Genomic DNA, 72089 nt, shown 5'->3' on the forward strand with positions numbered 1-72089 from the left:
TGGGAAGTTCACCATACAACCAATTGTGTTTTACGTTAGAAGGGATGACCTGGTAAGCCCCAGACCACTGGACCCCTAAAACTTCACCAGTGTGGCAGGCTGTAAGGTCTTCATGGAGTGAATCTCCCAACTTCTGGCATGGCTATGTCTTATTAGGGCATAAAGGGAACTTGCCACCTCCTGCTCATTGTGTGATGTCGTAAGTACAATGGACCAGTATGATGCCGTGCAGAATGTCAAGGTGATCAAGATGACAGAGACAGCTGAAGAGTCAACATGTGTAGGTGAAATGCTTTTGATCATCCCTGATGATGGAATAATTCTCAAAAAGAGAGACACCAAACACCATTCTGACCTGCTCCATTAAATATACCATTCCTGGAGTAGTGGCTCCAATTGGGGCAGTTCGGTTAAATTTATGATGGTTCACAATTATTTTCTATGACTCATTTGGTTTTTATACAGACTAGACGTGATTTGAACAAGGACATAGTGGCACCCGCTGCTCCAGCATCTTTCAAATCCTTAATGGTGGACCTAACCTTTGTAATTTTTCTTGAGCACGTCATTACCAATGATCTACTATCTTGGCTAATTTAGGGGATTCCACTTGGCTTTCTCCTATTATAATGACCCTTACTCCCCAGATCAAAGAACCCATATGAGGGCTCTGCCAGCTGTAAGACATCCCAGTCATACGTTTGGGAACTGGGATGACGAGCTAAGAAGGTCGTGGAACCATTGGACCCACTGTGAGAAGAACTGGGTCAAAAGTCCTTATCTAGGAGTCTTAAACATTTCTGGGAATTCTATTCTCACCAATATTCTGGCAATTGTCTGTGGATGCTGTTGAGGGAAAGTAAGAGAAACATTTACCATAGGTTCTGGTATTGCACGGTAGAGTCTTTCCTCAACGCGTCCTGGTTTTTCCTCCAGTCAGTGGGCTCTGGGTCTGTAAGCTGCCACAGCTCTGGAAACTGAGTAAGGGATCATGGTTTTTCTACTGATGCAGCTGATGGCGGCTTTCTGCTTGACAATTCTAGCTTCTTTTCTTTTATTAAAGAAATCATCTTTTTATTAAAGAAATCTTTTATTAAAGCAACACCACTAACATTGCCATGATCTATTAGCCACAGATTCTCTGGGCATCAGGCACATTGGCTGTTACTCTGGGTTGAAGCCAGTTACAGTAATTAGGTTCGCCTTGCCTCTGATGGCTAAGTGCTTGCACCTTTCCTCTGCCATCCCAGAATCCAATCAATATCATCGATATTAGGGAATGTGTGGTTGCACCACCCACACTCAACCTGGCCTGTGGATAATAGCCACTGAGTAGCATCTAAAATATGCTAATGCTCCCTTCACTTGTGCATTCCTTGGTGCTGTAATGTGGGGGGCAGGGAGGAGGGGGCATTGTCTTCGGAGTCCCCCCAGGGAACAAAGTCAGGTGGGAGGTCTCCGGTTGTACAGGAGCAGTTCATTCTAGCATCCTGACTTCCTTATCCTTCTCACCCCTCTCTCAGTTCTACACTGAGATATGGCAACTCCACCTTATTTACAGAAGGCCATTTCTGTGTCCACTATTGCAGGTACCATCATATCAAACTCTTAGGATCGGCTCTAGACGTCTTACAGAAAATTGAATTCCAAGGTATGTCTGAATGCCACTATGCCAATGAATTCTCTTATCTAGCCTTATATTCTGCTCCTCCAATCCCAGTCTTGTCTTAAGATCCATGTCCACTCATGTCCCCACAGTTGGGCCAGTTGAGCTCGGTCCTGCAACTCCTCTGGCATAGATGCTGTTTGTTTCCCTAGAGTAGGGCTCCTTACCATTTGGCTCATCTGTGGTGAGACCTGGGTATAGGACCAAAGCAGTGGTTCCTCAAAGTGTGGCCCCCGAACCAGCATGAGCAACATCTCCTGGGAAAGTACGAGAGTACAGCTTCCCGGGACCCACCCCAGACCAACCGAATCAGAAGCTTTCGGCATAGGGCTTAACAGTCTGTTTTAACTAGCCTTCCAAGTGATTCTAAGGCATGCTCCAGTTTGAGAAACACAGGTCAAAGAAAGATGAGGGTGGGTCTTGAGGAACATGCTTCATTTTCAGAGGCGCCTCTTGGCCAGGGAAGATCATGGCAAAGGAAGAAATGTTTTCTCTGGATGGTGGAATGGGGCTGCTTCTGTCATTTGGAATGTTCCAGGGGATGTGGGGGTTTGAGATCCTCAGGCTAAGTCTACTGAAATGTTTCTGACACAGGTCTCAGGGTAGTGCTCTTTCCCTTCCTCGCACACAGCAGGCCTGTCAGGGCTCCTCCTGCAGTCATCTTTGCATCTCTGTCTCGTTATTATCCATTCTGGTCCTGATTTGCAGCATAATCTGCCCTGAGGCTGCAGAAGATGATAGTCTTCCTTAGTGCCTCCCTCTTGGCCATCTGCCTTTCACAGCATGATTTACATTGACAATTAGCCACCCTGAGCATATCATTTTCTTTTTGCAAGGTTTCTGATGTTGAAAGCAGCCGCCCCACAACACAATCCTTACAGATATTGTGGTCCCCATACCAATTAAGGACAGCAGCCACTTGATCTCCCAAAGCCTTGTCTTCCCCCTGCGACTGGTTCCAATTCCCACAAGTGAAAGCTTTTGTCATTGTGAGGCCACTGCCTGGGGAGTGTGATCTCCACCCCCACTTCACCACCAGCAGTAAAGTCCCTACTCCTTGGGAGAGAAGGACACTCTAAATCCTAAATCCTGTCCTGTGGGGTCTCATTTCTAGTCCAAGAAAGCGCCTACTCTCTGTGCCTGGATTTCCTAGACAGCAGTGCCGAAGACAGAGCTTGTGGATGGATGCTTTCCTGGGAGAAGCAAGCTCAAGGACATGGATGAACGTCGACGAGTTATGGAACTGCTCACAGCAAGACTAGAAAATAAAGCAGGGTTGCTCAGGTAGGCAGGACATGTCTGAAGAGAAAGAATGAGATCATCCAGGCAAGTCTTCAGGTAGGAGAGAAAGGGAGATCTAGTTACTGCTCCCTGAGAGCTCCCCTTCAGGGTATTAACACTCCTGTGCGTATGGCCCAGCTAGATGACCACTGGGGACACCATACCCACACCAGCAGCGTGGAACTTCATTCTATCAGATCTGGGAGTGAAGGATGAGCTAGAGCACCCACAGTTCAGTGCAGTAAAGCTTTGGTGCCAGAGCAATGCAGCCGCTTCTATAGGAGACAAGATGGCAGCCAAGCAGGAAGGCAGCCTGCATGGCCACAGGGCTGGCTTCCCAGTCTTAGCTCTGATGAGATGAGCCACTATGGACAGTGGGCTCTGGGGTTCCTGCAGTAAGGAAGCATCCGAGGGCAGGGAGGCAGGCACATGCCATGAGAATCTAAGGAGGTGCTTACATAAGTTCCAATACCAACAGTGGTTCCAGATGGGCAGGTCTACCTGTTCCTCAGAGCTCTTTCCACCATACTATGTGCAATCTTATTTCTTTGAGTTTATAATGTGTTTCTTCCCCTTCTATATTTAATGACTGAAAAGCAAAAAAAGTTTTCTAGGTGAGCCTTGTAAAGAATTCATATCGTTATGTCTATCTAAAAAAAGAAGAAAGAGTGCTAAGAAGCTCTGACCTGATGCTTGAATTTTTTAGATCTTTTTCTGGGGAGAGCGGTCAAGAAATGTTAGTTCAGTAACTCTCTAATTTTCTTGCACTCTAATGAACCCTGAAGCAATAGAAAAGTTTCCCTTTCCCACTGCAATCAGTGGCCCATTAATTTTTAATTTTACTTTCTACACATTCCCAAGTGTCTCCGCTTTTCTTACCCAAAGTCTTGTATTTGCCGTATTTCTCCTCTCTCTTGAAAGTCCAGGCTCTTGTTGTCTCATGCCTAGGTAATTACCAAAACTTATTGAAAGAACAAAGAAATGAAATAATAGCTGTGTAAATGAACATGAGAGGATCTGATGAGTGTGAGGATCCATCAGGTATTTTCCTCTGTGTTATCTGACTCAGTCTGACATCAACTTGTAACACGATAACGTTACCCCCACTTTGAAGATGAAGACATTCAGGCACACAGATGATTCTCTTGCATTCCAACTCTCATCTTTATAAATCTCTATGTCTTATCTTCTCTCAGAGTCTTAGTGTTCAAACACTATTTTAGTTACAGCGTTCCCCTGCTGTAGTCAATTTGCCACCCTGACCCTGAATGTCAGTTCACCCTCCATGTGGCACCTCCAGTCTAGGAAAAGTGCCCCAACCCCAACTTCTCTTTCATAACTACCATCACGGTTACATCTTAGAGCTTCTATTTCTTGCTTCCTTCCTTCCTTCCTTTCTTCCTCTTCCCTCTCTTCCTCCTTCCCTCACTTTCTCCTTCCCTCCCTCTATCTTTCCCTTCTTCCTTCCTTCCTTCTATAACCCTCTCCCCTTTCTTTCTCTTTGTGTGTCTTTCTGCCTTTCATTTTCTTTAAGTTAACATCTGTCTTTCGCTTTATGTTAATATCTCTTCATCTTAGCCTGTAAGCTCCCTGAGGACAGAGGCTAAGTCTGTTTTGCTAAAAATTGTATCTCCACTCCCTATGTGTTGAATGAATGAACAGATAAATGAACGAAAAAGTTAGTACCTGAGCATACCACATGAAAAGCCAACAGCCAAATTGTAGTAACTCTATTTTACTACACCACATATTTTCTTCTAGTAGCATTTGTTACTTGGTATTGAAAATGTACTAGAGGCTTATCATAATTGTTACCTAACAGAATCTACTTAGATGGGGCCAGGGAGACCATAGCATCCCTCAGTAGGCAGTGCTGCCATGCAGTATGCCATGCTGATGAAATTGCACTTCTTATGAGAGGCTATGTGATGACCCAGAGAGAGAACAGGTTTGCCTCTGTTCCCAAACCTGACTTATCTCTTACTCCATCTCATCTGTAGCAGGCAAAGGTGAGCAGTCCAAATGGTTTTATTGCCATTCAACTGGGACCCAGAAATGTAGAGCTCCAATTCCAGCAGCTAGAGTTGGACTTTCTTAGATATGCCAAAAGGCAAATTTTGGCTAAGGGGAGATTATTATCTAAATTGTATGAGTGAGGTTGTGCCCCAGGCCCCTGGGAAACAGCGTCCATTGGCAACAGGCTCCAGAGTCTCTGTGCAAGGACTTCATGACAATGGCAGTCAGCCTCGTAAATTGCCAAGGAAGATATCATTTCCTCTTGATTTATGCCATTTCTCTTTTTTCCTTCGCTTAAGGTAAAAGATGTTTGATCCTTTAAATTATGAAAGCTGATCCACTTCTGTCCTTATCAAATCAATCTTTTTGTTTAGAGATCACCCGGCTTACTGGTTGTTTCTCAAATTCTGCTGAAACAGGGATCTCAGAAACCATCTATAAGTAAGGACCTCGGTTCTAAAGGAGAATTACTTTGGATTAGCTGTCACTATCTTTCAATTGATCTTCCTCTGTTCTCTGCTCTCTATTCATATTAATTATTTTCTTTGATTACAGAATAAAATGGAAACTTCTTTGATGTCTTTAAAATTAAAAGGCAGTCAAGAACCACATTTCTTTCTCCCATAAAGAATATTTTCTGTTTTAAGCTAAGAACATTTTTACAAAGTCATTTGCTGAGTCGGCAAACTATAGAGACGTCCCTGCATTAACTTCACCTTTGCTGGTTGGGAATCCAACACTGGCTTTATTTTGCAATCTGTTCCCAAAATGTGAAACTCTGTTCATAAAGAGGTGTTGAAATAAGCTTCCCAAGTCATCTCATCTTCCTCTTTGATTATTTTATTTCCTAAGATTCTGTGCTACTTGAATCTTCTTGTTCTGGCCAAGGACCAAAAATAAAATATTGTTTTGATTTTATTTTGGGTCTAAATAGAAACAAAAAAATCAATATAAAGCGTTTATTAATATTATCAGACATATGCAAAAGTCTATTCCCGGGAAGTTTCTGATGAAATTATGTCAGATATGTAATTTTGTACATAAATTTGGATTATCAGGAAGAGAAGGCTGGTCAAATTCATTCCACTTTCTAAAATTCTCCATGTGGTGTTCTCCATTTATAGTCAAAATATCATCCACTTTCAAATAATTTTTCATACCTAAATTAAAGATATTTTTAATGATATACATATCTGTGTGTATAAACACACCCTCACATATATAATTATACAGAGATATTCAATATGGACATATACATTTGAGAACTCGTCATCTAAGAGGAAACGAGTAATGTTTATAGTAATCTGGCTTTAAAAACTTTCCACAGTAGAAATTTTTAATAAAAAACTTAAAGGTAATTGTATTAACACATTCCAATGAGACAGTGCACTTTCACCATTTCATATGGTGTCTCGTTGACATTTTCTGCTAACGATGTGCATATTTTAAAACTTTTAGACTATACATAGTTTACTCAATCTTTAGGAAATATTTTATTCTTGAATGTAAATTTTAATACTTATTTCACTTAAAGGTTACTTTGTAGTTAAATGTTCAGTATATGTATATAATGTGTATACAGTACATATGTAATATATATCAGTATATAGTATGTGTTATAATTAATTATATCTGTATATATTATAATAGAGAGATTGTATAATTGTATATACTGCACATATTACATATAATAGTATATATGATAACCAATATATATCAGTAGATGATATGTTATAATTAATTATATACATATATCTATATATCTATCTTTCTATATAAAACCTTCCAGTCTATCTTTTCTACAAAGTCTTAACAAAAATTCTCAGTGATGAGTGGAGAACCTGTTATTTTGAAGTCAGCTGAAATAGCTATTCTACAACAACATGGAAAAAAAATAGCCTCCAGGTCTCATATACAGCAAAGATTTACAAAATCAAAGAAAGTAGAAAATTCTGGAAAAAATCCAGACATCAGTTAAACTTTCAGCATTTGATAGATTATGAAAGGAAGCGCATTCCAGCTCATCAAGTTATTAGAAGATCTAAGAAATCGTGTTGGCAAAATTTGTGCAGCAGTCTTAATCAACTCCCCTTAGGAGAAGAGATGCAGAATAAGATTAAAAGCATCATCTCCAAAGAGGTCAGAGCTTTTGAAGCACCTACTTTAATTAAAAGGTGAAACTACCACTGATTCAGATATACAAAGTGTTAAGTGGAAGCCCTGTTCATGTTAATCATGAAGAATATGACAGAGTTTTTCTTTTTTAAAATCTTGGCAAAGAAAGAGATTTTTAAATTTTGAGAAATCAAGTGAAATTTGTAGTGATGGGAGTTAACTGGACTTAGTGTGGTGATCATGGCTCAACACGTACAAATACATTGAATCATTATATTGTACACCTGAAACTAATATAATATGTCAATTATTCAATTTAAAAAATCAAGTGGACTTCATTTCTTAAAGTTATTGATAAAAGAATGTGTTCTGGGCCGGCCCTGTGGCTTGGTGGTTAAGTGCGCGCGCTGCAATGCTGGTGGCCCGGGTTCGGATCCCGGGTGCGCATCGAGGCACCACTTCTCCCTCCATCCTGAGGCCGAGTCCCACATACAGCAACTAGAAGGATGTGCAGCTATGACATACGGCTATCTACTGGGGCTTTGGGGGGAAAAAATAAAATAAATAAAATCTTTAAAAAAAAAAAAAAAAAAAAAAAAAGAATGTGTTCTGCCATTTTCAGATGCATTTCAGGATAATTAATGAATGAAGTATAGTTAATTTTAAAACATGGTTTGTCAAAATATCCTTGCAAACACATAACCTTTTCTTTTCCATGATCATGACTTGTGAATTCCTTGTCTGGTGCTATACAAGGATATTACCTTTTATACTACCATATAGTAATGGGCAATTTTGTCATATCTCTCTCTCTCCCTGACTTTTTTCTACCTTCTTCCTTCCTTTTCTGCAGCAATATTTGTTTAATAAATGCTGTGTATCATAATATATTCTAAATGTTGGAGTGAGAAAATTGGTCAAGCCACAAAATATATCTATGTAAGATAATATGCCCCCTCCCCCACTCGGACAGAGCTGTACTTAATTTTACTTAACCAACTCTTTTAAACAAGGCTGCGTTTCTAGTTTAAGAGTAAACTTGCAGAGCATCAGATAGACAGGGAAGTGACCACACAGGCACCAAGTCATATCACCACGTAACATGAGGAAGACTGTTCTTAAATGTGCCGGAGATATGATGAGTGGCTGAAATTATGTTTCATGCACTCAGTTTAAGGGGTCATAAGCTACATTTTCAAAATGGTTATTCATGGCTATGGTTTAATACATTTTCCCTAGAGACAGCAAATGGAGAGAGGAGATGGTCACTTATATCTAATGATTTATTGAGCTGGGATGTGGGTGGGTGGCAGCTTTCGTTAATTTGACTTCTTCTGTAGTATAAAATATGTACAAATATCTGTAGTATAAAATATCTGCTAAATGTTTTATGAACCTTCCCCTGTAGCAGGACTTTGGGTGCTAAGCCTGGAAAGACTATGGAGGTCCCTCTCTGCTTTCTAACACAGGCAAAGTCCTCCAGAGTGAGGCAGGGAGACTTTCTGATCCATCTCGCCAGCCCACTGGCTATTCAAGGCTTCGCTGGTCTTCCCCTACCCAGCAGAGTCCCTCCACCTGGGGCCAGTCCATCCTCTCTCTGCCTGTGCCTGGTCTCAGCAGACACCTCCAGAAAAGAAGGGAGCTGCAGCCATTGCCCACCAAGGAAAAGCTGTTCTGCAATTCAGATTCTTGGTGTTCACAGTTCTTTGGTGATGTAGCTTGGAATTAATAGGATTTTTTAGTTTATTCTTTTTCCTCTAGTTATTACAGTTGGAGCAATGGTTTGTTTCAACTTTTATATCCTAACCAGGTGTCAGTATTTCATGTTCTGAAAACTTTTAAGCAACTTTGTTTAAACTCCCAAAGGAAGAATAATTTTGGCATTTTTTTGAACATGTTGAATGCAATTTAAAATGGCGTGTTTTAAAATTCGCTTTTACTTATGTGAATCCATTCTGCTGTGCTCCCCAAGTGGAGCTATAACCCACTAGCTGAACCACCCCCTTCATGGATGTGTTTGTTCCACAGACACCAACTTTATTAAAAATGTGTTTGTCACGTGACTGCTAGCAGCATAGAGTTCTCACAAGTAGAAAGAAAAGCAGGAGAAGGGAGAATTAGCTCCAGGTTTGTTTTCGCTTCTCGCTGAATTCTAAAGTTGATAGGATGACACTTCATGGCAGACATCGACAGAGCACTCCCTGTGTGACTAGCGCTGTTCTAATCAAACCCTCACTGTGTGCCCATGAAATACAGAGGAGAAAACTTGTGCCCAGAGAGGTTGGGTACATTTCTCAAGCTCACAAAGCTATCAAGTGGGGAAGCCAGGATGGAACCTAAGATCACAGGACTCCACTCTCCATCGTCCTAATTGCTCAACTAGCGGTCAGATTTTTCTTCTGATAATCTCTCACTGGCTACTGGATAATGCATTTTTCATTAAATAAATACATGCCTAGAACACTGTGTCACTGAAATTGTAAATAGCAAAGCTCTAGCCACCAGAGTGTTTTATGAAGGGAAATGATGCATTGAATTTACTGAAGACCGAAAATGATCACTCATTAGTGAGATCATAAGTTCAACTGCAGAGAAAAAAGTCTCACCAAAGTCGAAATGAAAACCTTCACCTCCTCATCTCAGTGACGGAGTCTGGCTCTAAATGGGTTTCAACTGCTGGCCAATGCCGGACTCATACTTTGCTTTAGCAGTCATCCTTAAATCTGATACATTTTCAAACAAAACAAAAGTTGTGATTTGCACAGATAGGTAGAGAAGTCGGGGTGGAGATTTATCTTCTTTTATTTTAGAATATTAAAACAAAATAGTTCTTATATTATGACTGTCACAATCATTTAATTCAAAGAGGAGACTCATCCAAAATGATTTGACGAGGGGCATTCATGGTAGAGAACTAAGTGGCCTAGACAAGAAACCCTTATTTTCCAACCCACCTTGAACATGGAAACCAGAATCCTGCTCTCGGCGAGCCACGGTGCCCTGTGTGTTTTGGGGGGAAAATACATGCAAAGAGCTATAGAGACATTCTGTAATCACCTACACTTTTGGATTTGACCTAGAAAAGTTAAAAAAACTACAGGGAGCTACCTTGGTCCAGAAAGAACAGACAGTAACCTACTTCTATAATCATATCAAGGAAACCTAAGTACCCTGGAACCTAAACAAGCCAAAGAACACCCTTTCCCCACCACCGAAACGCACAGTGAAGACTCAGATTTTGTCACAAATGCCTGCTGCAAATATGGGCTCTTTGTTCTTTGACCCTGAGAAAGAAAGTCCTTGAATTCCCCCCATGGAATCTGATTCCTCAATTCCTTGCCCATCTTTCTATTTCTCCAACAGCAGCAGAATCTAAAGAATATCCTAGTCTATCACTGCCGTTTATTTTTAGGAAACAAACAGGACATCTGGAAAGGAGAGATTAACATTGAATAAGATGAAACGCTCTATTCCACACCGCATCCCAATGATCTGGTAGGCTTTTCCGTCGTAAATATTCCAGATCTCCTCCTTAGGTGGGAGTCCTGCTCACCTTCCGTTGCATCTGGCCTCCCAGGGTCTACCCCCTCAAAGCAAGTGACGTTCCTCTGTCATTAAAATGCACAGAAGAAAGACAAAAACATGTGACACAGGCTTCAGTGTTTTTTTTCCTATAATCTATCCAGATTTTCAGCAAATACCTTGGGAAGGAGCCTTGAGTTTAAGCTAAAAACCCTCAAATATCAACAACAAAACAATCACGGTGCTTCCATAACTTACTGACTGCTTTTGATTTTGAAGTTTGATTTTTTTTTCTTTTCAGTATATAGACTTTATTCTTTAGAAAAATTGAGTAGAAAGTACAGAGAGCTCCTATATAAAGCCCCAGGTTTGACTTTAATGATGGTAGAATCATTTATTGTCCTGTAGGAAAAAAAGGGAAAAGAAAGACTGTAATCCTGTTTCCCAACAAGATGGAAGAGACAATCAGCGTGGCGATCATCAACCTGATATTGGGCAGCCTGGAGCTGGTTTCATCCCCCTCAGGAAGCTTAACCCCCAAAGGGTATTTGCTTCTTCCAATTTACTGCCAGGTTGGACGTTGTTATGATGACAGTTTCCCAGGAGCATCTTTTCCTCCTTCTTGGCCACCATCGTACCCGGTTTAGGATGTACAGACCTTTCATCACCCTGTAGCAACTTCTTAGTAATTGATGGGGCCACCTGTAATATCAAGTTATTGTCATTAAAACCAGTCTGTTTTCATGGCAGGAGTTATTACATTTTGTAAAGAAATGCTTCCCAGACACATAAGTCACCGAAGCTCTAACAAAAGAGCAAATAAACGGCTTGGCGTTGGTGAAAAGAGTCTCCGGGAAAGAGGCATTATACAGCAGAACCTTTTCAAACTCCGGCCACAGCCTCACGCTCCGGGACTAGGGGTCTCATTGTGCTGTTACCGATCCCAGCCCGCTTTTAGAATTCAGTTTTATTTCCTACCATTCAGAGCCTGCTAGTCCATTTCAATGAAGAATTCATCAATTGCACCTTTACTTTACACGCGCTCTTTTGAGTGGCTCTATCGGTCTCTAAGACTTGCCAAGTCTGGGATCATTAGCATGACACGGACGTTCCCTTCTAAAGGGAGCCGCTGACACAGAATGACAGCAGTGCAAATTTGCAAGTTTGTGGCAGCCTCTTTGTCATAAAACCAAGCTTTGTGGGCTCACAGTCATCAGCCACACGATGAGAAAAGTGCAGACACTGGTGTCCACTTGGGAAAGAAAAATGATAGTGTCTGTATTCATAGTTTATAACGCACATCGCTGCCTTCCAGGGTAAGGCGAATCAAAGATGTTTTTTTCCTCTGGCTTGCATCCTCAACTGCTCTTTGTCAATCACCGTCCATAGGTTTTACTCCGTGCATTTGAGTTATTTGTAAAACCAGGGCTGCGCTGTGTTGGAAGAGGCGATTTTACAGACAAGGGAGGTTTTCTAGCAGAAGCCCCCATCGCTGGGAGCTCTACCAAAGAGATGTCATGAGATGAAAGCACCACAGTGAAATGAAATGAAATCATGGAGACTTATAATTATGTAGCCAATGAAATAGGAGCTGATGCTAGGGAGCATGACACGTCACTCTTTTGGTCTTTCCTCTTAAAAATGGCACGACTGTCTCAGGTGGGGAATTTATTGTGAAGCGAGGATTCCATTAATGCTCTTTCATCACTATGTCTTTTGTAATTACATTTCTTCTTGGTTCTTTAAGCCCGGGATTCATAAATCCTCATTTACAGTTAAGCCATCACCGTATCACATAGCACTTCAGATGGATAGACGCATGGTGTTTGGTGTCAAGTGCAAGCAACTGTCCTATATCAATACATATGAGTAAAACCTTGAACATAGAGTAAAGATGTTATCTCCAGGACTCATCAAGATTTAAGCCCAAGGTTCAGCAAACTTGTTCCATAAAGGACTAGATAGTAGATATTTTAGGGCTTGCTGGCCAAGATGCCTACGCTCGGCTTCTGCACGGTGAAAGCAGCCACAGACAGACAGCGCAGAAATGAATGAGGGGGGCTGCATGGAACAGGTGCTGGCCGGTTGTGCCCCCAGGCTGCAGTTTGCAGACCCGTCCCATGTTCTGGCCCTGGGATAGAAACTAAATGTCCCTTCATGGGCCACCTCTGAACATCGGCAATGGCGGCTTGGAAAGGATCAGGACGTTTCAACACATTGAGATAGCGGTAACTGGATTGATTCACAATACGGGGTATGTAATTACTAATTACTTAGTATGGACCAGCCTCCAGGCTGAGACTTACATCTCCCCAAAACAAAGCAGAGAAGGCCTTACGGTTATCGTTCCCATTTTACAGATTGAGGAGTGAGGCAAAGCAACATGAAGTAGCTTTCTCAAAATCTCACAGGTAAGGGCCGGCCCCGTGGCTTAGCAGTTGGGTGCGCGCGCTCCGCTGCTGGCGGCCCGGGTTCGGATCCCGGGCGTGCACCGACGCACCGCTTCTCTGGCCATGCTGAGGCCACGTCCCACATACAGCAACTAGAAGGATGTGCAGCTATGACATACAACTATCTACCGGGGCTTTGGGGGAAAAAATAAATAATAATAAAAAAAATTATAAAAAAAAAAAATCTCACAGGTGAGAGGTGGATGTCTGTGTATGGAGGTGGGAGACCGTAGGAGGGTGAGCAGGATTTCAACCAAGATATTGGATGTTGTCTGGGGAACAGGATGGGGAAAGGGGCCACAGGCCATGGGTTTGCTCTTTGTACGTAGCCTCTCCTTTGGAATTCTTTCTCCAACTAAGTTGGTGATGTTTATCTTTATGATCACATATACATATGTATGTAGGTATATATATGCACACACATATGTATATGTGTGTGTGTATATAGTACATGTTTACAAGTAATATTCTATTGTTATTCCCATGTGAACTAACTGGTAAATTTTACTTATTCATCATCATAGTGACTAAAATAACCTTGAATATTAAATAGCGTGTGACTCTGGAAGTAGGAAAAAAGCTATTAAATATTTGACATGAAATTTCACTTCATATTATTGGTCTGAACCAGTTAGAAGAGATAATCTTGGGTGGGCAGGCACAGATGCACGAATCAGCATATATCCTTTCATATTTAGAAGTCATGAATTGTAACTCAAGTGACCAAGATGTATTGATGCCTGCGGGTTCCATAACTCTTGTAAATGATTCTTTAGAAAAATGCCTCCTTGCATCATTCATATTTATCATTTTGGTATATCTCCTTACAACTTTTTTTTTCCATTTTCTTATTATATTTATGTATCTGAGTACACATTTATCCATCTGTCTATCCATCATCTATCTACGCATTGTCTAATTTTAATAAAGTGGTATATACATAATGCATGCATAGATAGTATACTGTTTTCTCTCAGAATGTTTCGTCACAAATATTGTCCCATGTAACTGAAAATTCCTCGTAAGTCATGATTTTTTTGTGTGTGTGAAGAAGATTACCCTGAGCTAACATCCATTGCCAATATTTCTCTTTGTCCTGAGGAAGACTGGCCCTGGGCTAACATCCGTGCCCATCTTCCTCTACTTCATATGGGACGCTGCCACAGCATGGCTTGATAAGCAGTGTGTAGGTCCACACCCAGGATCCGAACCCACGAACCCAGGGTTGCCAAAGCAGAACACGTGAACTTAACCACTATGCCACCAGGCAGCCCACCTCATAATTTTTAATTTTCACAGTTTTTTCCATCAACTTTGGGCCACAAATTATTTCATCATTTAAAAAAATGATTTGACATTCACGATGTTAACTTATTTTTGCTATCATAATCAAAGCCAAAATGGTTTATTTAATATCAAGATCAAGGCATGTATTGATTATTATATTGTTTGTATTATGCTGAAGGAGAGAAAATACAGCTGGTAGAATTCAGAAATGATAGAGTATGTTAAATAAATTTCTCCTCCTATCTAACTAAGAGTGTTTTGCCTTTGTATTGTGTTTTAAAAGGTTATACAAGTGTTTATTTGCTTTTATCTCTTCAGCCATGTTTTGCCATCTTTGGGATCATCCTGTGTTTGTGCACTGCGATTGAAATTGCAGTGTTTGTTCAGAACACAACGACATTCGACCGTCAATTGCCAAGAGCATTGCGGCTTGAAAAGCGAATGAGTAAATAGAACAGAGGAAAAGAGTTAAGTGGTTCCAGGAGTGGATTAGTACATGATGTTGTTGTACAGTGGTATATGTGTTCAAAAGATTTAAAAGATCCCTGATCAATGAAGACAAAGATGATTCTCAATGTGAGCGGCTTAACCGCATCGCTCAGTCTCACAGGGCCTAAATGCTAATTTGGGCTAAAACAAAGCAAAATTGAAAAACACCAGGTCAAGAGCATTGCCTAAGCATTTTTGAGTCCAGAGAAGGTTCATGTATAATTTATATGTTTATTTATATTATGCATTCGTTATATATGTGTATACATATATGCATGGCAATATATTATCTGTATTGTCTCTGCATATAAAATGCATGATACATACTTAGGATGGTGTGTGGTGTGTAGGTTCTGCATTCATGCTCAGCTAAACTGCTCACAATGGCGTTAATGAAATCGTACTGGCAGAAGCAGGCCATTGCCATCTTGGCGATTGTTTGTCTATATCGTATATGAATCCAAGGTGTCTGAAAGTCATGGCCAAAAAAATTGGGGGTTTGAAAAATTTGGGGAAAGTGATGCCTTTCTTACAAAGTGTGGGAAACAAGGAAATAAGTCTTTAATATCAAAACCCAGAGTTTTAGTTTCTTCCTATTCCATAATCAGGTGCGATCCCATCTCCACCCCGAGCCACATCCAAGCAGCAGTCAGAAGACCCAGCTGGAAATAAAAAATGAGATCCTGCTGTGGCTTTCCTTTTCCTGCGGGAAAATATTTTAAACTATTAGAAAGGGAGTAGAATGCAAAATATGTGTGACTTTTACATATGAAGCAGAAGACTTGAATTGTGGACAGTTCCGTTGTGTTAGCAAATTTTCCTCCTCCACCCCACCCTCCAGCTTGGTCCTTTTGGGGCAATACCGGACTACTTGGTCATGAATCCTGCCTACTTGAGTAATATAATTTCCTCAACTCTAAAACGCAGATGGTGACAGACCCCACTTCACTTTGTCACTTGTTGTGAGAATTAAGTAGATTAACACAGATAAAGTGCCTAGAGGAAGGCGTGGACACAGTAAGCCTTCGACAGATGTAATCCATCATTATATTATGCGACCAATAGATGTTTATCGTGTGTCACGGAGCATGCTAGTGCTAGACTTACCTCCTTGTTCCCCCAGTGTCTACAGTCTAGAGGAAAAGACAGCCTCTAATCAAATAATCGTGCATACAGCTGCTTTTAAATTTGAAATTGTTGGAAATTATCTGGATGATGGCCATGTGCATAATGAGGGCAGCTAAGCTGGTCAGGGGTGCCTGAAACTTTCGAGAGAGAAGGAAGTCGGTATTGGCACCCAAAAAATGCTAAAGGAAGATATTTTTGGCTGAAGGAAGAGTGTGTTTCTTACCAGGGAATGGTAAGAAGACGAGTTAATAATGTTCAGCCTCTGACATTGCAAAGGAAGGGGATCAGAATATGCCACCCCAAAATATGCCCCTTTCGCATAAAGATTATTTGGAGCAGAAGGCAATTAAGAAACAACAGACGTGGGAGGAACTCTCTGCCATCCCCCTTTCTGCCTAAAAGCAGAGCATACATTACTCTTTGGAAAGGTGACACATTTTTGTTTGTAAAAGTGTCTCTTTCTCCACTGTCAAGAAGAGAACAACTCTTAATCCCCAGAGATGACTCTTGTTACTGCAGAGGGCACTTGAGTCTGCATAACATACCTTACTAAACAACCCTTATCTACCATTAGTTTCCCTCACGTATTTACCTTCCTACAATTTGCCACCCCTAGAAGCCCAAACTCTCACTCCTTCCGTTGTCTAGTCACTTCTCCACAATTTATTGCCCTTTGTTAAAGTGATATGTAAACTCCTGGGTCTAACTGCCTCCTTGGAATTTTCATTTCTTTTCTGTGAAGCCCCTCACGCACATAAAGTTATTAACATCATTAAAATCTGTGTACATTTTCTTCTGTTAATCTGTCTTTTGCTAGTTCAATTTGTTTGTCCCAGCGACTGATCCTAAAAGGGTAGAGGAAAAATTTTTCCTCTCCTGCAGGATGGAAGAGTCTGCATACACCCCCCTAAAGGGGAACGTGGAGGAAGAGAGCTGACCTAATGTTCTTTGGGCTATCCTGGGTCTTCCTGTGGAGAGGGGTGTGGTCATCCCCCAACACACTTGCAGAGACTGAGCTAGACTTCTGGCAAAGGGGCCAGAAGGAGTACACGGTGCTGATTCAGAGTCCATAGGGCCAGGAAGGGCAAATTCAGGCCATGCCAGCCAGAGAGGGCTGACAGTACCTGACTGGGACTGAAGTGAGCAGCTCTCCGGGGTTCTATGGAGAATGCCAGCAGAGGAAGCAGTGACCAGGCAGGTCTTCAGGATGCGCTACCCAGGAGACCAAGGGAGCCAGAGGAGGCTGTGTCCAGGCACTGTGACCACTCCCCTCCATCTTGAGTTAGGAACATTCACACTCACCCCACATTCCTAGATACTCATACAGTGGTGCTGTTCAGAGAGTGGACCATTGGGAAATGTGAGTGATTGAGGATACCCTCATAACACGTTCCAAACCAGATAGGATTAAAGGATAGTTTTCCTCTGCAAACACATAGGTATGTGTGTATATAATATAACATAGTTAATACAATAATGTAATGTAATATAATATAACATAATATAATATAGAGACAGAAATTTTTGCTGAGCACCCCAGTCAGTTGGAGGGTCGAAGAACCTCATTAGTTTTCCTCCCAGTCTAGGAGAGGCAGTCCTTGGACCAGAAGGACTGTGACCTCTTGCTCTTAGTATCCCAAGTGCTTGGGACAGGGTTGTCCACAGACCAGGAGCATGAACATCGCCTGGGAGGCTGTGAGCGGTGCCCCGCCTCAGACCTGCGTTCTGATGGGATCCTTGGGTGACTGGTATGCTCATTAAATTTCGAGAGGCCCTGCTCTAACTGATGATCAATAATCGTTTGTAGAAAGAAGGAATAAATGAATGTATACATGAATAAATAATTGAATAAGTGGAGCCATTAGGAACTAGCTAATGGTATGTTTTTCTTTACTCTTGTTTAGCATGCTTAAATACAGAGGCTGAGTTGCTGGCTTTTACCTCAGGCTTCTCTTAAGAAAGAGCTTTCCCTTCCCCACTCATCTTCTTTCCAGATGGACCAGTTGGGTTGTGGTAATGGAGCTGGGTTCTTTCTCTGAGCCTTGCCGGCTGATGCACAGGTAAAAGCTTACTCACCCTGTGAGTTTTAAACTGGTTCTTATAGAATCTAGACCTTAGTATCTGAGCATTGATGCCTGTGTGACATCCTTTATATTCCCTCTTCATATCTCCCTAGACTTAGAATGCCTTGGACTCCTGGCCATAATATTCCATGTGTTGGGTTTTATTTGGTGGTTTCATAATAAGATGGCCTATATACCCCTCTTGTCTGCCGACAATTAGCAGGGTGCTTGCTCTGGGCTGCATATTATTTTGATTTACATATAGTTTCTGAGTGTCCACTGGCTTTGTCCTTATCAGCTTCCCATAATCGTTATTCTCGAACTATTACCGTGATGCCTTGAGCGAAAGCTGCTGAGATGTCCTGAGTTTACCTTCGGACTCCAATGCTTACTAGCTGGGTGGTCCCATGGAATTACCCTCCTTATGGGGTTGTAGGGCTTAGAACAGTGACTAGTATACAGTAAACTCAATGTAAGTGTGCATTCCTGCTCTCGCTCATTCATTTGTGGATTTAATAAGCATTTGTTGAGCGACTAATGTGCTGGGTATGAAGGATGTTCAAATGAGTAAGGTTCTGCTGCTGTCTTTGAGGTTCTTACATTTGTATGGGATAGATGGTCTTATAGATGACTGCTAGTGAGCTGTTCTAACTGAGGGCTGTGTGGAGTGCCTTGGGAGTACAACGGAGGAGGCTATGAACTCAACCTGAGACATGACAGGGGGCATCATTGAAGAAAAGGGGCCATTTACGATGGACCCAAAACCATCAGCCCGATTCTCCTTAATCTTCTCCCTCGATTGAGCCTGCACAGGAAATCCTACATCAGATTTCTGTCAGCCCGACAGCTCAAGTGGCTTACACAGTCCATGGAGCTATTCAAAGTGGGATTCACTTTTAGGACATTTCACTGTCCCTGTTACCCAGGGAAGAGAGGCTGATAAAACAACAACAAAAAAAAAAAAACAGAAAAAGACAACGACTTCCTGAGTCCCAGTGTGCATCGTGTTAGAAAAACAGCTTCTTGCTTCCCTTATCAGCTAACGCATTCCGCGCCATTCACACATATAAACGCCTTGCCCAAAGAGACCTCTCCTCCTGCCGTACATTGTTTATATCACTTGCAATGCTTTTTCTCAGATCTTCACAAACAGGGGAAATGGTGCCGTAAAGAAGAAAGGGGGCATCCTTTGGCCAACACTTCTGAAAATCCTCCATGCTTACTTTTCTGTCAGGCTGATCAATGATTCCATACTTTTTTATTTTTTATAATGGAAAATAAACTTCAAACAGAACAAGACATAACATGGCACAACAAGAAAAAATGCCACCCAACTCTACGGCAGGGAACGCAAATGCCTTCAGATTGACGTCAAGAGTGTGTTTTTTAAGTGGAGAAGAAAAGCCAGCACGTAGCCAACAATGGAGTCTGGGTGCAGTGGTCGGGCGGGTGTTCCCACTGGGCTTAAGGTCTGTGTCTGTCAAAGCCACCTAAAGGGCACTGCCTCCAGTGAAAGCTCACTCTTTTATCCCTTCTCCAACATCTCCTTCTTTGTAAATGTTTGTTTTTCCCGCTGAGGAAAGAAATTCGGTGTTGAGATAGTGGCTGCGAGAGTAGTGAAATGAATCGGCTAAATAGAGCCGTCTTCTTGGGGACAGAGGTGGGGAGACCATTCAAGACATCTGGAAGGGAGCAGAGTCCTGCCAAGGGTGAGATGGGAACAGGCGATATAAATGTCTGCGTCTGCAGGTCTGCACCTCCATCGTTTTGAAGTCTTAAAGGAACAGGCTCTTGAACTTTATAAGTAAAGCCAACTAATCCATCAACCAAACAAACAAATATACCAACTCTGAACTGACACCATCCTGTCTTTTGCGGGGAGGAAACCATTAAGAATCTGTTTGCATTCATCCCCTGAAGATCTTCTCTTTCGTTTCCTCAAGAGCTGTGTAAGCTAACATTCCTAGATATTAATTATAGGATATTCACACTGGAAGGCAGTTTAGAAATCATTTTACTCAAGCCTCTCAGTTCACAGAAAGTTACATGTAATTAAAATAAATGTTAACGTGAATGTAATTCACAGAGGTAAATTGACTGTGTGAGAAGATGTGACTACTTCTTAAGGCTTGTGGTAGGGAGGGCCATTTTACCCTCCCCGGAGATTATACCTGTATTTCCATCAGCCATCATAGAATGTTGCCATCTGACATTTCTATATGGGATCTGTCAGCATATCAAGCTTTTTTTGGATCACAGTGTCAGGGCCAGTATTTTAGCAATGAGGTATTAAAGTAATTGGCATAGGAAATAACAGAATGGATCTCATTCCACTGTTGGATATCTGATAAGTGCTAATAAAGTGGATAACTGAGGTTCCAGGGATACAGTGATAGCTTTCTTAAGCACCACTGTCCTGCGACTTCTGCCATGTTAGTACGGGTGAGTTTTCAATATATAGGTTTAGGGCAGGGTTTCTCATCCTGGGCACTGTTGACATCTGGGGCTGGATTTTTATGTGTGTATGGGGACAGTTCTGTACACTGTAGGATGTTTCACAACATCCCTGGCCTCTAACAATTAGATGCCCATAGTGTCGCCCCCCCGCCCCGTCAAGTTGTGACTATCAAATATGTCTCTAGCTATTGCCACATGTCCTGGGAAAGGGGGTGCCTCATCATCCCCAGTTGAGAACCACTGGTTTAGAGTCATGTGACCAGCCTTCATTTGCCTTATGGGAAAACTGACATATTTAAACAGACAGCAACAACAAAAACTTCTGTTCTAAAGTTTGGAGATTTTTTTCCTAACCTAACTTGTGCATAAATGGTTGTCCTACAGAATGGAGACTCTGCAGATACAGTGTGAGTGTGTGTGTGTGTGTGTGTGTGTGTGCAAGGATGGATGGGAATAATCTCTTCCTATAGACAACACATTGCGTAAATGGTGCTATAATTATTATTACATTATTTCAGGAATTCAAATCCAAAAGGGGCACTTTACAGGAGGAGTTGGCTGAAACTGGACAGTGTACCCCAAGATGTTGCTTACTAGGTCATGACTAGGGTGTGGGTCATTCTTCTGTCAAGCAAAGCCAGGAGCATCAAACCAGCTGACTTGAGAGAGAATAGAAGTCAATATTCCTGCCCCCATCCTCATATCCCAGAACAACAATTCTACCACCAGGAAAAATGGTAGTAGGTGCTTGTGTGTTTGCTGTGAGTGCTGTCTTTTCTTTCTGCATTCAGCTTTCTTTCAATTATTGCCTTCCCCCTCCTCCTTCCTTCTCTCTCTGTTTCTCTATGCCTCTGTCTAACACACACATACACACTCACCCAGCTACCCAGGGATATTCAGTTTTGTTTTGTTTCTCTTTCAAGGAAAGAAAAATAATTGGATAATCTCATCAGTAGTGAGATCTTAGTGATAAAGCAGTGCTTCTTCCAAGGTCGTGTTTGAAAAAAGCACTTTAAGGCAATTCTTACCAAAGGTTAGGTGAGCTTGAGGAAATATGTATTGAGCACTGTCCTAGGCACCTGAAAAGCAAGGATCAGGAAAGCATGGAATTTCGTGTTGCTGCAATTGCATTGGTGTGGGGTGGGGTGGGGTTGTTTTGGAGCAAGAGGTTGTCCTGAAGTAAATTAGGTAAGCACTTGGTCTCCTCAGCCTAAGGATGAATCTAAATGAGAAAAGAGTGGGGGGAGGATTTGAACCAATTATTTGGTCACAATGAAGAGCTGGTATTTTAAACTCTAAACAATGCTTCTCTAAAGTTGCCGGCTAAGACACGCTGCTGGTAACTTGCTAATGTTTCTATTTGGATTGTTCTCTAAACAACTGTTGTACGTCTTGTATCAATTACTTGTACATTGTCTCCCTTCTGTTTCAGTATAACAATATTTATTTGTTTTCCATTTGGAAGGAGCTGGATCTATTTTAGGTTTGTATTTCCACTCCCTAATTGTGTAATGCGTACATATGTGCCTGTTGTTTTCAGAAATGGAAGCAGACAGGGTTTCTACATTCAAAGTAAAGAGCAGTAAGCATGATTACTCAGGAATAATGCATTTCTGTATGGAAGCAGTCTCGCTGATGAGTCTTATATAATTGAATACTGCCTAAGTCTATTCTCTTTGTGTAAGAACAAATTTTATTCTTGGTCATGTTAGTGATGGATTTTGTCTAGTAGTCTTTCTCCTACTGAGGAGATGTGAAAGAATGTGGGCACTACACAGTTAATGCAAACGTGATGGCTCAGCCAGCTCGACCAAAATAGGCCCAGGGAGCAGGTGGTTCCTTCCCAATGAAGACATTTGTCATCACAGACAGGATCTAACCACAGAAAAGGAGCATCTGAGTAATGCAAAGAGTTTGGGGACAACGTTGAAGTGCATGCACACATTCGTGCACACACACATGCGTACATGCACACAAACATGCACTAACTTGAACGTGCACACAGGCTCACAAATGTGCACACGAACACATACATACACACTCCTTTTCTCTCCTCTCTTTTTAAAACATCCTCTTGAACGTGTAGGGAAGGAAAAATCTTTTTCCTTCTACCCTACTAAGTTCAATGGCTGGGACTGTGAATCAAACTGATAGAAGACAGATTAACAAGACAAAAAAACAGTTCATTGAAGGTCGTAAAGAAAAATGTGGCTTAAGGAGGCAGCCAGATGATTGAGGCTGATTGAGGCTTATGTACCATCTTAGGCTAAGCAAGGCAAAAGGGGTTTTGGGCTTTTGGTGGGGGAGGCAAGTTTGGGACCGTGAGGGGAGGAAATGTCTGGTAAATAAGGGTTGTCTTGTTATGCAGGTCAGAGTCTCTCAGGTGATAACAAATGTTTCCAGGAGTAGCTCTCTTCCTGGTATGGAGACATTTTTACAAATGGAAATTTCCTTTATAAATGTAAATTTCCTATACAAAAGGGGAAATTTATATACTCTATTTTGAGGCAGTTAGAGGGAGGTAAAGAGCTTTTCTTGTGTCTGCTGGTTCTTAATTGCCTTTGGCTCACAATAGTCCATACACCAAAGAGGCATATTTTGAGATGGCATCATCTGGTACTCTTCAAACAACATAAGGAAAAAGACATTTTCAGGCACATCAGGACCTTCACAGGATAACACACTCCTGAACCCAAACTCTAACAATTTCTAATTTTACCAATTCAGGGGGTATCAGAATGAGACAGAAATAGCTAGAACACAGACAATAGAAATGTATGTCATGAAGCTTGGTTGGGAAGAAAGGCTGTTTGTCATGCTGAACTTTGAGCAAGCACAGAGAGAGGGATTGAGTTGGTTCTGTAATTACTGTCAGAGCTGTTTGGCACTTTCGAGGTGCTTGTGTGGTTGAGCGTAGCACAAATAAACAGGAGAATAACAGCTAGTCAGAGTAGCAGCCTGGAGTCCTGCAGTAATGCCTTTGTTTTTACAAGTACTTTGTGTTTTTCTACAGCTTTTGATCTCTTTTGGTTTACATTTTCAAATTTACATTTGGTTACCATGTGCAACCCTGTCCACTTCTGGTTTTTACCAACACTCTGAACTTTCCCATTGGCTTTGCTCTGCCAAGCTTTGAAGCAAAGAATTCAAGCAAGTAGGACATTTAGACAGGTGGCCATTGGACTTGGGAAATTCTAGAACAAAGTAACAGATGGGGGCCACGGCATATGGATAGGACAAGGTTTCAAAGAAGGCTCTCAGCCCCAAGATATGTAGGTCCATGTATGTTGGTATAAAGACTTCTAGAATGTTTGGGGACATGATCAAAGGGGATTAGGGACATGACACCAGGGCTCGGAAACTCATCTCACTAGAGTTTCAGTTTTTGGAATGAATAGAGTAAGGAATTCAGAGACAGATAGAGTTCATAATTTAGCTCTGTCTCATATTAACTGGATATAAAAATACCTACATCATGTCATTATTAGAGGAATTAATTATCTTACATTCTAGTTCCCATCACATTGTAAATGCTGAATAAATTCCATGTTTTGTTGTTGTTGTTGTTATAGTTACCAGTATGGTTACTAATTTCTCTTTTTGTTGGTATTGGGAATGGTAGTGGTAGTGGTACTAAGAGTAGTGGTGGAGATGTCAGAAGATAAACCCTAGAACGTAGTAGGCAGGGAGCTCTGCGAACACCAGGCCTGACGGAACAGAACCAAGAGTGGAGTATTGGAATTAGAGTCAAGTTTCTAGTTGGCAGCCATGCTGATTTCTCACATTAGCTGTTAATATACTGGTCCAAGTCTTTTAAAGTTGCATCAAGGTGTACACACACCTAACCCACGTTTTTGAGGTCCCTTTGCTTAGAAACAGCAGACTTGATTTGCTAGTGAGGATTCGGTTAGGGAAGGCAAAGCACCATGAGCAAAATGGAATTAGGGATTTTTTTTTTTTCAAGTATGATGGGGCATAGAATTTCCAATGGATAGAGTAATTGGATCCAGTTGCATGGTGTAGGTGGGCCTGGAAGGACGGATTACATTACTGTCTCAAACATATTAGTGTAGAATAATGCTAGTCATGGGTTGGAAATTCCATCCTCCCTTATGGTCAAAGGAATATTCTCAGATTAGAGGAAATGTGTTTTAAAATAGTGCCTTAATACTGATACATTTGAAAGTGCGTTTATTGTTTTGTTATTGGAAAGCAGTAGAGAAGAGAGAGGAAAGTGATGTTTTACTATTTTTAACTCATGGTTCAGGACTAAATAGAAAGAAAATGACTAAAACTGACTGCAAGTAATAGCAATAAAAGAGAAATTACAAGTGGTATTTAAGAAAAAATTGATGAAAACTTACAGGAATAAGGGATTTTAATTAGACCTTACATAACTGTGAGAGGTGCTAGAATGCTAAAAATCAATAAGGGGGCAGTTGGAGAAATCAGAGGAAAGTCACTAGCCAGGGAGCACAAACAGCAGCTGGTAAGATGTGCATGCAAGGCTGTTACCCGTGTATCCAGTAGGGAGACTGAACTCAGCAGGGAAGATAGGTGAGAAGAAAGATGGACCTAAAACAGGAAAGCAAGGACAACTAAGACCCTCCTGGATAAGCTGGAGCCCATGGGGACCAGTTGGTACCTTCCAGGACAAAATGGAACCCATATCTCTCCAATACGTCTAAACCGGACAATGCAGTGATCTTTGCCTGGAGCTGTATGTGCACCTGGCCCAGGACCTGGAGTCACTAGAGGAGGTGTTCTGGGAGGATCTGAGGAGATGTGGTCCAAGCTGCCACCCTACACCAACAAGGGGATCAAGGATATCAGTGACAACTTGAATGAGTGTGTCCGTTCTTGACCTCATACCAACCTTCTGTAATGGCTGCTGCTTCCTCATTCCTTCCCAGACTCACAGAACTTTCTGTGTGTCCAACCTTAACCCAGAGTCATACATGGAAACACATTCTGGAGAGCAGAGAACCAGCTAAGCTACGTTAAGACAATACAAAACTACCACACACTGAAACAGATGACAGTTAAATGGTCCCATTTCCACAAACCGGAAGACAAACGCAGCATGACACTGAAGTTCATCCACTGAGCAAAGGAGCCTAATCCATGGGGATAATCACACATCCTACTCTAGCCTCTGCTGCATACCTGGGATCGGATCTGCACCCCAGGTGAAAGGGTCAACATTTTCTTTCCACCAAGGAGTCTTTGGACCAGAGGAGATGCTTTCTCTAATTGGCACAAAGTCACTGCATAGGCTAGGGGTGAACTCAGGTACATGAGAAGACAGCCAGCTTTCCATCAAATTGTAAATTCCCAAAAGTATGTAGAAGTGATCTTCTCCATAAAAATTTCCCCGGGTCATTTTCTTACTTGTAGCTCGTATTCTGCACCATACAAAGTCTTGTTGTGGCTTCTTTTGGACTCTAAAGAGCTCCATGGGAAATGTCTTAGATGGACTGGTAAGTTCTTTCTCTCCTGAAGTCCTTGGTAGTGTTGGGGAAGAGGGAGAATCCTCCTCCGCCCTTTCCCTTAAGGTTCTTATGGCTGGCCCAATAATTAAAAGACAGGTTAGCAGGAGAAAATAATACCAAATTTAATAACATGTGTACGTGGGATAAACCAGGGAAACTGAGTTTCTCGACAAATGGCGAAGGTTTTCACCTTAAATAGCATATTCAGGTAGACAAAGAAGGATGTTGGGGGGCGGTAGTGGTTTGGGATTTCAGAGGGGAAGAAGACAATTCACATGGAGAGGGAAATGTAAATGTTCGTCAGATAATTCTTTACTGGCCCACCTATAGATAATGTGGCTGGAGAGACAGAAATCACAGTAATCAAGAGTATGTAGATTTAAGTCCTCTCCTTCTGTACTGATAAGAGTTTCTACAAATAAGGCCATCCCCCCCTCTTCCCACTAAACAGAGGGAGATACCTTTACAAATGTAAATGTTTGGTAAGCAGAACTTTGATATGAATGGGCTTAGCAAGGACCCTGCCAGTCTGTCCATACCCAGAGTTAAATTCCTTTAGGCTGTTAGTGGAGGAGGTCAAATGTCTGTCAGAGAAAATAATCAAGGTAAAGAGACATATTTCAGGGTGGCCAATTTTTGGTCTCCCACAGTAGCTTCCAAGTACTAACTCATTCATTTGGTCAAAACATTTCTTTCTCTGAGACCATATCACTTGGAGGAGAAAACCTCAACAATTCATCCAAGATGTTTTGATTTGGTTGATCTTAGGTTTTAAGTTTTATCTGGACAATGTTTAAGGGGGCTCAGAAGTTCCATTGTTTGTTTCATTTCCTAGATCATGTCTCTGTAGAGTCATTCTCACCCTGACCCTGATCAGTGATAATAGTGAAACATTGAAAATGAAACCCACTGAGTAATCCCTACGGGGAAGATCTGTCATCTACCATCTTCTGTCTTAGGAAGACACTTCACAAATGAAAAGAAGGCTTCCCTTGTAGGTAGCCTTCCAGGTGGACCTCTTTGTAACAAAGCAGTCCTTCCTTAAATAGGGGATTTGGTGCCACCGTCCACTCTGCTGACTGAAACCAAGAAAGAGTATATCACCTAAGCACTGGCACGTTGTCACCTCTTGTTCTCAGCGAGATGTAGGAGACTGATTATCGGCACACCATGCAGTGTTCGTGTGAAGTCACGGACTTTTCCAGGGCTCCATGTGTTCCTATTCCAAGTCTCGTCACACGCTGGGGGGTGGCCACTCTCCATTCAAGGGAGATTTTTTTATTCTTTTTGTGGCAAGAGGTATAAGGAATCTTGATGAAGTGTAATCATGCTTTTGAGTGAGCATGCTGTGTTTATTAGCATGGTTCTCTTGATGACCAAGCTCTAGATAAGCATTTAAAAATACAGAAAAAAAAAAGGCCAAGTAGGGTATTACTGATTCATACTTCTATTAGAGTCTTTACATACACATGGATTTTTTTTTTTTTTTCTGGGAAAGATCTTTTACTAGCAAAGCATGACTCTCTAGATTATGCTGTTCTGTTGCTACAGTGATACAGATATTGTAACAGAAAGTGAAATAAAACATATACAAATGGTTTATCACTGTACTTATTCTCTTTTTTGAAGTATTAATTATTATAAAATTAACTACTGTAAAATGACCACATTCACATTCATATTACTTTCATATTATTTCTGACTTGATAAATATTTTAAATAGACAGTTTTAAGAGAAACGTTCTTAATGTTTTGAAGAAATGTCCATCCACAAGGTGTTGGAGAGATTTTGCTCCACGTGTTTTCATCTAAAGACTTTGGATTCAGCTACTTAAGATCATTCCATACTTGATATTAGATTCACTGGAAGCTGAAGGAACAGAATTATCTTCTTGCCTCTGTATTCTGACATATGTTTGTTAAATGTCTAAAGATAATGAAAAAGTACTTTGGGTGAGAAACAGCATTCCTTTTTTTTCCTCTCTCATGAGGGGAAAAAAAAAAAACCCAGATGGTACTTATTTAACATTCTCAAATATATGGCACCACATATTTTGTCTAGTAAAAAGAAAAAAAAAAAGATTATTAGGATACAGTTTGTGAGTTCTTGACAAACAACCTGATATAGCACATACTTTGCCAGGTCTGTCAAAGTGAAATACTTTTGGAAATAGAACTAGCTGTATTTTATGTGTGCTTAGTTTAAAAATGGAGTGAGTTTCCTTGAAATATGATTTCCAAGTTTGGAAGTGTTGCATGAATGCACTCCATTCTAACTCAAAGGGGGGTGATTGATGGGCAAAAGATGGGGCATTCATGTGGCCATCCTTGTCTTGTGTGTGTGACTCAGTAGGCTCCATAGAGACATCTTTTTCTCAATGTTAGTGTCATTTTTAAGATTGCTTTTTTTCTTTTTTTTTGTGAGGGAGATCAGCCCTGAGCTAACATCCATGCTAATCCTCCTCTTTTTGCTGAGGAAGACGGGCTCTGAGCTAACATCCATTGCCAATCCTCCTCCTTTTTTTTTTTCTTCCCCAAAGCCCCCCAGTAGATAGTTGCATGTCATAGTTGCACATCCTTCTAGTTGCTGTATGTGGGACATGGCCTCAGCATGGCAGGAGAAGAGGTGTGTAGGTGTGCGCCCGGGATCCGAACCCTGGGCCGCCAGTAGCGGAGCGTGCGCACTTAATCGCTAAGCCACCTGGCTGGCCCTAAGATTACGTTTTACAGAATTGTTTTTCTTCTTAATTCCCTTTTCCTCTATAGAGTTGTCTTAAGAAACCATTATTCCCCTTTATTTTTTTGCAATTATAAGATTCCTCACATTAAAAATTAAATTTTCGTTTTTTTCTTCATTTTGATCAATTTGTTAAGATATTACAAAGATTAAGAGCCTAAACTATGGAGTCAGACATCCTGGTTACTAATGTTAGTTCTGCACTTACTAATGTATGATCTTAGAAAGTGACTTAACTTCTAGGTTATTTAGGAGTTTTTTGCTGTAAAATGGGGATAATACCAGTACCTACTTTATGGCTGTAGTGAGAATTTCAGGATTATATATGCAGTGCATCAAACATCACTTGGGGTGTAGTAAGCACTACAGAAGTGTATTCTTATCATATAATTCACCTTTCTGACATTTGTCTTGCAAACATAGGAAATCTTGAAAACATTTCTCTCCCTGACCCTTCTGAGTCCAACTAGATTCCATACTTGAGCATGTCCTCCAAGAGCCCTGTTTTAGCAAAACTCCTGTCGATTTGGCTTAGCCAGAATCCCCCACCCTCGATATCTGATAGCCCTTCTCATCCCCCACCAGTCCCCAGGTGCTATTTGATTACCCTGGCCTGCCTGTTGGGTTAGTTTAGCAAACAATTACCCTTCCCTCTCAGTCATTTTCCATCCACCTCTGTCCCCGACCCCTGCCACCCCCACACACTCTGCTCCTTGGCTTTTCTTGTTGTATTTGGAGAGGAGCCCAATCTCTCTCCCCTACTCCAAAAGCCCTTTGCAGTAGTCCCTATACCTATCCCAACAGTCCTGAATAAAGTCTGCATTTCCATTTCATCAAATGTCATGAATAATTTTCTTTTCTTTAACAATCTCCCTCTTAATCCCTCTTCCTTCCATTTTCTTAACCTGTCATAACTTTGGAATGGAACTACCACATGGTCCAACAACCCCACTTCTGGGTATATATCCAAAGGAAATGAAAGCATTACCTCAAAGAGATAGCTGCACCCCTCATGTTCACTGCAGCATTATTCACAATAGCCAAAGTATGGGAACAGCCTAAATGTCTGTCAACAGATGCATGGATCAAGAATAGGTGGTCTATATACACAATGGAATATTATTCAGCCTTAAAAGCGAAGGAAATCCTGCCGTTTACAACAACATGGATGAACTCTGAGGGCATTATTCTAAGTGAAATAAGCCAGACAAAGAAAGATAGATATTACATGGTATCACTTATATGTGGAATCTAGGAAAAAAAGTTAAACTCGTAGAAACAGAGGGTAGGATGGCAGTTGGCAGGGGCTCGGTGGGGGGAACCGGGAGAGGTAGGTAAAAGGGTACAAACTTTCAGTTATGAGACGTATAAGGCCTGAGGACCTAATGTATCACATGGTGACTATAGTTGATAACACTGTATTGGATAATTAAAGTTTGCTAACAGAGTAGAACTTAAATGTTCTCACCAAAAAAAAAGGTAAATATGTTTGGTGATGGATGTGGGGGAATCCTTTCACAATGTATCCATGTACCAGATCATCACCCTGTACACTTTAAATATCCTGCAATTTTATTTGTTAATTATACCTCAGTGAGGCTGAAAAAATAAAATAAATACATTTGGGACAGTGTTGACTGGATCTACTGCTTGAACATTTGATTCGCCTTTATTCCTCACTATAAACAGTGATTTTTTTTGAGTCAACAGAGAGGAGTGACTTAAATTCAGCATTGATTTTCAACTTTAAAAAGAAAGCAAAATTACAGCTTTACTTGAGGGAAAATCAAAGATAAACACAAGCACACCACTTCCATAAGACACGTTCTCTGTTTACCAACCCGTTTATTTCAAAAGTGCAGAGCGTGCCTTTGAGCGCTGGGTGTGAGGAGTCCTTTTATTGAATTTATTTACTTATCTGTTTCCTTGAGGGCAGCATAGAGTATTATTCATTTTTGTATACCCAGTCTCCAGCACTTGATAGACAATAAATGATTCTGTTTTAACTCAACGTGTTTTAAGAGATGTTCTCATGAGCATCTTCTGGTTTAAGTGCATGTTAGGAGTTTAGCCTCTTCTGACTGGGTTGGGAGTTCCTTGAAATCAAGTATTGAGTACTGACACGCAGGAGGGACTCAGTTCATTTTATTCAAATAATAAGCGGCTGATTGGAAAGGAACAAGATCAGAGGCAGGGAGAAGAGCTGGAAATTAGCAGAGTCATCCAGGAGAGAAAGATGGGGGTCTGATCCAGGGCAGAGGTCTGATCCAAGGTGGTGGCAATGCACGTGGAGAGGAGGGACAGCTTCAAGGGCTAATCAGAAGAGTAGAATCAATCCCGGCTGTTCATTTATCAAGTTGTGGGCTTTGGAGAGGAGGAAGAGAGGGGTCAGTGATGAAGTTCATGTTTCTCCCCATTCGGGGTGAAATTGTGATGCTTTCTATCAAGCTAGAGGAACCAGCACGGGAGTGAAGTGTAGAGCGCACATGATAGGTATTAATGAGATGTCCAAAGAGAACTTCATAGATGAGTCTCAAGTACAGGGGCTGTGTCTGGAGAAATTGGCGATTCATTAACTGACAGCTTGAAGAGACTGGTGACCATAAGGGTGAGACAGGAAGAGGGTCAGAACAGAATGCCTTGAAACTGCATCATTTCGGAGGATCTGGAGAGCTTGATGGAAGGAGGTGTATGGAAGAGAGGTCCATGAGAGACTAAAATGGAGACATCTAGGGGAAAGGAGAACATGAGGAGGGCTACACAAACGAGCAGAGAAAGAAAACCCCAGCAGTGTCATGTGCAGCAATTGCATCAAATACACCGAGGACCAAAATATGTCTTTTTTTTTTCATTTATTTTATTATGGTATAATTTGCATACAATAAAATTAACACTTTTAGGTGTTCAGTTTTGTGAAACTGACAAATATATACAGTTGTGCAACACTGCTCAATCAAGATATGGAAAAATTGCATTACAATTCCACCTCCCCCACCCCCCCTCGCAAATAACACCTTTAAGCATCCCCAACCCAGCCCCTGGCCACCCTCGATCTGTTCACTGTCCGTATAGCTTTGCCTCTTTGCAAGAATGTCACATAAATGGAATTATACAGTATGCATTTATTCTGTGAATTGGGCTTGCGTCACTCGGCATCATGCACTGAGATTGGTCCCCGCTGTTGCGTATATCAGTATTCATTCCTCTTTGTTGCTGAGTGGTGTGAATGTACCACAGTCTGTGTATCCGTCCCCCCGTTAAGGGGCATGTGGACTGTGTCCAATTTTTTGTTTGTTAAATTAAGTTATGAAAAATCTTGTGGGTAACCAATGTAAAAGCTGTTTTAGTGCAGTGGATATGAAGAAAGCCAGACTGAAGATGGACGAGGAGTGCATGGGGATTTGTGAGGAGCAGATGGCAATTATAGATTCATATTCATGAAATTTGGCTTTGAAGTGAAGGAGAGCAAGAGATCTGAAGTTTCAGTGAGAAAGAGGTTCAAGTGAAGATTTTGTTATTTTTATCATAGGAAGATAAGAGATATTTGAGCATGTGGATACTCTGAGGGCAAATACAGGATTTTGTTTTGGTTTTGGGGTTTTTTTGCTATTATGCAATATATACATGCCTGAAAAATAAATCTAGTAATCAGCAAAATCGTTGTCTAAAAATAGCAAGGCTCATGGGAAAATATGTCAGGAGCATTTTTCTCAAAACCTTTTGAACTTTGTAACCTGAGTAATAAAAATAAATACAATTATATCAAAACCACTAGCAAATGAAAAAGACATTTAAAGTGCTAATTTTAAAAGGCTGCCAGGATGAGTGTAGAATATTACCTTGAAATAAATAACGATAGCTTGATGGGAGGGGGTGTACAGAAGGTTTTGGAAGACAGTGGCAAAAACGCACAAAAGTCAGGGAGAACCAGACGATAAGCACATCCAAGATGGAGAGAATGGCTGCCCCCATGGGCCAGAAAGAGAATATGAGGTGAATCGAAATTGTGTACAGTTATCTTTTTTCCCATATAGTTGACGCTTCCAGTTGTGTTAGTGTACAGTCATATGCCACACCATGATGTTTCAGTCAACCACAGACTGCATATACGAGAGTGGCCCCATAAGATTAGCACCTTATAGTCTAGGTGTGTGGTAGGCTATACTATCTAGGTTTGTGCAGGTACCCTCTATGATGTTCACACAGTGACGAAATTACCTAATGACGCATTTCTCAGAACTTATCCATGTCATTAAGCAGCACATGACTGTATCTTTGTATTCCATTGCTGTGACTTGGTGGTATGAAACATTAATCTCTAGAGTAAAATTTTTCTGAACCAACGCAACATCCACATTCTACTGACACCATTCCTCCAATGATCAATGCCATTTGCACTAATTCATGACACGGACTAGGTGTGTATCAGTAGAAAGAATGATGTTAAACGTACAGGAGAGAAAAGTTTGGTGGAATGAGGTCCCAAATAATTTAGGATCAGATAGAGTCCATAACAGTAGTTGTGATGAATCCCTTAACCCTGAAGTCTTATTAGGAGGCATCTGGGTCAACTCCCCCATTTTACAAGTGGACCATATCAATAACTTCTAGATTGTCAATTTTAGCTACCATGGTTAATTGGCACCATTTCAATTGTTGAAATTGTTATCTATGGGTTTTCTAAATTTTCAGTATATAGCTCATAAAAGCCATGGATGCTGGGGCACACAGGAGATACATGTCAGAAAAATCATACCATAATGAATATAAAAGCTATCAGCAGATGATTTCATTATGATCCTTCTAAATGAAACTTTCTATTTGTTCTATTGTTTGTCACATATCTTATTCAAGAATGAACTTATATTATCGTCTGCAGCTTGTCTGACAGAACCAGACAGACTTGTTCAAAGAACAGCACACCAATCTCAAAATGGTGGCCCCCATATTGCAATGGCCTCAGAACGAGAGGGATCATGACCAGGATGAGGTTCATTATAGTCGAAGTGGTACAAGATCAGTTTCAGTCTGTGCCCCGATGATTTCCCTGTTTAGGCTTCAGGGATAAATCCGGGATACTCTTTCGTAATTATCTGTTTGCACATTGACACCCCCAATTAAACATGAACTTGAAGAGAGGAGGATTGTATTCCCTTCACATTTGAATTCAAGCTCTAGTCCCCAGTCTGGCAGCTAGAAGGTGGTGCAATTAGTGCTTATTAGATCAATGTATGAGAAGGGAAAGAATGATGGAGTTATTTTCCAATTGGTGTTAATTCATTTAAAAGTGACTACACTTGTTCTATCTTTTACCAGACCTGCAGCACTATTGATAGGCAGGAAGGTGAAATACTGGATCCCGAGGCCAATCAAAGTAGACTTAAGCTAACTGCTTGGCACACAGGTTCACATCACGAGGTGGAATGATGCAGCCTTTGCAAGAAACAGCCTCGGGTTCCAATTCTGACTCTATCAGTTTCTAGGTACAGGAGTTTGAGTAAGTTTCCTTGTCTCCTGCTCCTCAGAGTGTGGTGCCATGGACCAACAGCATCATCACCTGGGAGCTTGTTAGAAAGGCAGACTCTCAGGCTCCATCCCAGACCTGCTGAACTAAAATCTGAATTTTAACTAGATCCCCAGATGATGTGTGTGCACATTAAATTTTGAGAAACACTGGCCTAGACTCTCTGAATTTTCATTTCCTCAGTTGTAAAAAAGTGAAAAATGACCCACTTGTGGAAATATGAGGGCTATAAAAATGCATGTAAAATTCTTAGCACGTAGTAGCAGTGCCAAAATGAGAGCTATTAATAACAAGAATAGCAATAAAATGCAGCAGTAAGTGCATTAGATGTTGGAGATGAACAGAACCGTAGGCAAGGACAACTTCTCTCTCCCATTCTTTCTCTGTCTCTCTGCAAAGCTATAGCAATAGAGTTTCTAGATTTGTGTTTAAGTTCAATTATGGCAGTGGTTGTCAACTGAGGGCACTTCACCCAGGGGACAACTGGCAATGTCTGGAGACATTTTTGGTTGCCATCACTGGGTGGCAAGGATGTGACCACATCTAGTGGGTAGAGGCCAGGGATGCTGCTCGACATCCTACAATGCACAGGACTTTTCCATACAACAAACAATGATCCAGCCCCAAACATTAATAGTGCCAAGGCTGAAAAATCCTGAATTATAGTAATCTAGAAATATCTATTTGTAGAAAGGACACATTGGTAAGTGAAGGTCTTCCAATAAGGACATAAAAGAATAATATTTCTAGATATACCCAGAACATCAACTATGAGTAGGATCATACACATTACTTGGGGGAAGGAATTGGGGGATGAATCAGAAATTTTCTCAAAGAATTCTTTCTCCCTCTCTAAGAACATACTTTTCTGTTAGTTATCTCAACAAGAAAGTTAAATTGGTAGAGTTCTTGTTGGCTAGGAGGTTATAAGGAAAGCTGGACATTAAATATGAAGGCATTTTATGATGCAAATGAATATACTATGATGTAACGTCCAAGAGATTGTAAATCAAACACTAAACACAAATTTCAAACAAGGACTTATCACCTCTAGGCACAGAATGCTGTTAATGATGTCAGTGCTCAGCTGCATCTTGTATGTGGTGGGAAAATATCAACTGCAGAATTATTTCATTTACAACAAATGGTCACATTAGTTCTCTGCAATAAAGCACACTCTGGGTCATAAAAACACATCAAAAAAGAAAAATTTGCCTTAATTTATTACCTCAATTTTGTGCCCAAATTTCCCTAGCTATTCCTCTTTTTTTAATTTTATGACTTTTATGGTTTATTTATAAGCAGAATGCTGTCCTAAATGGATGAACCTGTTTACTAGTAAATCAGTAAACTGTAAACATTGCTATAAAATAAAGAATGTTGTTGTGATAAATCAAAAATGAAGAATACTAGGTATTCTAAGAGAGCATTTTTGGTGGTTCCACCCGCTAACTCAATTCCTGCACCCATGAATCAGTGATGTTTGCTGGTTTATGAGCCTTGCAAAGCACAAGTATTTCCCTTTTCCTGCTCAGCACATCTCTGTAGTCATAAATATGTAATTGATTTTGTCCTATTACATTCTTCCTATATTACCTTTTGCAATAATCACATATAAATCCATAGGCTTGTGGTTTCCTTTATTATAAATTTTTCATTAAAGTCCTCATTCTTCTTTCCTTAGTTGTAGGCATAAGCAAAAATAATCAGAACAGTCAAACTTAGATAATTCTTGTTTTTTGTATTCACATTCCTTTGTTATATTTATTATCAATAATTATTTCTTTCATCCTATAAATGTACTTACCATCTAAAAATACATCATTTTTCCTTCCACAGGTGACTCTCTAGGAAATTCCCAATACAGAGCAACAACTCTGCTTTAAAGTGCCATGTGAAAAGCAGTACCACCATAATAAGAGAATCTTCCTTACAAAGGTGAGAAAGGGCCTTGGAGAAAGAATTGGCAGAGTTTTTGTGCAGAGAAAAGTAGAGTTTCTACCATGTAGTACACACAACACATGGATTAAAAAAGTAAAATGAAATGAAGTATACATTAAAATTAAGGTAAAAAGGAATTGCAAAATTGTAGGCAAGAACCCATAACATTTTGAAAATGCTCAAGACATTTCTAAACACATCGTCTCCCTGCCTTAATAGCTTAATATTCATCAAAGTAGTGTATGCTTTTATTTATCAGACTCTCTTTCTCTGTCTTCATGACGATCTCTAATGACCTATTCAGAAAATGTTTTCCTCTCGTTGACTCTGAGCTTATCTGATTCAGATGTTGAACTACCCAATGAGGGAATGCCTCCTCCAGTGGACACACTGTTAGTAGCAGGATTGTGAAGCCAAAGCTTGCGTTTGCCTGTTGGGGGCTTTCCAGGTCCCTGCTTTAGGTTCTTGGGATGTTGTCAGGGGTCACTGACTTGGACCCTCAAGTCAGTTTTCCAATCAAGGAAAACGTGATTCTCCTCCAAGGGGACAGGGGTAAGCCCAGATGGGCCCCTGGGGCTGCCCCCTTTTCACACCACATATGATGGTCAGGGCGAATGAAGACAACCTAGCCCTACCTGGGCAACACTTTCAGGGTTGAGATTGCTATACTCATTCCACCAAGTAAAGAGCCCTCGTGAATAGAAGTGCTACCTACAGTAAAGAGGGACTTGAGTGGGTAGTGAAGGATGCAGGTGAAAAATACCGTATGGTACCTGTAGGCTCCGCCCATATTTCCTGTCTTGCTCTGTCTTATATGGTTACGTTTTTTAATTAAAAGCCTTATTTCCTTGTCTTTCCCCCTAAACTGGTAGGGTGTGTTGGCTGTGATGGTGAAACTTATCACTTACTCCCTAGGTTGTGGACTATCAACATGGGATCCAGGTAAAGCCAGAGAGGAAAGGGACATCCCCAAGATATCCAGGACTCACTGCCAGGTGACGGGGCTGTAGGCTGTCTCCTTTGAGGGAGGAGTTTACGCATATTTTTATTGTAAGTGCAATTGCTGCAACATGTTAGGCGGAGGATAATTTTGCAAATGTATATATAAAGACAAGGGTCTTTCTGCACAGTAGAGAGGCGAGGAATTTTACGGGAGTTTTTGTTTTGATCCCATATCATCCATTCAGCCATCCTATTCTCAACAATGGTATCCTGACTTCTTTTGCATGGAGGGGTTAAGGCAATCTCTTTAACTTTCATGGCATCATAGAGCGGTGAGCATGTAACCTAATTAGGGCAATTGGATTCTCTCTTCAAGGACTTTGAATACGAAACAGAGCAGAAGAAGGTCTACAGTGGATTCATCCCAAGAGCTGGACCCAAATGAAGCAGTCAACCAATCCCTGCTGCCTGCATCCTGCAGATGCCTTTGTCCTTGCCAGGTGCTGGCCTGAATTCTCTCTGAGGTTCTAGTTAGCTCAATGCTTAAATTCTTTTCCTTTTTTTTCCCCTTAAGTTAGCTAGCATTGGTTTCTATCACCGGGACTAATCAATAAATCCAAATTGACAGTCCTCATAACTAATTTCAACATATCATAGTTAGTTAGGTGAATATGAATTTCTTCAAATCGATTTTCAATCTGGTTGAAAAGACTGGACTATCCATTTTTCTGTTGTATTGTTTTCATCATTGAGGGGGCCCAATGCAGAATATTATTATTATTATAAAACTTGTATTTATTGTAGAAATTGTGTTAATCACTGTAAAGCTTTCAAACAAAAACCAGAACACTTTTATTAATATAGATTCTTCCATCAAATGACTCAAAACAGCGGAAGCCATGAAGATTTCTTTAACACTGGAGGATTGCATTTCATATGGGGCAATGGCTGCAGGTATGGACACCATTTAGTATTCTCATCTCCAGTTACCCCTAGTAGAAAGGGCTAGGGCTGGGCATTAAGTCAGATGCAGAATAACGGGCATTCTAGTAACACAAGGACAGGAAAGATTAAGGGCAAACTCATTGTGACATGTTGTAAATGAGGCCATGGTGATCTAGACCAAAACTGATGGGGCCATCACCACTGGTTGAAATTGAATCAGAAAACTCCCATGTGGGTATATATCACCACAATGTCAAGAATTAAGACAAGATACAGGTGATTGATTAAGTTTGTAAATAGCCCATGACAACTGATTTCTATGCAAACCAATTTAATGACTGCTCAGTAAATGGAGTTGATTGATAAGTCTGACTGTTTTGTCTTAAGAGATTTTACCAGATGTCATTATCTTTTACAAACTTTTTTCCTCCCAAATATATTGAAGCCTAGGCCTTTTGGAGTTGCTCACCTAATTCAGAATTGGAGCAACAGAAAGCATACACATCGGTGAGAAATGAGCCTAGTAAATGATAATTCTTTGAGTTCATCCCTTAGAACTTGGTCTAAATACCGGCATTCTTTTGAGAACGAGTGAACAATTGCACCAGAAAAGCTCCAATCCTCATCTTGTCAGCTCTTCCTCTAGGATAAATGACCAGAAGAAATTCCTAAGAACTGCCGGGGTCACCATCAGAAGAAACATGGGTTTAAATCTAAGAAAAACAGAACGTTAAAAGTTTAAACTGCTCTCATGAATGTACGATACTTGTCTCCAAGAAATCATTGTCCAGGGGCCAGCCCGGTGCCACAGCGGTTGAGTTCACGCATGCTGCTTTGGCAGCCTGGGGTTCACAGGTTCCGATCCTGGGCGAGGACTTACTCACCGCTCATCAAGCCCATGCCGAAGTGGCGTCCCATATAGAAGAACTAGAAGGACCTACAACTGGGATATACAACTATGTCCTGGGGCTTTGGGGAGAAAAAAGAAAAAGAGGAAGATTGGCAACAGATGTTAGCTCAAGGCCAATTTTCCTCGGGAAAAAAAAATGACTATAAAATAAAAAAGAAACCATTGTCCCATGATAATGGAATAAACAGCTGAAAATGTCAAAGTGAGAAGCATGATAGAATGCTTATTCTGATAACTGGATACTGACTAATTGGTCATAATGAGACGTGGCCCACAGAAGTGCTCTGACTTTTCATTCTGGCATACAACCTTAGAATACAATTCCCCTGTTATCATCAGTCTTCTGTTGCACAGATGAAGTTGTTTATATGGCTCACTTGGTTAATTATTCACATCTCTGCCACGAGGAACAGTTTAGGTCTATCATCAAAAAAACCCAAAAACTACTGTGATCAAGGAAGTGTCCACTTCAGAAAGGTAATTTAGGCTGATATTTGTTATCTCTTTCTGTTTTGTAGTTGTTTAGGGTTAAATCTAAAGTTTCCTCAGATTTTTGCCCCATGAAAACTAATGTCTCATCATTTAGTATTGATTGTTAACTAAAATACCCCTGACTCATATGAGTTATGAATCTATTTGTTTCCATTTCCTCAAATGGGCATACCTTTCTTGATTAATGTATAGGGTATCCATCTTCTTTAGAATAGGACTTGTCCAATTTTAATGTTTCTATAAATCACCTGAGAATCTCCATAAAGCAGAGATTCTAAGCCAGCAGATCGGGGGCAGGGCCTGAGAGTCTGTATTTCCCACAGGCTCCCAGGTGATGCTGCTTCCATTCCTTGGAGTAGCAAGGCTTAAGTCAGGGATCAGCACACTTTTTCTGCAAAACACCAGGTAGGAAACATTACAGGCTTTATGGTCCACACACTCTCTGTCCTGACTCTCCCCTCATAGCCCGAAAGTAGCCAGAGACAACGCAGAAACAAATAAACATGGCTGCATTTCAGTCAGGTTTTATTTAGGAACAGTAAAATTTGAATTTCATAGAATTTTCACATGTCACAAAATATTATTCTTTGTGATTTCTTCCAAATATTTAAAAATGTTAAAAAAACACTTTCAGCTCATGAGCCATAAAAAACAGGCGCCCAGGGCCGTAGTTGATGATCTCTGTTTTAAGGCAGCGTTGGGTGTTAGATTGAGTTGTCCGCAAAAAGTGGAACAGGCCCAGACAAGGAGCATTGCTTTCTCTTCCCCCTCCAGAGGCCGCAATTGGTTTAGCGGAGTTCTCTGAAACAGCAAAAGAACTGAAGGGTTTCATGGACAATTTACAAGTTATTATCTTGATTATCTGTCCTGGAAGAGTGGATAATGAGGCCACATTTGCAGTTCCACATATTTTATTGGAGCTTCTAGAAATTATGTTCAGGGCAGATATCAACCATCTGTTGAATTGTTGTGTATTTAATATTACGGTACAGATCAGTGAGACATATGAAATACACACAGCAAGATTTATAGAAATTAGTCACTGTCTAATTTTGGTTTAACTGCAGCTTTAGGCGATGACTGTGATGTCTCCTTACTTAATATTTCCGTATGTCCATACTCTTACCACTAGAACCAAATTAAAGCTTTCCATGCACCATTATATTAAAGTTTTGAGCCTCAGGTAGTACACTTAAGTTGGAGAAATCGGGAGGTCCTGTTGTCATGTGAGGTCCAGACAGTCTCCCACCCTGAGGATGTAGCATTGTGACCAGACTGCATTGACTTCTGAGCTGTACTTTACCTTCCCTTGACCTTGACTATGTAACCTCCTAGTTTTGTAGGATACTGTAGCTTGGAAGACTCAGAGAAGGGAAGCTTAATCCTGGAGGAAAAGAGACTGTACCATAATTACAATCTTGGAATCTAGCATATGGCACGCCACGTCATCAAACCCAGGAAGCCTTAGATTGAAAGTTGTACCTTTATTTTAAATACCACTAAGAAATCTTTTTAGAATGTCACTTTGACTATGCCAGTCCATCCATGGTAAGACACGTGCCAATTTTATATACAGTCCTCAGAATCAATGAAATATAGTATTTAACTCTCAGGTGCATACGGAGGTGAGAATTATCTAGTTTGCATTCATGTGAGATGATGGTTATGGCATACAAAACATGTGTATTTCTATTGCTTCATTTCCTTCTGGATGGACTAATATGATTATTTTCTGATGGGTAAATGGAATCTCAGACACATGGAATCTCTTATCTCAGCTTACACAGGTACCACATTAGTTAGGGAATTCTAGCTGCTAAAACAAATCTGAACAGGTGTAATGACTCCAACACGATGGAAGTTCATTTCTCACTCCTGCGAAGACCACAACAGGTGTGCCTGATCAGCAGCCCACTTTTCCCCAAGCAGGCATTTGGGACCAGAGCCCTTGCATCTTATGGAATCGTCTTCCATGTGTAGTTCCCAAGTTCTCTGTGCCTGTGGCTTCAAGTCGGTGGGATTGGAAAGAGTGTGGGGAGGCGCACCTGGAAGGTTTTTATGGTGTCACTCAACACTTCTGCTTGCATTCCTTCAGCTGGAACTCAGTCACAGGACACTCAGCTGCAAATGAAGTTGGGAAATGGGTCTTGCATTTTACTAACAAGAAGAGAAAGCTTACCTACTGCTCAAGCTACAATCCTTTAGGTTTCTTTCTTCTCCTCCTTAACTGAACCCCTTCTAATCTTTTTAATGCCTATACTCCAAATTCTACCCCAAAGGGAAGAGATTACCAAAATCAAGGATTTTGGTGATGATAATGATCTTTTCCTGCTTTTCTACTCTCCTTTATCTCTGCATTTTTTTTTTTTTAATTTTAGTGCCATGAGACAGGCAATTCTGAATTTCGTTTCCTGCAAGTTTATGATAGCACTCTTTAAATTATTCGGAATGATATTTCTTCCCATGATGGGAATATTATCTTTGTTTTTATCTCTGAGCCTATTGTATCAGCTAGTGGAACTTGTAAAGTTAGCACCTTGACATTTTCTTGTCATGGTTCAAACTCCAGTTTAAATTTGCATGAGGGGAGGAGCTGCTTTGGGAGATCTGTACATATGATCATGCATTCCAGCTACACTGCAGGTTAAAAATCCATGACTGCGATAGAAAAAGCCAAGCTCTAAGTAGCCAGCACTGGGAGAAAATTGGCTCATTTTAACAAGTGACTTGTAGAATAGACGAGGCTGCCAAAGATTCTAGAGTGTTTTTGCCTTCCCTTTTCCCCATGGCATTTGCAGAATACATTTTATATTTCTGATCCTGGGATGTGAAAAAAAGCCCATCAATGCCAACTGGTGGCACAGCAGCCAGGCATGCAGGCAGGAGTGCTTGTCCTCGCTCTAGTTCATGATTGAAATGTCCCAGCGAAAGGCTCTGAAGCCTCAGCCGTCCAAGACCTTGGACCTGCTCATCTCATCCAGCCTATTGCTGTGATTTTTTAAAATAATGAATCAATTATCCAGATGTCTTTGTAGGGCTCTGCATTGCAGAAATAGTGTCTCTTCAGCAACCACAAGGACAAGTGGAGCAATACAAAGATAAGAGATGAAAAATGGAAATGTTGACCTTGTATGTAGAAAATCCTAAAGACTCCACACAAAAACTGTCAGAACGCAATGACTTCAGCAAAGTTGCAGGATACAAAATCAACGCACAAAAATCAATTGCTTTCTATACACTAACAATGAACAATCTGAAAAGGAAATTAAGAAAACAATCTCATTTACAATAGCATCAAAAAGAATAAAATACTTAGGAATAAAGTTGACCAAGGAGATGGAAAACTTGTATATTGAAAACTAAAAAACATGACAGAAATTAAAGAAGACACCAATAAATGGAAAGACATCTTATGTTCATGAATTGGAAGACAATATTGTTAAAATGTTCATTCTACACAAAGCAATCTACAAGTTCAATGCAATCCCTATCAAAATTCCAATGGCGTTTTTTGTAGGAAAAAAAAAATCTGAAACTCATATGGAATCACGAGATCTCAAGTAACCAAAACAATTTTGAAAAAGAAAAACAAATTTGAAGGCCTCACACTTCCTGATTTCAAAACATATTACAAAGTTACAGTAATCAAAACAGTTGTGGTACTGACATAAAGACAGACATAGACCAATGGAACAGAAATGACAGCCCAGAAATAATCTTTTGTGCATTTGGTCAAATGATCTTTGACCAAAGAATTCCAAGACTATACAATGGGGAAAGGACAGTCTCTTCAACAAATGGTGCTTGGAAAACTAGATATCCACATGCAAAAGAAAGAAGTTGGATCCTTACCTTACACCATATGCAAAAATTAACTCAAAATTAAATAAAAATCTAAACCTAAGACGTAAAACTACAAAACTCCTAGAAGAAAACATACAGAAAAAGCTTCATGATATTGGATTTTTAATGATTTCTTGGCTATGACATCAAGAACATAGGCATCAAAAGAAAAAACAGACAAATGGGACTACATCAAATTTAAAATCTGTACTGGGCTGGCCTGCTGGCACAGTGGCTAAGTGCGCGAGCTCCACTTCAGCGGCCCAAGGTTTGCAGGTTTGGATCCTGGGCGCACACCGATGCACTGCTTATCAAGCCATGCTGTGGCAGTGTCCCAAATAAAGTAGAGGAAGATGGGCATGGATGTTAGCTCAGGGCCAATCTTCCTCACAAAAAAAGAAAAAAATCTTCTGTACATCAAAGGAAACAACCAACAGAGTGAAAAGGCAACCTACAGAATCAGAGAAAATATTTGTAAGTCATACATTTTATAAAGAGTTAACATCCAGAATACATAAAGAGCTCCTACAACTCACCACTACCAACAAAACCCAAATAATCTAATAAAAAAGACAGACATCTCTTCAAAGAAGACATACAAATGGCCAGTAAGCATATGAAAAGATGCTCAACATTACCAGTCATTAGCGAAATGCAAATCAAAACTACAATGAAATATCATCTCACATCCTTTAAGATAACCAGAATCAAAAAAAAAAAAAAAAAAGCAGGAAATAACAAGTGTTGGTGAGGATGTGGAGAAATTGGAACCCTCGTGCACTGTTGGTGGGAATGTAAAATGGTACAGTTGCTACAGAAAACAGAATGGAGATTCTTCAAAAATAAAAATAGAATTATCATGTGATCCAGCAATCCCAGTTCTGGGTATATATATCTAGAAGAATTGAAACTAGGATCTCAAAAAGATATTTGGACATCCATATTCATTGCAGAATTATTCATAATAGCCAAGATGTGGATGAAATCCAAATGTCCATTAATAGATGTATGGATAAAGAAAATGTGGTTTATACATACAAGGGAATATTATTCAGTCTTTAAAAAGAAGGAAATCCTGTTCCATGCTACAGCATGAATGAACCTTCAGGACATTATGCTAAGTGAAATAAGCCAGTCACAAAATGACAAATACTGTACAATTCCACTTATATGAGGTATCTAAATTAGTCAATCTCGTAAAAACAGAAAGTAGAATTGTGGTTGCCAGGGGCGGGGGGGGGGGTGGTGGGAAATGGAGAGTTATTCTTCCACGGGTACAGAGTTTCAGTTTTGCAGATAAAAAAGTTCTAGAGATCTGTTGCACAACAATGTGAATGTAGTTAACACTACTGCACTCTACACTTAAAGTTGGATAAGACAGTAAATATTATGTTATGGGTTTTTTTTCCTATAATTAATAATAAAAAGAGCAAATATTGAGGCTATGGGCTTGATGGTGATGCTTGGCATATCAGATTCTGGTTTCTGGGTCCAGTAATTAGTTTTGTCAACAACAACAACAAACCCCCCCAACTTTTACTAAAATGTACTCAGGCAATAAAGTTGTTGAAACAGCTGGGTGAATTTCAACAAAATATCAGGGTTCAGGTGATATTGATAAACTCTCAAGAACCCATGAAGGTTAGGAAATTAGTTACTGGTATCAGAATTAGTAGTATTTGAGTCCACTATTTGCTGTGGGCTCAGAACTTAAAAAGAAAGGCGTATTCCAATTAGTTATGTCTAAAAGTCTAAAGAACATTGAGGGGCACCTTGTGCAAAAAATCCAAATAATGTGACATGTGGAGTAAGAGAGATCTGACTTTGCATATATATGACACTATTCCTTTAAACATCCATAGCAAACAATACAAAATGCTAAATAATAAGAGTAAGGCTGTGACACCATATGTTTTGAAGCAACTTTTGAGTCACACCTACAAAGGTTGCACATATCTTTGGAAAACATTTTCATTATTTAATTACTGTGGGAGTCAAATTGCTCTTCTGGGCATCTAATTGAAGTCTGCAGGGCATTTTTAATGTCTTTAATTCTTTCTGGAGAACTGGATTGCTAGTTTCTACCTTAAAATTTGTGATTCTGTGGACTATAGCTCTCACTTGTCTTTAAAGGCTTCCAACAACGCAAATGTTTTGCAATTTTATTGAAAGTACAAAAAATACACCCATCGAAAGCTTTACTTTTGACTTTTTAATGAGATATATATATGCAAATATCTAAATAATTTTGGAAAGGATAGTTTTTCTGAACCTACTAAGCAGTACTAGAAAGTGAAAACACAAATTGTTATCCCAATCGTGAGGGTGATATCATTATTTATTACTTGCCTTAGTTTGGGTTTCTCCATAAGTAGACATAGCAAATCAGGATTCAAATGTAAGTGGCTTGTTTGGAACATAAAGCTAGGTGAGTGGGAACATGAGAAGGGAAGGTAATGAGTAAAGGGGTGTAGTCCATAGAAAAATATTGAGAGCTGAAGTTGTTTTAAATCTTCTATTAGCTACATTTTTAAAACATAGAAAAAAAGCACTGGCAATGTTAATTTAATAATATATTTTACTTAACCCAATATATCTAAAATACCATTTTAACATGCAATCAATATAAAATTATTAATGAGGTCTGTTCCATACGTTTCTTCATATGAAGTCTTAGTATGAAATCTGGTGTGCATTTTATATGTAAAGCACATCTCAGTTCTAACGGTCCACATTTCAAATACTCAATAGAGTTGTGATTGATGTCTACCATATTGGACTTCACAGTAATAAAGTATTGTTACTCGGCCAGCTCTCTCTGAGGATGACTGGAGCTTAATTTTTCCAGGAAAATGCTGGGAACTAATGTTACAATTATCCTATGAGAGAGCAAGGGAGCTGTGGTACCTATTCACGATGCCCTGTCCCTCCATGGTTAAGAGCTCCTCCCACAAGTGTTAATTCCCTGTCACTTCTCACCTGTCACCTGGAGAGAAAGGTGAAATCCGGCAGCTAGAGAAACCCAGTTGAAAAGTGGCTGGAATCTGCTAATAATAGCTTCTGCTACATTATTCAACATTATTTATATACAGATCAAGGCGAGATCCCGTCGCTCTGAGATAAATCGTCCCTTCACAATTAGAGCAAGATGCTTGGAAGTCTATCTTCATGCGTTTTTCAGGTTCAAAAATTCCGCACATGTCTTTGGAAAACACTGTCATTGTTTAGTTACCATTAGAATCTACTAGCGCTTCGGGGCATCTAATCGAAGTCTGCAGGGCAATTTTAGACTCTTTAATCTTGTTCTTTCTGGAGAACTGGATTGCTTTTTTCTATCTTAAAATTCATGATTTTGAGGATTTTAGCACCCACCTCTCTTTAAAGGCTTCCAATAATGTAAATTTGTTGCAATTTTATTGGAAGTAGAAAAAAATATGTCAAGTGAACATTTTTACTTTTGACTATTTTTTCATGATAGATTGGGTCATAAATCAGGCTCACAAATAACTTTTGTATCAGTTGTTTGTTGGATGTGTTCAAGTGGCACAATTTCTGTAAATACATAGGATAACAGTATAAAATGTGAAATTATATGATTGAGGCTGTGACGTGTCCTATATTTTAAAACAATTGCTGAGTCACACCTAGAAATCTGGGTTGGGCTATTTTTATGGCAGCGGGATTTCATTTCTTCAATAATGTGCAGGACATGATTTTGTGGCTGTGTTCTAATTTTTCCTCATTGATCTTCAGTTGAGAGACCAAAACAATCAAAAGAACATGTCATGCAGAGTAAGGAGATCTGACTTCACAACCTGCTAAGTTTGCTCCCCTGGGAAAAAAACTCCATGTCGTAGTTTTCAGATGTGCACCATAAAAACAGTAAAAACCTAGCATGCACGGATATTTTAAGAGTGAAGAAAAATTTCGTATTTGAAGGTACAGACCACACACATATAAAAGAGCTTCAGGGCCAGACTTTGAGGCCAAATGCTGCAGGGCATAATCCTATTATTTCAAAGTAGATCTCTCATCTTTTCATACATGCTGTGTAACTGCCCTGAAGACAAAGACAAAGGAATAAGCAGACAAACAAACCAAGCACCTCAGCCTAGGTTCTCTAAAAACAAACCTCAGGCAAAGTGCTAGCTGGTGCATTCCTGGAAGCAGCAATCCTGGCCTTTGAGAGAGCAGCTGCAGGAATAGAGGCAGTGAAGAACGGGAAGCAGACATAGTCGTGCTTTTTCACCACTGTTTCTCTATACGTCCAAGACACAAGGCTGGAGGTTGGACTGAGGCACTCAGAGAACGCCCAGGATGTCTCAGGGTGGATAACGTGGCACGTTTGCACTTTGGAACAGGAGAGAGGCCTTCATCTGCTGACTTCCTCCCATCTCCCGTCTCCCATTGGTCTAAGGTGCTCCTAGAGAGTTGACGTCTCTGCATTTCTACGTTGCTTCTCCTGGCCCCTTCAACTCGGGCCTGATGCTTCAACCAAGTCTGGAAATGCTGGGAGATGCCTGAGATTGGGCATGTGGCTTGTCAGCCTCAGGTGGTGGAATCATGTGTATCTACCACGTGGGCAGAAACGTGTGGGACTGGAGAGGGTAAGAGGATCTGGGAGAGCACCCACAATGACCCGCATCAAGGGACTGTCTTAGAAATTGTACCTTGCAGTTTATTCTTCATAGGTTAGAAATTAAGGGTCTTCTGGCATGGCTTACATGGACCAGCCCTTGCACTAATATATGTCTATTTGATGTGTAAAAGAGACTAACATATGGGGTTCTGTACAGGATGATGAGAAAAAGTAGGTTTAATATGTAAAGCAACGAAAAGTACCATTTGCTTTCGTTTTTAGTGTCAAGAAAATACAAAATACCGAAGAAGTCTTTTAGAAAACAACACAAAATTATTATCACATGTAATCCTGTTCTAAGATAAATGTTTTCATTGTAGCACATTAATTTTTGCTCATCCAAATATTGTAGGAAAGTTGAAATTTACATACCTTCTCAAGTACTAAGATTTTTTCTAACGTTCTAAAAATGTTCTCAACTTGCTTTGGAATTCCTCCTGCTGAAGGCACTGTAAGGCCTCAAACTTTCCAATCAAAGCTTTTGTGCTGATTAAAACAGTTTTTCAGGTTAGTTTCAAGCGTGTCAGAATATGTTCCCCTCCCCTCTTTTCCTAGGTAAGATGATATCTAAGACTGAAGGGGAGCTTAAAATTGTCTGACATTATGAGAATTTTATTAAATAATACTCAATGTCCGTCATTTTTTATCTCATTTTTTTACCATAATCAATAATTCTTCCTTGAATATCTTCCTTTACTAGTTATTCATTGAGGCATTTAAATGGATTCCTTCTAAGGAATCATCTTTCTTATGGAAATTATCTAAGATGTGGGTTTGCTTGTTAAATTATATTTTCCTGATAAACAATTAGCATTTTTATTTTTTAAAAGACATTTAATTGACCATCTAGGATCGTGTAGTCTGGCATATCTTACTGCTATAAATGCAATTTGATGGGGAAAGTAGGAGTCACCATCAACACAGTGAAAGTCCCTCCTTCCTGTGATATTGCTGATCAGTTAGAAGAGCTTCGTCATTGAGTTTCTCTGTGAGCGCCTCCTAGGTAGTAGGTAGGGACTCATGTTCCATCCATTTATGCATCCAACAAATGGAATCAGGGTTGTATCAAAGGGCCCACTGTATGCATTTATTTCACTCAGTTTCCTTTACCATTAAAATAGATCTTTGGCAAACTGTTCACAAAATACTTCCTGGCCTCCAGGGAAATCTAAGGGGATGTAAATACACCTAAACATATCTGAAATATGCATACTGTCCTGTCGTAGTACTAACGTATATCCTCTCGGAGTACACATTCTAGCCAGCCCAAAGCAGATGTTGGGGTACTTTGCAGAGTAAGCATAGCATGTGGCTATATGCCTGAATAATAATAACTCTCACTTCCATCATACTTTACAGTTTACAAAGTGTTTTTACCATGCATATGGGTGAGCATATGTTTCCATTTCTCTCTAACAATCCTACTTTCAAATATATTGCTACTGTCAGATTCTGTGATAGAGTGTGTAACTCTATTTCAAGGTTAGAAAATATGTCCCATCATTGAATCCTTACACAGACCCTATGAGTTGGTATCTGAGATAAGGCATCTCTTCGTTGAATCCTAGAGGAACCCTATGAGTAAATATCTTTGATGAGGAATCTAAGTTCCACACAAAATAAGTAACTTGTCCAAGTTCAGCTTGCTTACAAATGATCACCCTTGGGAGTTACACTTGGATCTCTGCCACCAAATTTGGCCATTTCTACACTACTAATCTACACCAGTGAAATATGGTTAAAAATTGTCATCCCAATTAGATTCAAATTTTACCACCAAACCAGGACCTTTCTGATGATACGTTAAGTGGGAAGATGGATTCTTAAAGCAGAATATTCATTGAAGTGATGATGGACAAGGGTGACTATCTAGTAAGAGGTTGTACATTGGGATGGAAGTATTCATTTCCAATATCCTATTAGAACTGGGTCTGGACCTGCTATCATTGTAGCTTCTGGTCTCTGGGATAGTTCAACAGAACTTTAACCTAAAGAGAGGTAAGAGTGAACTGAAAATGTACCCTTGGGTGCACCATGAAATGCCTCTCACTGGTGCATGAATGCTAGCTGGTGCTACAGCTCTCATGAACTGAAATGTAATAACTATGTGAGCCAAGTCAGTGCTTTGAAACAATCTAAAGACAGACTGATTTTCCAGCATCCAACATTATGGTAAAGCTGTGGTACTGCTCGAATCACCATACCAGCATCATATATCATAATCAGATATGGAATATAGGCTGATCCGAAGTCTGGGAGTCAAAGAGGAGCTAAACCTTCTTCCAAAGGGCTGTGATTGTGAACCGTGAGGCTATATGCTTGCATATCCTGCCAAGAATAGAAGTAACCTCTTGCCAGGCATCGAGCTTTTCAACTGCTCCTGCACACACGATAGCAACCGACTGCAGGGGTGGCATGCCATGTCAATCATTTAATCTGCAAAGTATTTTCAATTAAATGCGGTATTCTCATTCGACAGTGAGAGGCAATGCCAATACAGTCTCAAAAGGCTAATAATTGCAAACCCTGGCTTACCGAGTAATTCACGTCACAGACCACACAAGTCAAATATTGGAACAGGAAGCAGCACTTATAGATTTCGCCCTTAATTTAATTCTGAACATCAAGTGACCTCCCAATTTGCAGAAATTACAATATTTATGGGGAGGGTCAAGTGGAGTTTAAACAATTGTATTGTCCAACTGTGCAGCAGGAGCACTTATATGAGGTAAAGAAGCGATATCCTGCTGCAGGAAGAGAGTGTATCTAGTGAAACAATGAGGAGAGTTGGCCTCCATGTCTGAAGGCAAGGATATTAAGAAGATAGCATTTAAAGGAATTTCCCAGGCCTTTCGTGGGTGATTAACATAGATGGAAAAGCAGAAGCTCATAAAAAGCAGGGATTTGGGAGCTGGCCATGCCTCCAGTTGCATCCCTGTCTCAATCCTGGTTTGGACTGGGGAGTGTTTAGGAATGGGGTTGCTGAGTTGCAAGTGTATGTACCTTCCCGGCACTTGGTAAGGCCAAGTTAATGTTCAAAGTGGTTGTATACCTCGTCCTCGCCCCCGTGGTTTATATACTTCCACCAGAAGGCTTGGGGGTTTTAATTCCTCCATATCTTTGAGGCTATTTTCTTCATTGGTATTATTAGGATAGTCACACCTCACAGAGTTGTTGCTGACAAATGGAAGGAAAAAAATGTATAAACTACTTGGCAAAATGTATGATTTATAGCTGCCATTCAATGGTGGTGTTTCCCTTTTTTATTCTTTTATGTGCTTCCATTGCACACCACACACTCCTTTGCTAAAACACTTATTTCAGTCTATTGAGATTCCATTATTTACAAATGAAATTATGACTTTCTGGATACCAAAGCCTCTCTTTTTTCATTCGTTATATGCCTAGAACTTAGTACATAGCATTTAGTGGCTATCCTGTGAAATAAAATAAAAGATTAATGGTCTGAATTTATATGAGTCCATTTCAATATCTTGGGATATTAAGCCCTATTAAATTTGTGCAGTAATAAATGCTCCATCATAACTGAAAAAAATTACATTAATTTTTTAAAACATTATCATGAACTATTCCACATATATATATTACATCACAGTATGAATAAAGTACCCTTTATTTATGCACGCTCATCTTAAAATAGTTATTTGAGTGTGCTATGGACTGAATAAATGTGTCTCCCAAAATTCATGTTGAAGCCTCATCCCCAAGTGATGGTATTGGAGGTGCGGCCTTTGGGAGGTGATTAGGGTTAGATTACCTCACAAGGATGGGCCTCCCATGGTGGGATTAATGCTCTTGTAAAAAGAGGAAGAGACGCAAGAGCTCCCTCTCTCCATCATGTGAGGATACAGCAAGAAGGCGGCCACCTACATGCCAGGAAGTGAGCCCCAAGAATCCAACCATGCTGGCACCCTGATCTTGGACTTCTATCTTTCAGAACTGTGAGAAATAAATATTTGTTATTTAAGCCACTCAGTCTATGGTATTTGTTCTTGCAGCCTGCGCTAAGAAAGTGGCTTTCAGCTTTCTTATTTTTTCTTTATGTTGTGCTATTATGAGTAATGATGCTATGAAATTAGAGCACACGTATTCTTCATGCACATATTTAAAGTTTCCTCTAAGAATTTCTAAGTGAATGCTTAGGAGTGGACTTGCTGGATTATGGAGTATAAGCGACGTCTAAGTTCTGGATTGTGCTAAGTTAGTTTTCAAAGTTGTTGTACCAATTTGCATTCCCATCAGAAATATTTGGGAGTTTTAATTCCTCCACATTCTAGATAGCACTGGATATTGGTACATTCTAATATTGTCTAATATGGTAGAATGTAAAATGATTGTGTTTTTAATTTACATTTCCCTGATGTCTAATAAAGTTGAACGTCTTTTAACATGTTTACTGGCCGTTTGTGCATTATCCTTTGCGGCAAGTGTGTTCACATTTTTGCCTGTGTTCTTGAAGTGTGTCCCCCATCCCTTCCACTCTGTGAGCTCCGTCATTTGTTAAGTCTGTGTAGAGGTCTGTTCCTGGTTCTCCATTATGTTCCATTCGACATCTGGTCTACCAATAATGTACCTCCTTAACTACTTTAGGTTTGACTTGATATCTGCTAGTCCATAACCACCTTTGTCCAGGAGTATTTTGGTGATTCTTGGCCCTTTACTCCTCCATATAAATTTTAAAATATTTCATCAAGTTCGACACAAACCCTTTTTTCTTCCTCATTAATCCTTCTCGCACTATGGATCATCCTTCTGGGATCATATTCTTTCTCCCCTAAATACTTCCTTTAGAGATTTCTTTAGTAGCCTTCTCTTTATGGTAAATTGTCACAGTTTTTGTGATCTAAAAATGTATTAATTTTTATCTTGTCCTTGAAAAGATTGTTCTGTTGGAAATATAATTACGGGTTATAGCTATTTTCCCTCGGCAATGTGAAGAATGGTTTCCAGTCTCCTCTGGCTGCCTTTGATGCTATTGAGAAGTCAGCTCTCAGTCTATATGTACTATCCTGGTGGGTATCTATTTGTGTGTGTGTTTGTGTGGGTATGTGAGTACGTGGGTGTGTGTGCGTGTGTGCACCTGTTCTAAGATCTTCCCGTTCACATTGTTCTCAATGTTCAGCATTTTCATTACTGTCTCTAAGTGTGGATTTTTTTTTCTTTTTCTTTTTCTTTTTTTTTTTTTTTTGGTGAGGAAGATCAGCCCTGAGCTAACATCCATGCTAATCCTCCTCTTTTTGCTGAGGAAGACCAGCTCTGAGCTAACATCTATTGCCAATCCTCCTCCTTTTTTTTCCCCAAAGCCCCAGTAGATAGTTGTATGTCATAGTTGCACATCCTTCTAGTTGCTGTATGTGGGACGCGGCCTCAGCATGGCAGGAGAAGCAGTGCGTCGGTGCATGCTGGGGATCCGAACCCGGGCCGCCAGTAGCGGAGCACGCACACTTAAGAGCTAAGCCACAGGGCCGACCCTAAGTGTGGATTTTTAAAAATTTTTTCTGCATGATTTGTTGTATTCACTGAGTCTGATGTATCATGAATTTCATCAGTTGTAGAAAATGCCTCTTGTACTGTTGACTGCCCCCATCCTATCATCTCCTTCAGGAACCCCAATTTGGTGTATAGTAGACCTTATCACTCAGGCTTCCATTTCTCTTAACCTCATTTCATCTTCCTGTGTGTCTTTTCATAATATCTTCAGATCTCTCTTCCAGTTTGGTAATTTTCTCTTTACCATTCTCTCCTTTGCTCTATAGACTCAGTCATTCACAGACACTATTTTGTATTGGTTAAGACGTCAAGAGATCAGTTCATGGCAATGGACTGCTGGTTTTCATGTCGTAGTTCTGAGACATCTTAGCTGTATGACTTGAGGCCAGTTAATACCTATCACGTAAGACTGTTTAAAGGATTGTATGAGTTAGTGTTTGAAAATTCGTATAACTGTGCCTTGCAAGTAGTAAACAATAAATTATTTTGGCTGTCATTTTCAGTTTCAAATAGACATGTAAAATTCTAGACGTGCTTTCAACTCCTTTAAACTTTCTTTTTCATTTTGATGACATTTTCTCCTTACTCATGATTTTCATCATTTCTTTATGTGGAATTAGATGAAAATATATATTTGATACTTTGTATTTGGTTATTCCAATATCTAAAATATCTGACTTTGCTGTTTGCTCTTTCTGCTGACTCTGGCTCATTCTCCTGGTTTCTTCGCGTGTTCCATGGCTTCTGACTGTGGCTACATGTTTGCTGGAACTGTATGCAGGATAAATCTTTGTGGCCTGAGTTTTCAGTCCGCTCCCTTACAGAAGATTTGTGTTTATATTCGTTGGGGCCCTGGAGATTTTAACAACCTAAAACCACAGTAAATCAAATTTCCCGGCTTGAAGTTTTTTAACTACGCAAGTGGTGTGAATTCAGACCAGAAACCTATATGACTTTTTAAGAATGTTCCCCCACCCACTCCAATGCACAGAAGCTAATCTCAAAAATAGAAACATTTTGTTGTCCTTTGTATCAGATATATTTTTTTTCTTGTGACTTGTAGTTCACCTTTTCATTGAGATGGTAGCACTTCAAGGATTCTGACTGTATCCTCATCTTGTGAGGGCCTAAGACATTTCTCCATTATCTGTGCAAGCATTACAATTGAAGCTCTTACTTGCTGGACCAGGCAGATAACTCAAGGGCCTCGTAATAATTTACTTCTCTTGATTCATTCTTCTATTTCATTTTATTTCACTTCTCAGAATTTATCTTACTTTTTTGCAAGCTGTGTATGCATTTGAAGGGATGTTTTAAAATAGTTTGTCTGGCATTCCTGTGTGCTTTATAATAAGGGAGAATTTCAAAATATCTAGTCTAGCTCATTTCCAGAAGCAGAATGTCTTACAATTGAGTAGGAATCCATTTAAACATTTGTTGAATTCTTATTGAGTTTTCCATTTTTCTCCTCTAGTCATTCCCCTTCCTGGAGCCTTTGTTCTGGTTGTTCTTCCTAATTTTCCTCATAGTGGCTCCTGGTCCCCTTAGATGGATTGCCACTTTTCTCTATAGGCTCACTGGGCTTCAGGTGTGGTTCTTGAAGTACCTGCCATGGTCCATGCAGGCAATGGTAGAATAATCAGGATTATTTTAGGCAACATTTATGGGCCAATTTCTCCAGAGGTGAAAGTCTGCCATCTCTGGGGTAGATTAGAGCATGATGTTCATTCTTTAATGCACATGCAAGTCACCTAGGGATCTCGTTAAAATGCGATTATGATTCAGTTGATCTGGAGTGGACCCTGAGATTCTGTATTTCTAACAAGTTCCCAGTGGTGCTGATGCTGGTGGACCAGAAACCACATTTTGCATAGCAATGGGTTGGGAGATAAGGATGCACTATCAGGGAAGAGACGCTCAGGGAACAGGCAGTGTTCCAAGCTAATGGGATGGGAATCAGAACTGATCTCCACCTGCGGGCAGGATAAGCAGTGTAATACAGTGAAACGGGTAAAGGCTTTGAAGTCAGACCAGCCTGGGTTGAGAGGGTATTACAACTATTTTCGAGTATGCTTGCTTCCTCTACTCCCCGTCAAAAGAGTAAAATCCACCTCCTTATCCTCTTCAAGTTATGCATAGCCCTGTGACTTGTTTTGGCCCGTATAATATTGACTAGATGTCTCTCTCTAGAGAATCATTTTCTTGACAGGGCATCGCTTACTGCTCAAAATGTGGTCACCTGACCCACAGTATCAACATCACTGCAGAGTGATGGAAATTCAGATCTCAGACCCCGCCTCTAAAACTCTCGTATCAGAAGCTTCATTTTAACAAGCTCCCAGATGATTTAGATGCATGTTCATGTTTGAGAAATTATTCTCTAAACTCCTCTTATTGTAGGGAAAGTGGGAGAACATGTTGGTGCAGAGGTGACATAATATGCATGCAGTCTGGAGTGGATAGCAGCATGGAGGACAATTGACCTGGGCTGTCCATAAGGAAGAAATAGGTTCTTATTTGTTGAACTACTGAGACTTTGCGATGGCTTATTATCGCAGCATAGCCCAACACATCCTGACTCAGACACTGACTAAAACACCCAAACTATGAAATCCAAAGCTTTATGTGGAAAGTTTGAAAATATTAACCAGGTTACTTAACTGAGCTCAGTTCTTCTTTTACAAAATGGATATAAAACTATCTTATGATTGTTATGAAGATTAATACCTTTGCACAAGGTGCGTGGACATATAATAAATAGATACATAATAACATTAAAAAGATAGTAGTGAGTATTTTTATTATTGTTGTTGTTGGGTAAATGGTCAAAACTTAACACATTAGTGATGAAGGCAGAATTCTAGACCATGGGTCGGCACCTATGACCCCTGGGCCAAATTTGGTCCGTGGCCTGTCTATATAAGTACGGTTTTAATGAAATGCAGCCTCACCCATTCATTTATATATCATCTCTGGCTGCTTTCACACTACAATATCAGAGTTGAGTAGTTGCAACAGAGATCCTACAGGTCACTAAGTCAAAAATATTTACTTTCTGCCCTTTTACAGGAAATCTTGGGTGACTCCAGTTCTAGACGTATGTCCTTGGCTAATGTGGGATGGCAAAGGCGATATCTGTGATTTACTCGCCACATGGACATCTGGACTCCTTTATGGTTGAAGGGAGGTGGAACATGTGAGGTTTGTCAAAGGGATAATGGGATGCAGAACTGAGAGGCCAGGAGGACACCAGAGTTTAACACCCAGGTCACATGTTGGGTCAGATCTGATATGAGATTTACATAAAATGAAATCCATATACAATGTCCTCATATATGTGAAATATGATATATGGATTTATTATAGAAGGAAAGAAATCTCTCTTTCCTTAGATGCTTCTTCCCTTGAAAGCAAAATTCAAGAAATGACAGTCAATCTTATCCATATAGATGGTACATTTCTTTATAACAGTTACTTTAAAAACCACTAATCCATTGTTTTAATATTCTAAAAGACAAAGGCTCTTTAAAAGAGCCACTAGCAGGCTGTAACAGTAAAAAGAATAGTGAAAATTTCTTGAAAGAGCTGTAACTAAAATATGGCACAATTTCAACATTGTGGAAGCAAAGAGCGGTAATTGAAAACTAGAAAATTAATGACAGGGGACACGCCTCTGGGCATCTCTCTCCTACGGGCTGCTGGACTGCCTGCTGAGTCAGCTGAGTCCTGCCTGCCCTCTTAGCTTGTGACCAAAGAAGTAATGATATGTAATGCCAAACCTAATGGAGGATAAATACAAGGGCAAGGGGGCAAAATGGCAGAAGGGGGTAAGTACCCCCAAGCTTTGTAGACTCTATCTGTGCCCACCAAGGGGATCGTGGTGATTAGCCAATTGGTGTGAACAATGCAAGCCAATTTAGGGAGATATGATTTTCTTTTCTTTCTTTTTTTTTTTCTTTTTTGCCACCAAATATCCATTTCTCTTTCTTAGTGAAACATCATGGCAATTTTCTTTTGGAGAATCACACCTCCTAAATTGTGTGCAGTTCTGGTGGGGCTGTGAATATAAACAGCCTTTCCAGTCCTTGTCAAAGAACGAGCAATGACCAGGACTAGACCAGCTCGACTCTCCCCTAGGACACTGAATCCTAGGTAGACTAAAGGATGTTAGCTGATTCTCTGCCATGCAGCAGCAGTGTGGACACATGAGGGAAATTATGATCTCCTGCTACAGAAAGTCCCTGGAGCTGCCCTATGCCTTTTCACTTCTTCCCTGAATTTTTGGTTATTCCTTGAATTTCATGGACTACACGCATTCCTTTTCAATCATTTTCCTTTTGCTCTCAAGTTAATTCTGTATAGTTCTGTTGTGGACAAACAATGATCCCTAACTAACACACATGGGTATCAAATTTTTCCCTTTTGCTCTTGCTTCAGCAATTTTACAGTTTCTAGGACCCAAGTTTATAGATACATAGTAATGATTGTGGGCTGAATTATGTCCCTCCCCAAATTCACATGTTGCAGTACTAACTCCAGTACATCAGAATGTGACTGTATTTAGAGACAGGATCTTTAAAGAGGTAACTAAGGTAAAATGAGGTCATTAGGGTGGGTCCTGATCCAATAGGACTGGTGTCCTTATGAGAAGAGGAGATGAGGACACACACACATGCAGAAGGACGACCATGTGAGGACACAGGGAGAAGACGGTGTCTACACGCCGAGGAGAGAGGTCTCAGGAGGAACCAGCCATGCCCACACCTTGATCTCAGACTTTTAGCCTCTAGATCTGTGAGAAAATAAATTTCTGTTGTGTAAACCACTCAGTCAGTGGTACTTTGTTATGGAAGCCATAGAAAACTAATCAGTAACCATTACCTTTATCTGGTATGGGAACAGCCTTGTTAATATAATAGTATAGGAACTGCACTATGAGAAATGTTTCAAAGGATAATGTTGCTTTCATGCTTAATTAATAGTCCTACCACTACTATTGTTGATGATCCTATGTAGTTCATGCCTACACTGGAAATGAGTGAATATATGGATATCATACTGGCACAGATGCAGTAGGGTTCAAGGCTATTGGGAATTCTATACTGAATGAAAATAATTCTCAGTGAGAAGTCTCAATGAAATCTTTGTTCCTTTTCCTTAAGGATTTAGTTATTTTTAAAATGCAAATTCTCTGGGAGATGGTGTGTCTTATCATGGCTTCACAAGAAAACAGAGCCTGAGGAAAGGGTTATGTTTAGATGTTTTATTTTGAAAGTGTATCTCAGAGCAGAAAGGGCGAGGGGAAAAGGAAGTGAGGATGGGAAGGATGCAAGATGCTGTGTTATTGCAGTGGCTTCTGCTCCCTATCCCAACAAATGTAGATCTGTAGTAGATAAACATTGCACTTTCTCAGCCACGAATTTATCTGTTGAGTTCTCTTCCTTCTGTGTCTCCTATTGGTGAAAATTTACTCCATGTTATAGAACTCACTTTATCATTCAGCCCCTTTGGAAGCTTTAGAAGCCAGGAGCAAAGACTCCATGGGTTGAAACCTCCTGGTCCCGTTCCCACATAGAATTGTTCAACCACTATAGTGACTAAAGTAGAACAAGAAGTTGATGGTCCAGGAGGCAAGTGAGGTCACAAGAACCTAGAGAGATGCACGAGATTTAAGAGCTAAATACTAGGATTCACAGTTTTGGCCATCAGTTATATTTTAGTTGTGAATGTGATTAATTAAAGGATTAGGCAGTCAAGTTTCTTAAAAAAAAACTTTTAAACTAAAAATTTAGAAACTAAAGTTCTAAGCTTGGCTCTAGAAATGCTGCCCTTCTGAATGCACTTCTGATCACACCCCGTTGTCCAGAACCTCAGCACATGTTACATGGCCCCATCTAATTCCAGGAGTAGGGTAGTCGCTTGTTCCTGGATGGGAAGGCCAACAGGGTTTGGAGGACACATAGCTATCCTTCTGCAACCCTGAAATCATGCTGATAATAGCAATGCTTTGAACCTCTGTACTGTACTGTACATAATACAAGTTGCAGAATAAAGACTTCATGATTATTGAGTGGAAGTAGAATTGCATCCCTGGGTAATATTCTTTCATAGAGAACTCTGTCCAGTGTCTGCGACCTTATATAAAAGAGCACTCATGACATTTGAGAGGGTTTAAGGAAGACTAGAAAGAAGATTAAAGGGGTAAATTACATGCAGATAGATTAAAGGAACTGGAGTTGATTAGCCCAGACTAAGCAATGACAGAACAGAAGAGATTTTCAGGTCAAGGTAATGTGAACACCTAAATTTAACTGCTTTTCCAAATCCTATGAAAATGACCAAAGCATGTATAACAAAAGAATAATCTATTCCTGGAAGGCAATTGGTCCTTCTCACATGCAAAATATAGGATAAGGAAGAAGGAAAATTCCATCAAACTGCAGTTAACACGTGAAGGAAATCTTCACCCTAGACACACCGCTTATAATGCCTAGTGCAAGAGATGAGGGCTGGAATCCAGATAAGCCTAAGAGTAGACAACACAGCAGAGAAAAGATGCCCATCTGAGAGCACTTTGTGAGGGGAGCAAGGGAATAGAGTCTGCAGAACATGATCCTTGCCCTGAGGTGCATGCCCAGTGTATATGTTAGGAGGATGGCAAAGCCCTTGCAATGGGTCAGCGCCACACTGGCTCCTTGGGAAGCTCTTGTGTCAGTTACAGAGGGTGCTCTCCATTCCATCCAACTACCAACAGCCACACCAAACAGACAGTTCTTCACCAGAGAGGCTGCCTCTGTCCACAGCAGCCCCGAGTCCGTATCCCTCTTCACTCCCCAGGGGCCTTGGCTTTGGCTGTAGAGAAGAGTGAAGTTGCAGAAAACCTGACTTGTCTTTTTTTTCCCTCTTCATATGAAAACTGAACTACTTAACCTCAGAACCAAATAAAGTGTGCCAATGCCAGTCAATTCCCAAAACAAACAAACAAAGAGATAAAACAAAACGAAACAGAAACCACCTTCCATGCAAAACTGTTGACTGTGCAGACACTTAAATATCCATAAGAAATATTCTCAAAGGTATTGTCAATAGGATTTGAGGGATTATGAAATAAGAGCAATCACGGGAAGAGAGCAACCACAGATTAAGAATGTGAGAGATTAAATGGAAATGGTGTCTGAATATTTAAAATTGCAATTAGAGGAGGGAGGTGTGTGTTGGGTACTTAAAAAGGTGAACTGGAAGGTGAAATCTGGAAATTATCCTATAATTCATATTTTTAAAAAATAAAGAGATGAAGTTGGTGAGGGGAAAGATGTATTATGGAGTTTCTGTTATATCCAGAAACTCAACATGATTATAACAGGAAAAAAGGAAGTAACATTAAGGAATAATAGAGCCAAAGTCCTCTGAGAAAGAAACCTTTAGATTTTATAGTGAGCCGGGCAAAATGAAAGACAACCACGTGTCCTGGTGATTTTCTTTTTTAATATCAACATTAAAGAAAAAAATCCTAAAGCTTGCTGGTAGAGTAAAAATTTTACTAGAAGACAGTACAAAGGAGGAAAAATAATCAGACTTCTTTTGACAGTAAGTTCCAGAACACAATATAGCAATAGATAGAATGGTAGATAGGCTGTAGACAAAGTAGGTAAATTTCTGAATCACCTGGTCCCATGACTCCCATCTGTGATTCTGGTATAAATCCAGAAGCTTACACTCTGGAGACTTGGAACCAGAGATGTTCTGGGTTTGAGACAGTAATACAATGAGGCGTGATTGAAAGTCCATGTAAAAAAGATGAGTCCAAATTTTGTACATAGATTGCTTGAAGTTGATCCACAGCTCATTGATGCTGTTTTCTTCTTTCAATTATTTTCTTCTCTTTGTGTTCCATTTGTATAGTTTCTAATGCTATACCATCAAGGGCACTAATCTTTTTTTGTCTGCAGTGTCTAATCTGCTGTTAACCTGAACTAGTGTATTTTCATCTCAGACATTAAAGGTTTCATTTCCATAAATTTGATTTGGGTCATTTTTATATCTTCCAGGTCACTACCTCACTTTTCAAACATATAGAATACTGTTTAATAACTTTTAATGTCTTTTTCTGTTGTTAGTTATGGGTTAGCTTCTGTTGATTGATTTTTCTATCATTTTGCTCCTCTTTGCTTCTTTCTGGAAAGTTTCTTCTGATCTATATTGTACATAAACATGGACACAAGATAAAATTGTCATTTTAAATCTATTATCATTACCATCATCAGTGGAATTTTGTTTCATTCACCAATATGGAAATAATTATCTCCATAATTTAAGTAATTGCTAGAAAATGTTTAATGCTAAAATATACATTTGATCTGTTAGGAAATATCCATCCCTGTCCCCTACCACCCATCCAGCATCCCACAAGGCATTTAAAATTTAATTCTTTGCATAGTTATTTTTTTGAGAGGGAACTATTTACCTGGATATAAAATACCAACCCTTTCTATCCATTCACAATTACCCCTCTGATATAAGTGAATATCTTTGTCATTTGACGTCTCCAAAGCTTTATTTTATTCACAGAACATCACTAAAATGAAGAACCATACAAAGATGAAATCATTTCAACTCAGGACATCGATCTCTAAAAATAAATTTATTTTGATCTTGAAATAAAGAACATCTGAACATTATAATCAGAGATTATTAGAATTTTTAAGGCTGGATGGTGTATTTTTAAATTACCAAAAGAGTATTATAAATATTATATATCTTTTATAGTCTCTAAAAGGAAAAGTGCACTCAAAAACTTTCTCTCTTTTCTTGGCAATGACCAATTCAAATTTTTTTAATAAACTCAATGAAAATATTCTGCTTTAAATCAATGTTTGTACATACAAAAAGACGTTATTCTACTGGTATTTTATTCATTCACCTCTCTCATCTGGCATTCCACAATCTTTTCTTTCTCTGGGATCCTTCAGTAATTGTGTGTTGGGGGATGTTGTATGGCAGAGAGCAGGAGGGCATGCATTTTCACGTCCCAGAAATATCTACCCGTTCTTTTATTTCCCGCCTGGTGAGTGCCACCTCATTCTGCTGACCTCTTGTGGCTTGCTTATTCTGGAAGTCATTTGTTACGCCTTCAAATCTCCTGCCACCCTTTTCTTTTCAATTCACTTCCTTGATCATTTTCTCCCAACCTCATACTTTATTCTTCCCTTCCTCCTCATGTAGCACTGACAATTTTGATTTATAACATATCTTGTATGCCTTTCTCTTTTCCTGGAGCTTGCAATGCATTTTCTATTTCACCTGTATTCCCCATTTCTCTGCTTCTGACTTATTTCTCACTGGTGAACACAGCCATCGAGTCCCCTATAATTTAGGCCTAGGTACTTTTCACTCCCACTCTTTACCACATCTTCATTTTTTTTTCATGTTTCATATTTTGTTCTTAAAACTAAAATGATGTCCCCAACCCTCCTGATCACTGCTCCCACACACTTCCTGCCTTCAACTCCACTCGAATCTGCCTCTCTGGCACTGTGGTATCCATGCATGCATTTAGAGAATTTTCCCACAGACCTATTTCCAACGCTAATTAAGATTGAGTGGCTGTTTCTCCTATTCAGTCTTATCCCCACAGACCAATTTTCAGTTCCAAGTACTCAATATGATGCTATACACCTGCACTTTGGTGGTGGAAATATGAAAATATTGTATGTAGCCCTGAGGATCTGGATATCGAAATCCAAGAGAGGTTTCTATGTAAAGTAAAGCAGCCTTCCCTCTGCCTCAACACTTTCTTTGCTTGTAAATTCTCCAAAAATTGGGAATAAGATTCCATTTTCTTTCCCATAATCCTTCTCTGAAGTGATAGTAAAAATAGGTTTCATTACATGCAGGAAAGTAAGCTGTATTATTACTAGATGGCTTCCTATAATTTACTCTCAATTCACTCCAATTTTCTTCCAGTTCATGCCCACCCCTCAACCCCTAACCAATCTTCATCTCTTGTACACTCTCTTCAGTCTGTAGATCAACTCCGTACAAATTCAAATGTTAAACATGAATGGTGAACCAAATGTTCTTCTTCAAAACTTTTCTTCTAGTACCCACTATTTGTAAATAATTTTTAAAAATTATATACTCCCCCTCTTAGGACATTTGTTCTCAAGCTTTAGGGCCACTCGAAGCTCCATGAGTCCAGAGAAAGTTGGTTTTTGTTTTTTAATTTTGTAAGCACAGCCAACGATGTGCTCTATTTTTTTTTAAATTATCACCCAAGGTCCATAGTTTACGCTAGGATTCACTCTTCGAGTTGTACATTCTACGGGTTTGGACGAATGTATAATGACACATATCCACCATTACAGTATCACACGGAGTAATTTCACTGCCCTAAAAATTCTCTGTGCTCCAACTATTTATCTCTCCTTCTCTCCCCCCAAACCTCTGACAGCCACTGATCTTTCTACTGTCTCCATAGTTTTGCCTTTTCCAGAATGTCATAGAGTTGGAATGTAGCCTTTTCAGATTGGCTTCTTTCATTTAGCAATATGCATTTAAGGTTCCTCTGTGTCTTTTCACGGCTTGATAGCTCATTTCTTTTTAGCACTGAATAATATTCCATTGTCTGGATGGACCACAGTGTATTTATCCATTCACCTACTGAAGGACATCTTGCTTCCAAGTTTTGGCAATTATATGTAAAGCTGCTATAAACATCCATGTGCAGGTTTTTGTGTGGACATAAGTTTTCAGCTCCTTTGGGTAAATACCAAGGAGTGAGATTCCCGGATCTTATGGTGAGACTATGTTTAGTTTTGTAAGAAACCACCAAACTGTCTTCCAAAGTGTCTGTACCATTTTACATCCTATTTGCTGTTTTATACACTTTTATATTCAGGACCTTGAATGACATTTGGCACAGAGGATACTAATAAATATTTGTTCAATACTGAATGATAAGAAGCACCTCACTGTATTTAAAATGTGGATTTCCCAGCCAAATGCCTAGAGACTCTGATTCAGTAGGTCTGGAGTGGGTCCCAGGAATCTGCCTGTGTAATCAGCACCCAGAGAATGCTAACGTGCATGGTCTGAAAACCACGCTTTGAGAAACACTGCTTTGCGAGCTCATTCTCGCAGACTCTATGGTGCTACCTAGCCAGAAAGGATGGTCTTGCCCACTTCTGAAAAATGATAGTTCCTCGTTTACACAATTCATATATGACTGTGTTCTGATATTGCTACTTGCTTGCCTTTAAAATAAACAAGGCTGCTATGATGGGAGGTGGAACTGTGCTTCATTCCAAAAAATTATTTAGTTGAATGAAAATCAATGAACATAAATGTAAATTCAGAATGGAAAGCTTTTTGGAAGGGATATATTTTTCAGACCTATAGACACATGAATCCTGGAGAAGTATTCAACAATGCTTTCCTGCAGTAAATTCAAAACTTGCACAGATCAAAGCCATGGGAATAGTAGACTAAAATAAGGCATTCTCTTACATAACCATGGGGCAATAATCAAAGTCGAGAACCTAACGCTGATCCAATACTATCATCTATCTAGAGACTGACTCAGGTGCTGCCAATTGTAAGAATTATGTCCAGTCTCATTCTTCAGCTCTCCTGTTTCTTTAGTTTCTTTTAACCTGGACTAAATCCTGAGTCTTTCTTGGTATATCACAACATTGACATTTCTGAAGAGTGCAGACCAACTATTTTGCAGAATGTCTTCAATTTGGGCTTGTCTGATGTCTCCTTCAAGTTATGCCTTTTTTAAAAAAAAATTTAAGTTTACAGACAATGTACTTATCACTTAGCTCCAGGCACCTACTGTAAGGGAAGAAAGATGGCTAAAGAGCGTTGGAAAGCTTTCAAGATGAAATTCTGATTTTCAATGAGATGAAAGAATTTAGTGAGGAATAAAAGAATTTTGTAGGGTGTAGGAATCTTTCTTCATTTTATCTGTATTCCAAACTGAGAGCATAAAGTTTGACACAATGCTGAAATTTATCTTTGGGTTTTTTAACTTTTATTCCCCTCACCCTCTGCCTTTTTTCACGCCACCTATTTGTTGGGGAAACCAAGTCATTTCCTGAAGAATATCTACATTCTAGATTTTGAGGAATGTTTTTTTCTGTTGTCTTTTTAAATGGAATTCCTCTCAATAGAGTAAATACTACATGAGTGACAGAGATATCAAATGTTGGGCCAAATTCTGGAGCAGTTACTTAATCTTGTAAGTATTTAGTAAAAATTAAGAGGCAGTTGCTAAAAGTCAGCACGGATTCACTAAAGACACATTTTGCAAGATTCTGCTCATTTCTTTTTCTTGATGCAAGACCGATAGTCCTGGGAAATTCTTTAGTCATATTATATCTGGATTTCAGAAAAGTGATTGGCATAATGTTCCTATCTGTTTGTAATGATAGCATCCACCATCTCTTGAGTGCCTCTCTGACGTCAAGAACTTCATAAATACCATCCAGATCTCATGATCCTGCAAATCAGAATTCAGGAGCCAGGCAAATTTACATTCAGATCTCAGCTCTGCCTCTTTCTAGCTGTGAGGGCTCAGGTGTGTGAATTAACCTCAAGTCTCAGCTTCCTTAACTATAAGACAGTGATAATTATAAGACCTGCTTCAGATAGTATCTGTGAGGATTAACTATTGTGAAAATTAAATGCAGGTAAAAATCTTAACATGGTGCCTTGCATGTCATAAGTTCTCAATAGCTGGTTGTTATTATCGCTACAGTCCTATGTTGCTTCATGACGGGGACACGTTCTGAGAAATGTGTTGTTAGGTGATTTCATGGTTATGCGAACATCAGAGAGCACTTACACAAACCTAGATGGTGTAGCCTACTACACAACTAGGCTATATGGTACTAATCTTATGGGACCACTGTCATATAGGCAGTTTATCATTGACTGAAACATCATTATGCAGAGCATGATGCATCCCCATTGTACAGATAAGGAGACTGGAGGTCAGAGAGGATAAATATCTGGAATAAGGACTCCTAGCTTTAGTTCCAGTACGAATGACATTTCCACAATACGTTGCTGCCTCCTTGCAGACAAGCCAAAAGGAAATGTGAGCTGGAAAACACTACAATTATACCGATTTGTTTCAAGCTGTATAATCCTTAGAGATTCTAAGACAAAATGGATCAATGCCAAAAGTAGAGTATGGTGTCTATAACACTGCTACTGGATCCTTGCCACCATTTCACTTTTGTGGAAATGTGGCTGAAATGAAGGTTGTTTTTCAAATGGCAGATGAAAAGAAACTACTCCAGATAAGGGTATAAATGAATTAGGATTTGAAAAATACAAATAGATTTGAACGAAAACTTAAATTTGAATTATGAGACTTAATTAACAATACATGCAAATTTCTGACCTGTTTCACGAAAAGAAAAACTTTACAAATATCTGCTAAGTTAATTTTAGATTTCGAACTTGCTGTGAAGTGTATGGGATTTGGGTTCAACTGTCTGAAAGCCTGTCTGCCCTTCAGTGAGTTCTTTAGTCCAGAGAAAGAGAGATTATGGATTCTGCATGTGCTACAGGTCCTAAACTCTGGGATTAACAAGAGTGGATGGCACTGGGGGCCTCTACATTTATGGTCACGGTACAGCATTGAGCAAAAAACATGCAACCTCAAAGTATGTGCTATGATGCCATCAGAAAATATAGTCCAAGCTGCTTTATAGAGAGCCTCTTGTCTTGGATCTCGTTGGTGCCACATCCATCCTCATAAACTAGAACAATATATACAGCCAGTCAAGGAGAGGACAAGGGGCTTGCAACCTCACCCTGGCCATCCAGTAAAGGTACATGTGAGTGCTTCTCTCCTTCTTTTCTGTGAGGACATTAGAAGAACTAGTATTGGACCTGAAAGTCTACACTGATTGTCATGGTGGTAGTGTGGTCAGTGCCAGATCAGACTGTTCCAATGACTGAAAGTGATGAAAAATATGGAATTAGACTGAGATATTGTTATGGGAGAAAATTCTGTGATGGGCTGAATGGTGTTCTCCAAAATTCATATGTTGAAGCCCTGATCCCCAGTCCCTCAGAGTGAAATTGGCAAACAGTTAGCCATTGATAATTAAGCAGCTAGTAACTATGGGAGATCGGAATTGGCCACCTCAAAATATGTCTCTGCCTGAAAGACAGTTTGGCCCCCACCCCCACTAACTGACCAAAAGAGTTTGGGATGGGAGGCTTTCCCCCCAGAACAGGCCATCACCATAGACATCTCTGGGTATCTGGGACGGTCCTTGCTAAGCCCATTCTTAGTTCTGGTTACCCTTTGTAAGAGACATTTACATTTGTAAAGAAAGTCTCCATTTGTGAAGGTATCTTCTTCCCTGAACCAGGAAGAAGAGGGGGATGGCCTTACCTAGAATCTTATCAGAATGCAAGGTGAGGACTTAAATCTGCATGATAAACTTACCCATTGTTAACTGTGCTGTTTAGGCAATATGCTCTCTGACTCTCACTAGGCTCCTATAGACAACATCTCACTGGAAGCCTGGATCACCATGGTAATGGGTGTTTGAGCTATTTTTTTCAGGAATTGGAACCCCTTGTCCACTTCAGACCAGTTGAGACTACCAACCCATCAACTGGGCCAACACAGACATATGTCCGATAAGCGACATTTTGATGTCAAGTAGTTAAAACTCCACCCTCAGGGCATGCTAAAGCCGCCATTCTGTGAACATGCATCCCACGAAGATGCATGAAGCCTAACTATGCTTGCGCAGATCATCAATTACCTCATCTCTCCTCACCTCCAATCATTTCACACCACCTTGTCCCTACCCTATAAATATCCCTGAGTCCCTATTTTCGAGGAAGTGGATTTAAGATTCATTCTCCTGTTTCCTCACTTGGCTACCTTATGATTATTAAACCTTCTTTCTCAACTGTAATCTTGTCATCTTGGTGTTTGGCTTTCTGGGAGGCAGGGAAAAATGGACCTGGTGCAGTAACAAGAGTGTGACTGTATTCAGAGATGGGGCCTTCGAAGAGGTGATTAAGTTAAAATGAAGTTATTAGAGTGGACCCTAGTCCAATCTGACTGGTGTCCTTATAAGAAGAGGAAATTTATGGACACCAGGGCACCATCACACAGCATAAGACAATGTGAAGATACAGGGAGAAAGGGGCCATCTGCAAGCCAAGGAGAGAGGCCTCAAGGGAAACCAACCCTGATCTTGGACTTCTGGCCTCCAGATCTGTGAGAAAATAAATGTCTGTTGTTTAAGTCCCCTAGTCTGTGGTATTTTGTTACAGCAGCCCGAGCTGACTAATACAACTTCCTAGAAGGCAGCATGTATAAACATAAAATGATTTCATGTTTCAACCCTGTGATGGTTAATTTTAAGTCAACTTGAGTGGGCTAAGAGATGCCAAGATAGCTGATAAAACAATATTTTTGAGTGTGTCTGAGAGGGTGTCTCTGGAAGAATGACCCTGAAGGCATTTTTGAGTGCATAGGACCTGCCCCCCCATCTCCCTCTCCTCTTTTCCCCCACACTGATGGCCTTTTCACAAGTGTGAAAATCACTGATCTAGAGCAGACAGCTGCAGACTACAGTCTGCAGGCCTAGTCTGGCCCCTCATTTTTAAGAAGGCAGGCTGCAATCTAGTCAACTGATTTCAGGATCCACTAGGGTTTCAAATGTGATCCACATTTAAAAAATACTACTCTGATTTGGCTTATGAAGGGAAGCTTATACAGCCCAGGTCCATGACTGAGAAATCACATATCCATCATTATCTCCATCGCTATCCATGACAGACAGCATTGTGCATTTCCACAAACCAGAATTTTCCCCATGGTGCCCGCTCAGTGGTAGGTGACACCTCACCAGGAATGAAGGTCACACCAGATCTGAGGTTGTGAGAGCCCAACCACATGTGGTCTTCCATTCATGACGGGGGAGCATTCCTCATTAAGGCAAATCTGGATACACGTATCTGGGGACCACCTCTTCTGAGCCAGAAGCCTCTTGTCCATTGCTATATCATATCATGCAGTATATGAAGGGCAATCGGTCAGCTAATATCACCATTTCCTATACGTCACTAAACTTGGACCTGTGGCAAGAGACTAGACGCTTAGAACGGCTACTGCCCTACTCTGCGGGAGCAACATGTGCTTCACCTCTGTGCCCCACCCCTGGTCCCTAGCACACTGGCTAACACATAACTATTTCTCAAATGAAGTCCCATACCACCACCATGAGGAGTTAGCTACTGAACATTTTTCTATCTCAGGTCGAAGGAAGGAAGAGCATGCTGTGTGTACATCTTCAGGAAAGCACTGCATTATTCCTTGTGGAACCTCTACAGGGATCGAATTCTTACTCTCAGCTGTCACTTAGATGGGCTACTTGTATGACAGTCATGGTGAAACAACGCACCTCACACAAAAGGACAGAGGACGTGGACTCCATAACAGCCCTTCTTAGGTGTGCCAGCTCACAAAGGGAGACAGGAAGTCATATAGAGATTACAGAGCTTGCTCTATGGTGAGGGCCCTATAATTAGCCTAGGAGAACAATGCTTTTCTGCCTTCTGGGTCTTGCTGAGACATCCAAGTACTTGAAATGAACACTCACCATTGAACTCCATCTTCTCTCAAAGCCCTTTCAGAACACCGGTTTATTTGCTCCTTTTTGCAAAAAGGCCTTGCTGTCAAGATTGCTCTAATGTCTTTGCACTTTTTGTGCTAGGAATGGACATCGCTTCAGATGAAAACTAGTTACATCCATCCGAGAGTAGAATGGGGTGAGAATGAAGAGAGACGGAGAGAAATTTCTGCTATCAAATGTTGCCTTTGTGATAATTTTCCTCTTTGTATTTGAGATGAATGTGAAAACCGAGATTAAGTATGGAAACATTACTAGGTATCTTTCAGTCAAATTTTAAAAATTATGGAAATGTATGTTTATTAAGAAACAAGTCCATAAACTCATATTTCTCTTCTCATTAAATTCCAATGACTAAATTTGTTAATTTTAAATTTTGGTCTGTTTCTATCTAGACCTGACTATTTTTCCCTAGGAAGATAGCTGCTGAAAAAAAAAAATGATGGCTTTGAGGTTGTTATTTCTTTGATGTTTAATGTTTTCTTAGGTACTGCCAGGCTACCTCTTGTAAATGACTTGGGAACACACACACACACATACCCTCATTTTATTTATTTAAAAATCTGTCTAGCATTAATGGAAAAGATAAAATATTAAAGGAAGACAAGATAAAAAATTTTTTTAAGTCTAGGAAGGCTATAATTCAATTCACTCTTTTAAGTATTTTGAGAGGATGTCATAAGGTCTGTCAATATATTGCAGTTAAATTCTGTTTCACTGACTCTATAATTCATTTATACTATGACATCTCTGATGTTTCCTTAATTGATGAATCTTGTACTCATTTGAAATATACATGAATTACTCTTATTTATACTTGAACTGTCACTGACTGAGTTTGGATGTTTTTTCCTTAAGTAGAAATCTCGCATTCCATTCCAAAGACAAAAATCTGTTGGTTTGCACCAATGATTGAGGTAGGAGTGAAAGGTCTGTTGGTTTGTACCCATGACTGAGGTAGGGGTGAAATCTCTGTTGGTTTGTATCCATGATTGAGGTAGGGGTGAAAGGTCTGTTGGTCTGTACCAATGATTGAGGTAGGGGTGAAAGTTCTGTTGGTCTATAACAATGAGTGAGGTAGTGGTGAAAGGTCTGTTGGTCTGTACCTGTGATTGAGCTAGGGATGAAAGGTCTGTTGGTTTGTACCAATAATTGAGGTAGGGGTGAAAGTTCTGTTGGTCTGTAACAATGATTGAGGTAGTGGTGAAAGGTCTGTTGGTTTGTACCAGTGATTGAAGTAGGGGTGAAAAGTCTGTTGGTTTGTACCAGTGATTGCAGTAGGGGTGAATCACTGAGGCTCTACCCTATCCGTAGCTGTGGTAAATTAAAGCCAGTCACAAATTTTTTGCAGTTCCAAAGAGTCTGTTTCCCTTCGCCTTAAATTGGGACTGGCCTCGTGATTTGCTTTCACTAATTGAATGCATGGACTTCTGTAGCTTCCACTTCTGCTCTCTTAGAACACTGTTATTATGTGAACAAGCCCAGGAGAGTCTCCTGGAGGAAGTGAGACCATATGGAGCAGAGGCACAGACTCCTTAGCTATCTCAGCTGAGCCCTGCCCAAATTATCAACCCACAGTATCATGAGAAAATACACAACTCCTCTTTTAAGCCACTAAATTTTGAGAGTGTTACTATGCAGCAATGGGTAACTGAAACAAAATCCCCCACAAACATAACCGAAGAATTCATTACAAAATATATCTATGCAAAGGCTGATAAAAGTTTATAACACCCAATTCAAACTTAAGCTAATGTAGAAACTGCATTTTTCATTCATAATTGCTCTTTTCTCTTTGGAGGAAGATAAGGCACAAAATTATAATTTTTTTTTATCTGATAAAGGAAGCAAACAAGTTTGCCAGATAAATTTTCTCCTGATGCCAAGTTTTAAAAGGGATTTATCTCATGGACAGTTTGTATAGCAGCTATGTTAAAGAAAATAAAAAAATTATTTTTCTCTG

The 72089-nt window shown here is 40.0% G+C and overlaps 1 long non-coding RNA gene across 1 annotated transcript; it reads left to right on the top strand.

Annotated features, from left to right (window-relative positions):
• The first annotated feature begins 1589 nt into the window (after window positions 1–1589).
• On the top strand, window positions 1590–52337 carry LOC147911625 (uncharacterized). The gene is made up of 6 exons (XR_015550814.1): window positions 1590–1651; window positions 36067–36165; window positions 37084–37163; window positions 37487–37610; window positions 37975–38064; window positions 47054–52337. It is a non-coding gene; the product is annotated as an uncharacterized LOC147911625 (long non-coding RNA).
• The last annotated feature ends 19752 nt before the right edge of the window (window positions 52338–72089 follow it).

Source organism: Ceratotherium simum, chromosome Y (assembly GCF_057802395.1).
Source record: "Ceratotherium simum simum isolate JZ-2026a chromosome Y, ASM5780239v1, whole genome shotgun sequence".
NCBI lineage: Eukaryota > Metazoa > Chordata > Mammalia > Perissodactyla > Rhinocerotidae > Ceratotherium > Ceratotherium simum.